Raw genomic sequence first — 70323 nt, forward strand, 5'->3', positions numbered from 1 at the left:
CCCACGAAATCCGTGGGCAGCAGAACAACTTGTCAGACAGAAGATCTCCTCCACACCGTCACTCGGAGCTTTTCAAGTAAAGAAACTCACTCGGCAAAAAAACTAAGAATGGATCAAGGCGACTGAAAAGGAAGTTGCTGTCGTCACTCAGGTTCATTGATCCGAAACAAGATATGCTCATGGCATGAAAAATGAGTCGGAGAAGTTCTCAACTCCTTCCCCACTCAAACCTCGATCCATTCGGGGGCTAATGATGAAGCTATGTACCTAGGGTAGGGTCATGGACCTGTCCTAATTTCCCTACCCAAGGACATCTCTAGAAGAAATCACCTTTCAATCGACTTGGAGGTGTTCCACTCAACAGACTCGAAGACACTCGACCAAGAAGCAATCACTCGACCAAGAAGCAATCACTCGACCAAGATCCAACCACTCAACGGCCAGGAGACCTAAAGTCACTCCGCACGCTAACGGTCGGTCATTAAGTAGCTTTTATGGTCATCATAGCACTTTATTAGGGGCGTTACCAGTAACGCCCGACCTTAATGTACTTAAAACCCTGCATAACTGAGGGCCGGAGGGGTCTGGCGAACTCTATATAAGCTACCCCCTCCTCAGTGTAAAGGGTTCGGATCCCTGTAATTCATACACACATAATCCAGTCGACCGCCCCCGGGCTCTGAGACGTAAGGCTATTACTTCCTCCGAGAAGGGCCTGAACTCGTAAACCTCGTGTGCTTACAACTACTCCATAGCTAAGATCTTGCCTCTCCATACCTACCCCCTACATTACTGTCAGACTTAGAACCACGACATCACCCTCTTATTAAAAAGCACTAGCTGAAGAGCGCAGCTGTCATTTGCATTCATCACTGTTAATTTATATTGGGTATGACTATGATTGGATCTCTTTTACCATGAATTACAATGTCTAGTCAGTCCTTGATCTTTAAAGGTGCTTTGCATTTATGTTTTGCGGTCTCAAAAAGGGCTAGCGAGATACCATCTTGTTATATCATATTATGATTGTTTTGAGAAAGAGTTGTCTTCCGAGATTTATTATTATGACTTGCTACTTGATTATGCTATTGATATGAGTAATGATGAGACCTGAGAATTATTGCAAATGTGGTTAGTTATGATCTATGCTGAAAACTTGAATGCTGGCTTGACATAGTTACGACAACAAGAGTAAACAGAGTTTGTAAAAGTTTTTCTTTCTTTCAGTTTGTCAACTGAATTGCTTGAGGACAAGCAAGGGTTTAAGCTTGGGGGAGTTGATACGTCTCCGTCGTATCTACTTTTCCAAACACTTTTGCCCTTGTTTTGGACTCTAACTTGTATGAATTGAATGGAACTAACCCGGACTGACGTTGTTTTCAGCAAAATTACCATGGTGTTGTTTTATGTGCAGAAAACAAATATTCTCGGAATGACCTGAAACTCCACGGAACATCTTAGAAAAAATAAAAAAAATCCTTGCCAAAGATGAAGACCAGGGGGCCCACACCCTTCTCACGAGGGTGGGGGGCGCCCCCCCCCAGGGCGCGCCCCCTACCTCGTGGGCCCCCTGTTGCGTCTCTGACTCCAACTCTACCTCCATATATTGAGTTTCGATGAGAAAAAAATCAGAGAGAAGAAATCATCGCGTTTTACGATATGGAGCCGCCGCCAAGCCCTAAAACCTCTCGGGAGGGCTGATCTGGAGTCCGTTCGGGGCTCCGGAGAGGGGGATTCGTCGCCGTCGTCATCATCAACCATCCTCCATCACCAATTTCATGATGCTCACCGCTGTGCGTGAGTAATTGCATCATAGGCTTGTTGGACGGTGATGGGTTGGATGAGATTTATCATGTAATCGAGTTAGTTTTGTTAGGGTTTGATCCCTAGTATCCATTATGTTCTGATATTGATGTTGCTATGACTTTGCTATGCTTAATGCTTGTCACTAGGGCCCGAGTGCCATGATTTCATATCTGAACCTATTATGTTTTCATGAATATATGTGAGTTCTTGATCCTATCTTGCAAGTCTCTATAGTCACCTACTATATGTTATGATCCGGCAACCCCGAAGTGACAATAATCGGGACCACTCCCGGTGATGACCATAGTTTGAGGAGTTCATGTATTCACTATGTGCTAATGCTTTGTTCCGGTTCTCTATTAAAAGGAGGCCTTAATATCCCTTATTTTCCAATAGGACCCCGCTGCCACGGGAGGGTAGGACAAAAGATATCATGCAAGTTCTTTTCCATAAGCACGTATCAATATATACGAAATACATGCCTACATTACATTGATGAATTGGAGCTAGTTCTGTGTCACCCTATGTTATGACTGTTGCATGATGAACCGCATCCGGCATAATTATCCATCACCGATCCGGTGCCTACGAGTTTTCCATATACTGGTTTACGCTTATTTACTTTCCCGCTGCTACTGTTACAATCACTACAAAATACCAAAAATATTGCTTTTGCTGTCTTTACTTTTGTTGCCGCTACCACCATTATCATATTACGTTGCTACTAAACACTTTGCTGCAGATACTAAGTTTCCAGGTGTGGTTGAATTGACAACTCAACTGCTAATACTTGAGAATATTCTTTGGCTCCCCTTGTGTCGAATCAATAAATTTGGGTTGAATAATCTACCCTCGAAAGCTGTTGTGATCCCCTATACTTGTGGGTTATCATTGAGCAATTGACAGAATTGAGCATAGTTATGAGAATATCTAGGCATGATCATGTATATAGGCATCACGTCCGTGACAAGTAGACCGAAATGATTCTGCATCTACTACTATTACTCCACTCATCGACCGCTATCCAGCATGCATCTAGAGTATTAAGTTAAAAACAGAGTAACGCTTTAAGCAAGATGACATGATGTAGAGAGATAAATTCATGCAATATGAAATAAACCCCATCTTGTTATCCTCGATGGTAACGATACAATACGTGCCTTGCTGCCCCTTCTATCATTGGGAAAGGACACCGCAAGATCGAACCCAAAGCTAAGCACTTCTCCCATGGCAAGAACTACCAATCTAGTTAGCCAAACCAAACGGATAATTCGAAGAGACTTGCAAAGATAACCAATCATACATAAAAGAATTCAGAGAAGATTCAAATATTATTCATAGATAGACTTGATGATAAACCCACAATTCATCGGTCTCAACAAACACACCGCAAAAAGAAGATTACATCGAATAGATCTCCACGAGAGAGGGGGAGAACTTTGTATTGAGATCCAAAAAGAGAGAAGAAGCCATCTAGCTACTAACTATGGACCCGAAGGTCTGAGGTAAACTACTCACACTTCATCGGAGGGGCTATGATGATGTAGAAGCCCTCCGTGATGACGGCCCTCTCCGGCGGAGCTCCGTAACAGGCCCCAAGATGGGATCTCGTGGATACAGAAAGTTGCGGCAGTGGAATTAGGTTTTTGGCTCCTCTTCTGATCGTTTGGGGGTATGTAGATATATATAGGAGTAAGGAGTACGTCGGTGGAGCACCGAGGGGCCCATGAGGCAGGGGGCGTGCCCCCCACCCTCGTGACCGCCTCTTTGACTCCTTGGAGTAGGTTCCAAGTCTCTTGGATCACGTTCGGTGAGAAAATCACGTTCCCGAAGGTTTTATTCCGTTTGGACTCCGTTTGATATTTTGTTTCTCCGAAACACTGAAATAGGCAAAAAAACAGCAATTCTGGGCTGAGCCTCCGGTTAATAGGTTAGTCCCAAAAATAATATAAAAGTGGAAAATAAAGCCCAATATAGTCCAAAACAGTAGATAATATAGCATGGAGCAATCAAAAATTATAGATACGTTGGAGACGGCCGAGGTGGGCACAACCCACCAAGGCGCGCCTGGGTCCCTCAGGTGGGTTGTGCCCCCCTTAGGGAACCCCTCTGGTACTTCTTTGGCCCATCTTGTATCTTTTGGCCCAAAAAATTCTCCAAAAAGTTTCGCTGCGTTTGGACTCCGTTTGGTATAGATTTTCTGCGAAGTAAAAAAAGCAAAAAACAGCAACTGGCACTAGGCACTATGTCAATAGGTTAGTCCCAAAAAATGATATAAAGTTGCTATAAGATGATTGTAAAACATCCAAGAATGATAATATAACAGCATGGAACAATCAAAAATTACAGATACGTTGGAGACGTATCACACAACATCAAGGTATAAAGCATAAACTTTCTTGAAAACTAACAAACTATGTCGTCAATCAACTTTGCAATTACAATTCATCATATTTTCAGGAAGGGTCTCGTGTCGGAACCTTTTGGCAAGTCCACATACTCAACTATCATTTAGTCTTCTATGATTGCTAACACTCACAACATATATATGGAGCAAAAAGTTTCAACCGGACACCTAGAAAGATAGGGGCTAATAGTTTCACCTCCCAACTTATTCACCTCAAGGGTGATGTCAACAATAATAACTCATGATCACCCATATCCAACTGGATATATGTTCCTAGATCTTTCCCCACCACATGATGCTTGCCAAAGAGAAAATAAAAAGGAATAGAGGAAAATACTTTGACTCTTGCGTAAAAGGTAAATACATAAAAGTAAAAGATAGGCCCTTCGCATAGGGAAGCAGAGGTTGTCATGCGCTTTTAGGTTTTGTATGCACAATCTCTTAATGCAAAAGAACGCCACATTATATTGCCCCTTATGATAGCAACCTTTATTATTTAGTTCATTGCTTTTATTACTTTGCCATCACAAGTTCGTATAACGCTTATTTTCCCTTACACTAAAAGATCAAATATATTTAGAAGCAATTTTTATTGCCTTATGCACCGATGACAACTTACTTGAAGGATCTTACTCAATCCATAGGTAGGTATGGTGGACTCTCAAAACATGAGTTTGGGTTTAAGGGTTTTGGATGCACAAGTAGTATCTCTACCTACCAGTAATGTGCAAGTCAAATTCTTGTAGCAAAATAACCCACCTAATGAGTCTAGGTTTAGCATCTTTCTTTTCCATAAGGTATTTAATAGCAACATGATTGGTGTGAACAATTACTTTAGAATCAACAATGTAGGATCTGAATTTATCACAAGCAAAACACAACTGCTAAAAATTCGTTTTCAGTAGTAGCATAATTTCTTTGGGCACTATCTAGAATTTTACTAGAATAATGGATAACATTTAATTTCTTATCAACTCTTTGTCCTAGAACAGCACCAACAACATAATCACTAGCATCACACATAATTTCAAAAGGCAAGTTCCAATCAGGTGGTTGAACAATAGGTGCAGAAGTTAAGGCTTTCTTAAGTGTTTCAAAGGCTTCTACACAATTATCATCAAAAACAAATGGAACATCCTTTTGCAAGAGATTAGTAAGAGGCTTAGAAATTTTAGAGAAGTCTTTAATAAACCTCTTATAGAAACCAGCATGACCAAGGAAACTATGAATGCCTTTAATGTATTTAGGACATGGCATTTTCTCAATTGCATCAACTTTAGCTTTATCCACCTCAATACCTCGCTCGGAAATTTTATGCCCCAAGACAATGCCTTCATTCACCATAAAGTTCCACTTCTCCCAATTCAAGACAAGATTAGTTTGTTCACATCTTTGCAAAACTCGATCAAGGTTACTTAAGCAATCATCAAAAGAAGTTTCGTAAACGGAAAAATCATCCATGAAAACCTCAACAATCTTTTCACAAAAGTCAGAGAATATAGCAGTCATACATCATTGAAAAGTATCAGGTGCATTACATAAACCAAAAGGCATACGTCTATAAGCATAAGTTCCAAAAGGGCAAGTAAAGGTGGTTTTCTCTTGATCAGGTTGTGATACATGTATTTGAGAGAAACCAGAATATTCGTCAAGAAAGCAAAAGTGTGTGTGCTTTTGACAATCTTTCCAACATTTGATCAATGAAAGGCAAAGGGTAATGATTTTTTCTAGTAGCTTTGTTTCATTTTCTAAAATCAATTACCATTCTATAGCTAGTCACTATTCTTTGTGGAATGAGTTCATTTTTATCATTAGGAACAAAAGTAATACCTTCTTTCTTAGGGACACAATAAACATGACTTACCCATCTACTATCAGTTATGGGATAGATTATACCTGCTTCCAGAAGCTTTAGTATTTCAGTTCTTACCACTTCTTTCATCTTAGGATTCAATCGTTGTTGGTGATCAACACCGGGTTTAGCATCAGGTTCCATATTAATCTTGTGCTGACAGAGAGTGGGACTAATGCCCTTAAGATCATCAAGAGTATATCCAATAGTAGTGCGGTGCTTCCTCAGAATTTTTAATAATCTATTTTCTTCATGTTCTGTAAGGTTAGCACTAATAATAACAGGATATAAGTTTTTTTCTCATCAGGATGAGCATATTTCGAAGTATCAGACAATTGCTTTAATTCAAACACAACATTACCTTTAGGTGGAGGAGGACCTCCTAGAGTTTCAACAGGCAAATTGTGTTTAAGGATAGGTTGTTGTTCAAAGAATATCTTATCTATTTCATTTCTTTCATGCAAGTGCATATCATTTTCATGGTCTAGCAAATATTGTTCTAGTGGATCAGTAGGGGGTACGGCAATAGAAGCAAGACAAATTATTTCATCCTTACTAGGCAATTCTTTATCACGAGGATGTCTACAAAACTTAGAAAAGTTAAACTCGTGAGACACATCACCAAAGTTGACACTGGTCGTTTCTTTATGGCAATGTATCTTAGCATTCATAGTATTCAACAAAGGTCTACCAAATATTATGGGGCAAAAATCATCTTGTGGAGAACCAAGAACTAGAAAATTAGTAGGGTATTTTATTTTTCCACACAAGACTTCAACATCTCTAACAATCCCATGTGGTGTGATGGTGTCCATGTTTGCAAGTTTAATAGTAACATCAATATCTTCTATTTTAGCAGGTGCTATATCATTCATAATTTCTTGATATAAGATAAAAGGAATAGCACTCACACTAGCACCCAAGTCACATAAACCATGATAGCAATGATCTCCTATTTTAACTAAGACAACATGCATGCCAACAACAGATCTATTCTTATCTTTAGTATCGGGTTCCGCAATTCTAATTGATTCATCACAGAAATAAATAACATGCCCATCAATATTATCGACCAAGAGATCTTTAACAATAGCAATACTAGGTTCTATTATAATTTATTTAGAGGGTCTAGGTGCTTTAATGTTACTCTTGTTAACCACGGTTGAAACCTTAGCATGTTCTTTTATCCTAACAGGGAATGGTGGTTTTTCAATATAAGCAGTTGGCACAACTGGATCAACATTGTAAATGATAGTTTCATCTTTAACTATAACTGGTTCCTCAATCTTTTCTTTAATAGGGGGATGATATTTAAACCATTTCTCCTTAGGGAGATCAACATGAGTAGCAAATGATTCACAAAAATAGGCTACTATCTCAGAGTCAAGTCCATATTTAGTGCTGAACTTGTGAAAGGCATCGGTATTAATAAAAGTTTTAACACAATCAAACTCAAGCTTAATACCTGACATTTTACCTCCGTTGAGTTCCCAATATTTAGAGTAGTGTTTAATTCTTTCCAAAATATCCCACATGAATTCAATAGTCTACTTCATAAAAGAACCAGCACAAGAAGTATCGAGCATGGATTGATCATTACGAGAAAGCCGAGCATAAAAATTCTGAATAATATTTTTCTCTCAAGAGCTCATGATTGGGCCATGAATATAACATTGACTTAAGCCTCCCCAAGCTAGATCAATACTTTCTCCTTCACAAGGCCAAAAATTATATACATAATTCCGATCACGATCAACTAGATGCATAGGATAAAACTTTTTGTGAAATTCCAATTTCAATCGATTCCAATCCCAAGCTCCAATATCATCACATAGCCTATACCATGTCAATCCCCCCCCCCCAGAGATAAAGGGAAAACCTTCTTCTTAACTTCATCTCCGGGTAAACCTGCAAGCTTAAACAATCCACAAATTTCATCCACATATATCAAATGCATATCAGGATGTTTCGTTCCATCTCCTGCATAAGGATTAGCTAGCAATTTCTCTATCATACCCAAAGGAATTTCATAACCAATATTTTCAGTAGGTGCAGTAGGTTGACGGGCAACTCTTTGTGCTTCTGGTCGAGGTGAAGAACTGAAGATACCCTGAACAAACCCCTCAAAGGATTGTTTTCCATAGTAGCAAGTAATAGTAAATTTCAGCATGCTATATAAATTTTTCCTTACGAATTTCAACTTACCAAGAGTGCTTCACTCCCCAGCAACTGCGCTAGAAAAGAGTCTTAATGATCCACAAGTATAGGGGATCAATTGTAGTCCTTTCGATAACTAAGACTGTCAAACCCAACGAGGAGCAGAAGGAAATGACAAACGGTTTTCAGCAAGGTAATTTCTGCAAGCACTAAAATTGTCGGTAACAAGTAGTTTGATAGCAAGATAATTTGTAACGAGAAAGTAACAGTAATGGTAACAAAACTATAGCAAGGTAGCCCAATCCTTTTTGTAGCAAAGGACAGGCCAAAACAATCTCTTACAGTAAGCAAAGTGTTCTTGAGGACACACGGGAATTTCATCTAGTCACTTTCATCATGTTGGTTTGATTCGCGTTCGCTACTTTGATAATTTGATATGTGGATGGACCAGAGGCGGAGGACGAAATAAATTTAAGGCGTGGCTAAGTCTTGAGGAAAGAATTCTTTTGATGCAAATCGAAAGAGTCCTGGAAGTCATTCTCGCATTTTTAGGACATAGCTCATCAAATGCAACCTTCACTTCTGGAATTCTTTCTTTGACCCAATCAAGCAACTCTAAAAAATTCCCCTTGTTCAAAGAAGAACTAGATTCATCGTGTCCACGAAATGGTTCACCTTGCAATGCTAGATAAATCACAATGCCCGAAGATGTATCCACACGAGTTTCATACTTGACTAGTGAATGTTAGTTGTATGTTGTAACTTTACTTTTCACACTTGCCCCTTGATTTTTAAAATCATCACATGTTGTTTTTGAAATATTATGGATGCTACATGGTCCACCAACATGTTTACGAAATGCTGCAACCGCATTTTTTCAACAGTCAAAACCCAATTTGGAGAAGACATCATGCTTTAAAAGATAACAATAGAAGCAATAATCCTTATGCTTTGTTACACTATATTTCAACCAATCAAAGTCCTTATACCATTGTGGCCGGAAGCATCTTCCATCTCTATTTGGGGGGAAAGTGCAACTAGTTGGTTGAGTTGCACCCATTCGTATATAAGCAAATCTAAATCATCTCTAATGTTGGGGGCAATCACAACATTAATATATTACTACAATCTTCTTGGATTTAAGGCTTCAAGCTGCTGTTCAAAATTGCTACAAAATTTCAGACAAAAGAGAAATTACCTCTTCCCATTTTCTTTGGATTTGCTAGTCCATTCTTCTTTCTATCCATCTTCTAGTAATCTGAACAGAACATCACCGGTTGGGCATCTTATTTGCTTGTACGTATAATCATCTAAAAACAAAAACTTGTGCGTACAGTACAATACACAGTACACTAGTGGCGGCTGCAATTAGTCCTCTGATTCGGGAATTACCAGGAAAATCCCCAACCGCTGTCACCCGCTGGAGCTTGCTGTCGCAGCCCTCTAAGCCCCCAGCCTGCCGCCGCCGTCATCGGTCGCCTGCCTGGTCCTCGCGACCTGGCTAGCCGCCTCCGTGCTAGCTTAGGGTTGCGTCACGCCTGGGGAGCATGCGTGTGTGCCATTTTTTGCCTTCTGTGCATGGGCGCTCGATCGAATCGATGCTACCTGCATGGTCGATCTCCACCGGGCACCAGCTAGTGGCCCAACAGCCTGGATGTGTCGGCCCATCAGGTCAACCAGAAGTGACGATGGCTGCGGTCGAATGAGTCTAGAGTGCTAGTGCATATGTATAACTTTTTTTGCCCAAAATCAAGGTATGGCGGCTGCCATACCCTTCCCACCGGAGCCCTCTGCCAGTGGGGTGGACCGGTGCTTGGTTGTTGTTGAAGATGTTGATGAAGATTGGCTTCCCAAAGATGACAGGGTTGTTGGTGATGACCATGGCATCGATTTCCTCCTCCCGGGGGGAATTTCCCCGAACAGAATCGCTCCGCCGGAGGGCAAAAGTGCTCATGCCCAAGTTCTGCCTCGAGACGGCGGAGCTCCGTCCCGAAAGTCCTCCCTTTATTTTTTAGGGTAAATGACAATATATAGCAAAAGATGGTCGCCAGAAGTGGGCCAGGGGCCCACTACCCACCAGGGCGCACCTGGGGGGCGCCCTGGTGCCTAGTGGGCACCTAGGTGGCCTCCTCCAATGTCTGTTTTCTCTAGTATTTTTTATATATTCCAAAATAAATCTCCGCAAAATTCCAACTCATTTGGAGATGTGCATAATAGGTATCTCTGACGTAACTTTTTCAGGTCCAGAATTCAAGCTGCCGGTATTCTCCCTCTTTGTGTAAACCTTGCATATTATGAGAGAAAAGGCATTAGAATTACTCCACAAAGTGTTATAATGCATGAAAGCACTATAAATAGCAGTAGGAAAACATGATGCAATATGGACGTATTACAACATACCATGTCTTGTATATAATAGGTTATGATGTGTCTAACATTTAGCGTTTGATCCATCTCAAGCAGCACCAACTTGGAAACAAATTATTTTTAAAATGATAAACATGTTTTTGTTTTATTTAAATATGGTGTGCCAATGTACAAGTGCCTACTTTCTTCTTCTTGAAACGGGTTTCATATAGAAGATTCGCAAAATTACCGCAATGAAGAAAGAAAGTAGGCACGTCAATCTTATTTGAATAGTGTCCCCGTCAACTCAATCAAAAGTTTGCTAAAACAATACATTAAGGAAGTAGAACAAAGAAATTCACAATAATCATGGAACAAATTCCACGATAGATGAAGGAGAACGGGAAACATAGCGAGAGAGTAAACATAGTGTGGCATAAAAAACTAGCAAATGATGAATATGTGATGGCCAGCCTTAACTGATGCACACTCCTTATGTACTGCAGACTCTCCTCACCCCTCCCTCCCTCAATCCCTCTCTCTGGTATGCCCGTTCACGAATCTAGCTCTTTCCCTTACCCAAGTCCCACCTTCTGATTCGCGGCCTAAATTCACCCCTTCCTCTTCCTACACCACATAGACCACCCAAAATCTTCTACCACAAGTCGTTGATTTGCCTTTGCCATCGTTCTAAAGGTCACTGATATAATCTTGGATGGCGACAACCCTTCCTTCTGGCCTCCCTCTCAGAGGGACTAACTGAATATATCGCTAAACTAGACCCTTATAGGTTATTGCGGTTATCAGCATTGCTATTGTCACTAGGGTCATCACCTCCCCCCTCCCCCCTCCCCCCTCGCCTCCTCCAACTTAACGAGAATGGATTAGAAGTATATATATTCTTTACTTTTCTCTATTGTTTGTCTTTGTCATAATAATTAAAAAGTAAGATGATGGTGGATGAAAATGCCACAAAGTAGATGAAGGAGTCGAACTAGAAAGAGAGCGAAGAGTAAATATATAGTGACATAAAAACCCAGTAGGTAACGACTGTGTGATGGCTAGCCTCAACTAGTGCACACTCTTCTTGCCCTCCCCCTTTGCCAACTCTTTCCCTGGTATCTCCCTTTAGCCTTTGTTTGGTAGGAGTGGATTTGGAAGGTTTGGGGAGGAGGGGATTTCAGGAGATTTGGTGAATCCCCCTCTTCCACCCAATCCCTCAGATCCCCTTGAAAACTGAAATCCCCTTCCAGCCACAGTCCCGTCCATATAAAACACTATTTGGTAGGGAGGGATTGCCATATTGAGTTAAAATGGTGTAAAATAGTTAAAAATTCAATCTTTACATACATAGCTAGACACACTTGCTATAAAATTGTAAATGACAGCTAATAAAAATGTGACAACGGTTCTTCACATCACCAAAATAATTTTGCTTGACTTGGAATCAATATCTCATCACAGCAATATCAGTCACATCACAGCAACATAATCTCTCATAGCAGCATGCCTTGGAACCAATAATATCTTCATAGCAATATGATCTTTCATAACACCAAACATGATGCAATATAGGGGACTTGTGCTATAGCTCACAATCAATTGTATTTTTACAAACCAAGCAAGGATGAGAAGATGTTGTCATACATATGAAATGCTCTTACAATGTCATGATCATTGAGTTTTTGAATGGGCAAAAGTTTGTCCAGCTTGCTTCTCTAGTTGCCTGAGAACCTAATAAAACAAAAGGAGATGCGCTTTTTAAATAGGCCAACAAGTCAGACAGATGACTAGTACAAGAAAGCTAAATTGGCCAACCTATGTTCTACTCCCTCTGTTCCCTAATATAAGACCTTTTAGCTATTTCAAAATATTGACTACATACATACTAAAATGAGTGAACATACATACTAAAGTGTGTCTAGAACTCTAGATACATACAAATCAAGAAAAAGCTAAAAGGTCTTATATTAGGGAACAGAGGGAGTAGTACTCTATACTCACAACAAGTCAGACTGATGACTAGTACAACAAAGCTAAACTGCAATTGGTTCATATCTCAAACAGGTACAAAGAATCCATCATAATAAAGATAGCAAGTTTCAGACTATAGAAAAGCAAAAATAACAAAGTACCTCTCTATCAGAGACAACAAGGAATACAAGAACCAAACCAACAACTTGACTAGCCACATATCTTAAGTGACAAGAAATTGGAGGAAAGAAACAACAAGTAATTTGCTTAATATTGTTCAGTCCAAGAAAACATACCTCTGGATACAAAGAAAGAAGTGCACAATTACTACAAGTAAATATTTAAGTCAAGTATTTTCTCCGTTGCAAACCATGAGGCCCTCAAATCTTAAGATTTAGTTTTGACAAGAAAAGTAGAGAATTAAAATCCTGAGCATATAGAGAGGACATCGACAGCAAACAAGTTAATCTAATACACGCTTACAACTAGTTCATTCAGATAAGAACAATGAACCTGCACATGAAGTCATTGTTTAGTCATTGCTTAGTAATGTAATGCCAGGTACCAGAAATCTTCAGTCCAACTAGTTAGCTACATCATAAGTACTTCATGTTAATAGGAACAAAGTAGCTTACCTTAGATACGTTGAGGCAACTCTGCCATTTCGCTCCGAAGAAACACGGCAACACTCTCTTCATCTTCGGTGGCAGAATTGAGGAAAATCTCACGGTTCTCAACACTTTTGAAGACTTCGTAGGAAGCGGCTCTTTCATGGCGTTGTATGCTTTCCATCTTATGCGGAACAAGAATGCACTTGCTGATGGAGAACTCATGTGCATTTTTTGCCCGACCAACAGAGCAGATTCCTCCTCCGCTTGCTTCCTCTTAATATCCACACACTATGCCATCAGTTTCACCATTAGATCATCACGCTTCTTACCCTTCTTTGATTCCTTCACAGCCTTCTTTACTTGAAGCAGCAGCACCACCTCTTTGTGTAGCATCTCTTGGCTCATCACTTTGAACACAACATCCCTTGGACCATCGCTTTCTTTAGCATCTCTTGGCTCATCACTTTGAGTAGCATCTCTTGGATTGTCGTACATGTGTGAATCATCATCGTATTGATTCAGGTCAAAAGAGAAGGCAGTCTCCTCTCTTTCAACTTCAGGATCACCATCACTGACTTGTGTAACCTCAATTGATGTAAAATTGTAGTTACCTTCTGCTATGTGTCCTACACAAACACCCAAGTTATCATTAAAGGCCACATTGCAATGAAAATTCATTATAAATGTCAACAAAAAGAGAGGAAATGAAAATCCATTAAACCCAGTAACTCATCATCATAGAGATCACCTAGCTTAATTATCATAGAGTGGAAAAGGCTTAGTCTGGAACTTACTTATTTCTGGCCACGACTGCATATAAAACAAATGATTTATCAAACTTAGATTACTCGAAAACAAAATTGATTACAAAAGAAGTATGGAATACAAGAAGTTACAAAGACATGCACTAAACTAGAACTTACGGTCATCAAGTTCTGCCAAAGGTGTGGGTCGGCATCTATCATGTGTGTATGATAATTCCAGCTGACACCGCTTTGTTTCCGGGCATCCTTGAGAAGTCTGCATTGACCCTTTAACTCTTTCTGCTTCTCTTGATTTATTGTTTTGTGAAATTTGTATGGCCATATCCATCACTAATATATAATCTGCACCGCACTGCCATCACCATCAGCATCAGACCACCACAAACAAGCACTACTAATACTACTATATATCTCTAGTTAGGCAGGCAGATCGACCGCGAGATCAACATCAGTCACCAGGAGGGGGCGAACTTGGTTTAGAATCTGCCAATTTATCCTCCTAGATGCATCAGACCATCACCAGCACAAATTTATGGCAATCTCGTGGGCTAGTGTTAGGGTATAAGAGGGGCTAGAAGAGGACGACGTCCTTGGCGAGCTAGCCAGGTAGGGTTAGGGTCCATGTGGAGCTGGGGCTAGGATACGTCGTTCTTGGCGTGCTCGCCGGTGAGGACAAGGCGGACAGAGGGCGTGCGGGAGGTGGCCGCCATGTCGAAGACTTGCCTCCCGGGAGAGGAGGGGGAGGGAGGGGCAGCGATGACTTACCACTGGGGAGAAGTCCGGTGTGCCGGAGGAGATCGCTAGCGTCGGGCGGCGCGACGTCTTAGGGAGGAGTCGGCGGCGGCGTCTTGGCGAGGAGTCGGGCGGCCAAATCCTCGAGGCCACCCTCGAGGGTTCTGAAGCGTGTGGGAAGAAGTGGATAGAAGGGGAATGGGTTTGGCCCATGTAACCTCGCGTACCAAACGGATTGTCGAGGCTTTGCGAGGATTCTGGGCCTCGAGAGGTTAATCCTCTAATAAAAACACCTGCGACCCACGCGAAACAAACGAGGCCTTACGAATATGGTTATTTCTCCTAACTCAGGTCACACCTCCTACTTTCCCGCCACAAACCCACCACTTCCCCTCTCGCGCTCTTCGACCACCAACAATCATTGAATTGTTGCCCGACCACTCTGATCTTGGGTCGCCGTCGCCGGTGTCCCTACCTCATGGCCTCGCCTCCGAAAGAAATAACCGAAGGCACCACTAAACCCCTTAGAGGTGACCATCATATCGATGTTGCTAGCTAGCGATGTCACCCGAGTCATCGCCCTTGCTCCCCCTCCAACGACATTTATCTTTCCCCGTTATAGATTTTAGATTGACCACATTTCGTTTTTGCAGCTATTACAAACTTTACCACAAAGCACTATCCTTTTCTATGACACGTATTAATTACTAGTATTAGCTTTTTTACAGCGTTTTAATAATAATAATACCCCTCCAAAGAGTGCAGCTGGTCCATTGCTGACATGGCACACCCATCTCTTCCAAAACACCCTATCGCCCCCCTGCCTCGAGCTGCCATCCGATGAACCAGCAAAACCGTGGACGAGCACCGCCGGTATTCTGCTCCCGAATTCCACAGATTTCCACTCCCCACTCCCAAAGTCCCGATACTTTATAGCCGGCGACAACAAACCCAGCAAAATCCCATCTCTCAACCCAGTGAATCTGCTTCCCCTTTCCCTTGTCTGAGATCTCAGCCCGAGCCTGCACGCCGCAACTTCCACCGGAATCCTCCCCTCCTAGCCGCAGCGTCGCCGGATTGATTCAGAAGGTGGTATATCTGGATTGGATTCTTTCATTTATTTCTTGGTTCTTGTCGTGTTCTTGCTCGGAAAGATAGGATCTTGCCGCCGCTGGGCCGTCCCTGATTCCTCGGTGGTTCCTGTTTTTGCAGGCATTCTTGGTGGCCGGAGAAGCAGTCTTTGGTCCTCTGCTCGAGGTAATGGCAGCGGATAAGATTTGCTTTGGATGCGGGGGGTGTTATTTTAGACTATAAATACAGTATAAAGGCACAGCGCTCTGGCTTTGTGTTATCTTGTCTAGCTTATTTTAACTGAGAAAGTAAAGGGGGTCTAAATCAATGTTACCATGCTCTGCATTAACTACTACTAGTAGCATATTTTGTTTCAGTACAGCAAAGTTTAATGGAGTGCGAACTGCTAAGTGTTCTATTTAGGTCGAAACTCTTTGTTTTGTGGGCTGTTGTCCCCATTACTGTATTCAGTGAATAATGTGATTGTTTAGCAGTTGATGGCCTCCTTTTTTACTTTGTTTTTCTGTTATAATGTGATTTGATTTCTCACCATTTCAACTGATTGATTCCATGCAAGCCATTTAACTTTGCACTGTGAATTTGTAGCTTGCTTCTTCCTTTAAAATTTCTCAATTTACATTGACCCGTTGCAATGAGGAAAAACATACTGGATATCTATTGGGAGGGAGAGGTTGTTGCTTGTTTGTGCAAGTTTGATTTCTGCTGTAAAATGCTTAATTTAAACTGTTATTTCCTTTCATGCATGTTATCTACAAAAAAAATCTCAGTTATATGCAGGAGTGGTTAATTAGATACTCAAGTACATGCCATATGTGTGAATCGTTGGTTATATATGCATACTGCCCTAATTCTTGTTATTTGGATTTGCTGACAGAAGAATATAACTGTTATTCAGATCATCATCAAACATGTCGCTGCTATCGAAGTTACGGTTGGTCACTGTGGATGTGACTGGTACTCTGCTTGCTTACAAAGGACGGCTTGGTGATTACTACTGCATGGCTGCTAAGGCTGCCGGAAAGCCATGCCCTGATTATGATCGAATGCATGAAGGCTTCAAGCTTGCATACACTGAGATGGCAAGGAAATACCCATGCTTTGGATTTGCGGCAAAGATGCCAACGATCGAATGGTGGAGGATTTGCGTTAAGGATTCATTTGTTAAGGTAAAGCCGTTTTGCAGATATGGAATTTTTTTCAGGAATTAGTGTTGACCTTTTCATTTTCCTAGTTATCTGATTGCTCAATTTATACTACAGGCTGGCTATGATTACGATGATGAGACATTTGAGAAAGTGTTCAAGCGTATTTATTCTGCCTTCGGCTCCTCTGCGCCATACTCAGTGTTTCCTGATGCACAGCCCTTCATGAGAGGGCTGAGGGAGAAGGGTATCACAGTTGGCATCGTCAGCAATGCAGAGTACCGTTACAAAGAGGTCATCTTGCCTGCGTTAGGGCTGAATCAGGTTTGATAACATTAGAGACGACAGTCACAACCTTTTCAGCCATTTGTCGTCTTATAAAAGCAGTCACCTGATGCATGTCTTAGCTGTGCATCTAGGGCTCGGAGTGGGACTTCGGGGTGTTCTCAGGCATCGTCGGCGTCGAGAAGCCCGACCCAACGATCTACAAGATCGCGCTAGAGATGGCGGGGAACGTCGCACCAGAAGAGGCGCTCCACATTGGCGACAGCTACCGCAAGGACTATGTCCCCGCACGAAGCATCAGGATGCACGCGCTGCTCCTGGACCGATTCAAGACCGCCGAAGCCGAGAGCTGGAGGAAGTCTGGCGCACCGGTCCTCCCTGACCTCGAGGCCGCGCAGGCATGGCTCACCAAGAACCCGACCGAGGAACCCGCTGAGGAGCCACTAGGGGCCGCGCTGCTGCGCAGGATGGCCGAGAAGCTCTGAATCTCGCCCCTGGGATAGTTCCTGTTGTGCTCTTGCTGGGCAGTGAGGGAGCCAAGGAGAAGGGATGTGTTGTAGTGATGGTTCACTGGCCTGTTTAGCTAGCTGGAGCTACTTGAACTCTGGTAGTAGCTTCGGGTACTGTTGCTGACTGCTGAATGTGGCAAGTGATTCAGTCGTGCGACGAACATCTTGCAACGACGAATAATTCTAATCATGTTTTGCATAATGGAGATATTTAACATGGTTCTGCATCGCGTATGAGGTTGATAGGATTGCAATGTTGGGGGCATTTTGAAACTCCCAAGATGAATGTGATATCTCAGCAGAAGCCTACTGTGTGGGCACAGTGGGTAGAAAGCCCTCTGGTTGCTCTCCCTGGTTCTGTTGTTTGGGTCCCACTGTCAGCCACCAGGGCGCCATCCGGCGATAGTTTGGTGAGTAAAGATTGGCTAAAGGCACCTTCAGTGTTTTTGCCAGTGTCAATCACCTCGCCATCAACTGGAAAGGCGCCTTGGCAAGTGAAGAGATCATCTGGGAGAAAATTTCCATTCTCGCCAGGTGAGACCACCAACAGATGGGGTAATTCTGTCGAGTATTCCCTCAAAAAGGGGCAAAATGTCTGAGTATTTGGTATGTGGATAATAGTAGTTTGTCCAAGTATTCTCCGCCTTTCGTTGCATTTCAGAAAATCTATTGTGGCAAGATTGGCTGGATGGATGTGTAGTGTGCATTCCTTTTTGAAATTTCCAGTGCTGCTAATTGTCCCGGGTTGCTGGGTAGAGAGAATTCCATGAAATGAAAACCACTACGACAAATATCAAAGCAAAAAACTTGCTGCCCCAATGGTAAGAGACAACGGCGCAGCAAGGCGTGCATATCCTTCTAGTTCTACACAACTTCTAAATTTTACATCAGCGCCACAAGGTAATAGGGGTACGCTTCTCTCTTTCTTCAGGAAAACAGAGATTTATTATCATGGTGATCTAGTTCTACTCCAGGAGAGGCTTGGTTACATCTGCGCCGCCCCACTTTCGCACACGGCTTGAAGCCAGCGCAGCCTGCAGTTTTAGGGCATGAGAGATGAGCATTTTCCATATAAACAACATTTACATACTTACAACATATCCGAAATCAAACAAAGGTGAGAAGGAATTTTATACCTCTGCGTTCCAATCCGTTCTCCACACTATGAAGATTAAGATCAGTGTCTGAAGTGCAATCCCGCAAAGCATGCCGGCCCAAATCCCCTGAAATCACAACCAACGCCACAAAATTCATAACCGAAAATATCGAAGAATCATACCACAAATACCCTCCTCCATTTTAATTTTTGCAATTTTGCGGTACTGTTTAAATAGCATAGCCAATTACCCCAACTCCATAGTTGAACTTGTAGCCGAGGAGATATCCCAGGGGCAACCCGAAGATGTAGTAGCAGCCGAGGTTGATGTATGCGACAAGGCCCTGCCACCCTCCTCCAATGGCGACCCCTGAATGAGAGGAATATTGAGGCGACATGAACAAAATGAAACTAGCAATGGTGTGAGAGGGAGGGAGGAAGCATGCCTGAAAGCACGGGCTGCACGCTGTTGAGGACCATGGTGAGGCCAAGCAGCCCCGCGATCCTGGAGACGGCGTGCTGGAGCTCCGAGTCGGTGGTATAGATGATGGAGAAGCTGTCTCTGAAGATGAGCACGAGGGCCATGCAGAGCAGCCCGATTAGCAGCGACTCGCCGACGACGACCATGACCGCGTGCTTCGCCGCCCTTGGCCGGCCGGAGCCCAGCTCGTTGGAGACTCGAACGCTGATGGCCGCGTTGAGGCCGATGAAGATCATGCCCTCCCATCCGTTCACATTCATGCTGCAAAGCCACAAATGTTGTTCTGTCAGTTAGTTCAGAATGTTGTCAGGTTGTAATGAGTTTTGGTAACAAGTAGTAGTAGTACCAGATGCCGAGGGAGTCGACGGCGATCTGGGCGTCCTGGAGGTGGCCGGTGAGGACGGTGATCATGCCGATGTACCAGATCTCGAGGCAGAGCATGACGGCGGACTCGAGCGAGAGCCTGACGAAGGCCCACATGTCGCTGAACGCGGCCACGGACCAGCCCCGCCAGCCGTCCCGGCACCAGCCGACGATGTAGGCGGCCTGGGCGAGCGCGATGGCCCAGAGCGAGACGTCGTAGGCGGCGGCGGCGCCGGGGAGGCCCCAGCCGAGGACGGCGACGAGGAGGTAGGTGAGCGCGGCGTGGAAGCCGAGCCCGGCCACGCCGACCCAGGCCAGCACCAGCACCTTGCTCTGCGCCTGCAGGAACTTGGCGGTGGGGAAGTTTACGGCGAAGGAGAGCGCGCCGGGCAGGATGCGGAGCGCGAACCGGGCCGCCTCGCGCGCCACGGTGGCGTCCTGGCCGATGGCGAGGAGGAGAGGCTCGGCGAGGGCGTAGAAGGGCACCATGAGGAGGGAGGCGGCGATGAGCACGATCCAGGAGCGCTGCAGATAGACGCCCAGCATCGCCACCTGGCCGGCGCCGAACGCCTGCCCGCACAGCGTCTCCAGCGCGCTCCCCATGCCCAGCTGCATGCCATGCACGCGACGTGTTCGTTAGTAATGGCGGGTGTGAGAGAGTGAGTGAGTGCCGGGGAGGGAGGAGAGGAGATGGGTGCGTACGAGGAACCCGAAGGAGAAGGTGGAGAAGACGGAGAGGCCGATGGAGGCGGCGGCGAGGGGCAGGTTGCCGAGGTGGCCGACGAAGACGGTGGTGACTGAGCTGACGGCGAAGAGGCTGAGCGTGGCGATGGCGATGGGCGTGCCGATGCCCCAGAGGCGCCGGGACTCCTCCCAGACCATCCGCGCCGCCTCCCCCGCGGTGCGCACCGCCGCCGCGTCGCCGTGGCCGCCGCCGGTCCCCATCCTCGATCGGCCGGCTTGCTGATGCAGCAGCTGTCACCGGTCTGCCTCCGCCCTCGGCTATCAATCCAGGTATCTATACTCCACGCTCCGGGGAGGGAGCGGAGGGCGGCCGCCGGTAGGTAGGTGGCAGCTACCCGCGCGCGCGCTCGAGAGAGTACCTACCCGTTGCGCGCGCGTGCCTGCACGCCCGTTTATCGAGACGTCGAACAAATTCTTCTGCCGATTCATCACCAGACCGGTTCCTCCTCCCAGGCTCCAGTCGTGGTGCACTCGGTAGTGTCCGCGGTGCGCCGGGGCTCCCGCGGTGGCAGGCTACTGTGGGTGGTCGCCGGATCTGGGCGGTCAGATCTGAGGCTTTGGACGTGGTCTGGCCGATGCACAAGATGTCGCAGGGGTTCTCGTGGGACAAGATCCGGGTGAAAACCTTGTCTTCTGCTGACGGCCGGAGCCGGTGATGGTGACGCCCCATGCGTTGTTTCCTTCTTGAAGGCATCGTCGAAGTGAAGCTCCCACCTCCTTCTGCTACCTTCGGAGAAAACCCTTATCAATCAGTCGGATGATGGCAGCGCTCATGTGTCGTTTCCCATTGGGGGCATCATTCTTGAAGAGGTTCATCGGCTAGAGGGACCAGTGAACTACTACAACGGTGGAGTGGCGTGGCATCTGACGCGTCGACAACGGCGGGTGTCGACGGCATGGGGTAGCGGGGTCTGGGTGATGGTTGCATGTTAATGGACGCACGCAAAATGGTGGCACTGTCTGGCGTCGTGGTGGCGTCAACGGTAGTTGGGCCTGGCAAGGCATGTGCATTGATCTCTCTTGAAGATTGGATGGCATAAGATGGCAGCGGCGGATTCTTCAGCGTGCGCATGCAATGTGTGCTGAGAGTTTGCTACACCGGTTGGTATGCGGTGTGTGCTGAGAGTCTGCTACACCGGTTGATGCTCTCAGCTCCTGGCAGCCTGGGATGGCCACTGGATTAGATGGTGTGCGTGGATACGACACTCCATGAGACTTGTAGGTGTAGCGATTGGGGTCACAAGAAAGGTGGCTTCTGATTAATCCATATATCTAATTTGACGGACTTTGTTGAATTAACTTTACGAGACTTGTAGGTGAAGCAATTGAGGTCGACAGAAAGGTGGCTTTTGGTTGATACTCCATTGAATAATTAATGAAGATGGCTATCGATGCAAAGGGCGGAGGTAATCCTCCTTTTCAAAAATAATATGTTCATCTCTTGAGCGGCGTCTGCAAGTCTGCTGAAAATTGAATCGATGCAGCTCGTGAAGAGCTTCTCTTTGGATATAGACTACTCCTTCATTGTTACCCCGATTAAAGAATACCAGTACTTCATTGTTACCCCGAAAGAAGTTACAGCAAATCTGTTTTCAGACTTCACCAGGTTATCGGAAAACGCAACTTTGGTGTCCCAAGGGATGCACAGCACTGTATGGAAACTCATAGGGTCAATAAACTATTACAGTACATTACAGGATGGTTAATAAATCCATACCACGAAACAAGAAACTTGATACTCCCTCCGATCCAAAATAAGTGTCGCAGTTTCGAACCGGGACTAGTTCAAAACTGCAACACTTATTATGGATCAGAGGTAGCAATACAATCCGTAGTGGTACTCAACAACAAAGATCGGCTGCTGTATGCATGCCCCCTAGCACAACAAACAAAAGAAATAGAAGAACATAGATAGATCCGTTTGTTAAAATGTACACACAGGTGGTCTAGAGCTACTGGGAATGTCAGGTATCATTTAGGGCATGATGATACATTTCACGTAGTCGAGGCGGGCATCAATTGCACGCCATATCAAGTTCGGAAACACCCTTAGCGGCCTGCGGGGTGCCTGTTCCAGGACAGGTAGTTGTGATCTCCCAGTTTCCTGCAAAAAGGCCATAATTTAGATCGTTAAGAAGGCTCTCATTCAGATAGGACAACAGAAGAAATACTGGTTAGTTACATTACAACAATTTACACTGACTGTGGTGGTTTGGTGTCAAGATTGTCCTGTAGTGCTTGTGATAGCTTGATCATGTCCGCACATGTATGACAAAGTATGAGCTGGTATGGATGCAGCACTCATGGTAGACTACCAGGGTAAACCAACTAATTCTATATACCTATACTTATATACTATATAGTGTACCAGTTTTGAATTGGACCTATAGATCAATGCTAACCATTGGTCTGCTAAATCTAACGGATGCGAGCAGTTCGATTTGCGGTGAGCAGTAAAACGTGGATGTCTCCATCCTATTCTAGAACCACTTAATTTCTGCATTTGTATAATGACATTTGTGATTTTTTTTAACCAAAACCACTCTGTAATTTAAGACGTGCAATGCACGTGTATGCATACTAGTAGTAGCATAAAAGGCCAAAGTAAATGGGAGCAGCTGGTTGTCCTTTGCCTGGTCGGCTGGCCCTACTGACATTGGCAAAAATATATATGCTTCTACCCAAAATCTCTTTCAACAAAAAGAACAAATCATGAACTATGCTCATACAAGGATACAACCCAATGCCATCCTAATCTTACCAAGACTAGGAGAGTCAAGATGAAATAGAGTACATCATCCATAGTCAGGAGGATGTCAGTATACATGGACGGATCACTCTGCCCCAACCAACCTTAAGTAACTGCCATACTATCTATGCCATGGCGACCAAAATAGTTGCCACGGGCCACAGCCCACAAGTGTGGCTAATTTAGGCAAAAAGGAGGCTAAGAAAGTGTGGCAAGTCACAGGTGCAAAAAGGAATCAAACACTTCACAGAAAAAGAGAGGTAAAACTGACAATTCTAGGGGTTGTTATGTTACATATCGAACCAAACACTCCCAAAATCCAGCAGATTAGCTGCAGGCATAGCATTACTGCTCCAAATGTAGCATTAGGTGGACAAGCATCTCAACAAAGCTAAATGCATGTCTCACGCATGGCTTACAAACACAAAAGGTACACATCAGCAGTGGCACATTTTCATTTAACTGTAATGGACCTGAGTTCAAAAGCTACTAACCTTGGCTTTATCAAGTATAGCAAGGTGAATGCAAATGCCAAGAAAATACTGAGTCCACCAACTATAAGGTACGCAAATCCAAGAAAATCATTCTTTCCTCCCAGCCAGGTTGCAGTGGAAAGGACCAACTTCTTCTTGCCACCGAAGCTATATGTATTGTAGTTGTTACTCAGCCTCACTATTATGGTATCATTCGCCTTGAGATCAACGTATATCCTCCCATATAACTTTCTGAATGTAGGAAGCGCTGCAGTCCGCATCCAAACAATAAGATCCTCCTGTTCGCTCAGCTGCCACATAGAAAGAGAACAGACATGAATAACTTTTACAGGTATTCAATACCCAGAGAAACTTCTTTTATCCAAGTCAAAGAACTCAAACGAACCATTGTTGCAAATTAAAATGTTGAGGCTATATATAGTAAGTGAACAATTGTAGCCTACATATATATGGAACACAGTACAGATTAAGAATTTGCATACCGGGATACTTGAGTTAAGCTTCTTTCCACCTATGAGCGCACCATTCTGGAAGTTGCTTGGGTAGACATTGTTGGCAAATTTGTGCTCCCTATCACTTTTCCAGGAGATGTCCTTCTTGTCTACTGTCAAGTTGTCTTTACCACGAGTGAAGCTATATGTGTCATTAAACAAACTCCAAGCAATCAGACCACAAGGAACAATTGGTTTTCCATCAGCCGTGAACCTCTCAGGGTCACATGAGGTTGTCGTATTTGACTTCTTGTAATCTCTTAGCTGTGCATCATTTCGGCTCTTCACATACCTGAAATTGGAAATTTTGTAGTACATGTTAAGCCCCCAACACATGCTATTCGTAGCAATATGGTAACCAAATTATCAGTTAATCTGCTATGTAGTATGCCTTTTTTATTTTGATTGTACAAAATCGATTTGCAGTTTGCAGAGAAACATGAAAATGGATAGCTGTGAAGTTGCTCCAGAAGTTATGGACTGAAAACATCAAATAAGACTATACCTCCTATGATTCTGATAGAAGTTATCAAGCTGGTAGTACACATAAATTGGCTGTTTCATCTCCTTTGTAACCTGCACGGTAGCAACCAGATCTCATTTTAGCTAAGAGACTGATAGAAGGTGCTTGCTTTTAGCTGGACACGCAACACAATTCTATTCACTTGAAATATTTATACTGTAAGATAATCGTTCAGTTATGTATTACCGTGAGAGTCCTTGTGCAGTCTTTGGGTATAGTCTCATTCTGGATGTACGCAAGCTTGTTATCAGTCATGTTAGGTGGGACACATGCATGATCATACCGATCAATGATCTCAACAACCTGCAGTCAGTCAGCATAAGTGAAGTCAGAAACTGCCAGTGTGTGTGTATGTGTTAACACAATGTGTAAAAGATACTCAGCGCCATACATCTTGTGCAGCTAGTAGCGAAACGACACCAACTGGGACAAAGACGACGCCGACAAGGAAAAACACCGAGACAACCTGCATAACACAAGACGAAACATCTGTGAGCTGCACCAGCACGCGCACTGTTGTATTCTACACCGTAATCTCTGGAGGCACCATGCTTACCCATTTTGGAGTAAGGATCGGCTTGCAGGCCGGCAGCTCTTGCTGCGTGAACTTGGAATCTGCGCATAATAACCCAGGAGTAAGAATTGGCTTGCATGCCAGAAACACAAGCAGCACCGCAAGGTTAGGAGTTACGCTAAGCAACCACTTCATCCACATATCTATACCAAACGTTCAAGATGTCTGTTGCTCATACACAAGCAAACAATGCGATCAGGTAACTAGACACTAGACTGTCTCTTTTTCCTTGATTAAACGAGCTATAATTGCTAGATTAAGCTCCGTTGCTTAGCATGAGCTAAGCTTATAGTGTAATTTAGTTGCTATCCAAACTTCGTGAACTTGGAACCTGAGCATAGGGATTCAGGAGTAAGAATTGTCCTGCATGCCAGAAACACAAGCCACACCACTAGAACAGGAGCTTCCATAAGTAACCACTCCATCCACACTTCGATCCCAAAGGTTTAGTGATATCCATAGCTCATACACTAGACCGAATGCCCTTTTCTGGATGAAACGAGCTATAATCACTAGGGTAAGCTCCGGTTCTCAGCAAGGAAAGTACAGACCCGAGCTACTAACCCACCGTGGTGCCAACAGTAAGAGAGAACACGACCACCTAGCAAGCAAGCATCCCCGAGCCCCCCGCGCTAACTAACCAAACCAAATCGGCGCCGCCAAGAGCACCAGCAGCACACCGCATCCATTCCGATTCCCGGGCAGCAAGGAGAGTCATATCAAGCAGGGGAAGAAAGGGGCGGCGGCCAGTCCAGGCCAGATCTCACTCACACTTGGGCATCCTGGTGTTGTTCCGCCTGGCGGCGTCCCCATCGGCCCCGGGTCCGCCGTTGCTCGTGCCGGCCGCGACAGCGTCCATCATCATCCCCCCGCCGCCGCCACGCCGCTCCGGAGCCCGATAAACCCCGGCCCGCCCCGGCGGCGCCGCAGGAAGAGGCGGCCTCCGCTGGGGATCCGGGGAGGGAGGGAGCTCGCGCCGATCTCGGGGCCGGGCTCGCCGCTGGCCCTCGGGGAGGGAGGGAGGGAGCTTGCTTGGGTGGGAAGGAAGGGAAAGCGCGGAGTGATTCTGACCCCTCGGGGACGGGGGAGGGGGGATGGAGGAGGGACGACGGCACGGCTGCGGTGGGTGCGGGGTGGGCCGGTGGGGTGTGTCCGTGTCGAGCCGGGGGAGACGACCCTGGGGGTCCCGCTGGTCAATGAGAGCTTGACTTCTCCGTCTCCGCTTTCACTGGCTGGTTTCTTCTAGAAACATCACTTTTGTTTCTGGTTTGTTTTGTTTTGGGGATTTCTTTTAAAAAAATTGAAGGTAGATTATGTTCTACTCCCTGGTGTCAACAACGCTCTTATATTATGGGACGGAGGGAGTACCTTATATAGTTTTGAGGATTTCTGATGAGCTATTTTTATTACTGATCGAGACGGCTTCTACGATGAACTAATGAAATAGGCAGACTGTTTTAATGCATTTTTGTCTTTCGCATTGCGTATGACTCGCAAGATTGCATGAATCGACAACCTCCGAGATAGACACGTTATCCGATCTAAATGGTGCTCGGTGAGGAACCGGGGAAAATTGGTCAGCCCGTGGAGTTCTTTCTTCTTCTTTTACCCAGAAATTAGTTGCTTGAATATGAAAGTATTTTGGCTGGCATATCTGCTCTTTGTTTAGTGCGAGAATTCGACTCTACTCATGTTATAGTCGCGGATGTACTTATTTATACTACCCTAAGGAGGAGGGATTAACTAATGGAGTGCATTTTGATGGCAATTCTAGGCAAGACCTTTAATTACATGGTTTGTTTCTGGCAACCCAGAATTCTTTATCTTGGCGTAGATTGGTGTGTTAGGACGGATGATGCGAAAAAGCTTTTTTTTGTTTGACCCGCGTCGACGGGTGCCAAACCATCTAGGATGAGTCAAACAAGCGGGAAGGGCCTCCTGGTAATATCCGATATACTAATGGTTCGCCATATTAGTATCTACTCCCTCTGTACCGAAATACATGTCGTTGGAGTAGCTGCAGCTACTCCAACGACATGTATTTCGGTACAGAGGGAGTAGATAGCACTTATATGTGATGTCAAATCATTTTTTTGAGGTTTGGCTGTGGTAGCAATCGAAATGGTTGTTTCAACCGGGATGGCCTTTTTCTAAAACTTAAGATGATTTATTCTCACAAAGAGGTACGCATTTCTCACATCGGTCCATTGGTTATGGGCTGGGCCGAGGACCCATCGAAGACTGATGAATGGGCCATGATGGCCCTGGTCCTCGGCGTAATCAAGATGAAGAACTCCTGGAGGCTTGGCGTACACTTCAAGCGTATTTGAAGGATTAGCGTGTTTATCCCTAAACTGTAACCGACCATGTGTAAACCCTAGGTACCCCCGGCGTCTATATAAGTCGTGGGGTTTAGTCTGTAGAGACACGCGTACACCTTCGCAACGTTTAGAGCTTACAACATCCTCATACGATCTTGAGGTAGATCAATCTGTACTTTGCACCCCATCACAATCAATATATAAGGGCATGACACAGGGGTTTACCTCATCAAGAGGGCCCGACCCTGGGTAAAACATCGTGCGGCGAAGGCAAGGCAGGGCGCGCGGGCGAGCTCCGGCCTTGGTGGCCGAAGTGCGGGGCGTAGGCAAACGACATAGATTGAGCGAGGGGAGGGGTAATGGGGAGAGGAGCTCACCGTGGAGCTCATGGCGGGTTCAGTGAAGGCCGGGAAGGCTTGACGGCGACACTATCGACGGTGGTGGCCAGCGGACAAAAACGAGGAAGACCGACGAGGGCGGCGCGATGCGGCGGCTTGGCGAAGTGCCCTTCAGTGGGGATGATTAGCACGACAATGCGGATCTTCTGGCCATCTTATGGCATGTGGAGGCTTCTGGCCACGGGATCGACGTGGACATGGCCACGACTGAGCTCGGGCAAGAGCACAATCGGTGATGGCGAGTGAGGGAGTGTGGGAAAGCAGGGCGGCGGGGGTGCAGGGGGTCGAGGGGGACTTATAGATGTCGGGGAGGCAGCGGATGGCCGGCACGTGGCCACGGCCGTGCGTGCGGCGTCCACCTCCCCTCTGGTGAACAAAGGTAGGGGACGACCGATGGGCTGAGCCGTATACTGTAGCAACAGGCCGAAATGCACAGTGTAGTTTTCCCCTTTTATTCTTTTCCTTATCTCCTAATTAATATAGCTCATGTTTTATAATTACTTGAGGTGAAAAATAGATTTTGTTGATCATGATATTTGACATATAAATACTATTTAATGTAGCAATGACATACACAAGCTTTTGCAATATTTGGAAATGCATAAATATTTGTTTATTCCAAATCTGCCTATTTAAATACTATTGGTCCACATTAATTGTTGCTAGAGTCAAATTACAATTCCCAGTGAGTTTAGTTCCACTTGGAAAATTGCTTAGGGATTTAATCAGATGATATGAACATTTTTAAATGACAATTTGGAAAATATTTTTGTTTTCTTATTTCTAAATTTGAATTTGATAGTTGAATTAATTCTTCATTTAAATTTAATAATGTTAATCATGATGACATGGCTTCATTAGGGTGAGTTCATTGTAACTTAATTATAGGAGCATACATTGTACTAGTGGTTAGTATTGTTCCAGTTCTTTCTACATCATTAAAGCATCACTGCTAATTATTGACGTTTTCTACTACACGTAGACATCATATTTTGAATTTTTCTTATAACTGTAGAATTCAACCTTCGTACCAAAATCTCCAAGGCCAGTCCTTTGACTACAAATATAGTCAAATCATACATAACCCTTGACTCCCGACATTCTTCAAACGACTCATTTGGGAGATTAGCTATAAGTCAACAAGTTCATATGACTATTTAGTAATTCAATATCCGTGTGTTCCCACTGCATCCTTTATCTTACTTTTTAATCAACTTAAATAGTTAAAGCACATTTCTACGACACCTTTCAGAAGGTTTCACTTGCAGGATGACGATATTTACAAAATTCCAAAAAAAGGCAGCGCGGTGCACATAGCTCCCGCTTGCGCAGGGTCCAGGGAAGGGTCCGACCAATTCCAAGGAGCATTCAAAATTATATTCATGATAAAATGAAAATTGAGCATAGTATTGAGGTATGTTTTTCTATATACACAGTATTGGAACACAGTATTTAGCAGTGCTTCATCTTGTAATGTATGTTCCTTTTCTTCTTCTTTTAACAATAGGCCAAACTGAAACCTTCAAGTATTGTCTCAAAATTTCTCCAAGAATGATTGAAGATTCAATCCTAACTATGAGAACATATGTAGATGACATCTTGCAAGTACTTTGCCGCAATCCCAAAAGGATATTAATTTCTTCTCCATTATCCTCCATATTTAAGAATTTCTTCTTAGAAATACCAATACAGGCAATTGTCGATCCGCCAATACTTCAAACTCTCTTTTAAGAACTCATAAGGCATCTGGTGATCAAATTCACCGAAAGTGAGGACGACATTTATTCTTTCAACGAGCAACTGAAACATTGTACCAGCTTCTAGGTCCTAAAAGGATAGAACTACCAGGTGCAAGCATCACTCCAAATCACAATGATCAGGAGTACAAGTATATTGGAGACATTGGTATCACAAAAGGTACAAGTTACTCTGTTTGTCATCATTTTACTAGCTCTCCTTTTTTTACTAGTTCAACTAACTTTGTTCATCAGTTACAAAAAGAATTGTATGACCAGTTGTTCTCAAAAGGACAAAGCACCTTCTCAAAACTACAACAGAAATTCTCGTAGAACAACTTCGACTTCGAAACTCCTATTGTATCTCCTTATTGTATTTGACACCTACTTATGTTAAATTGTGTATGGGTCAATTTTTAAAAAAAGATTGGTGACCTGCTTACATGTATAAAAGTTGGTATCACTACTAGTTATCTTTTATTAATCCAGTTCATTTCTAAGAGCTACTTATTTATGCAACCATTTTTTAGGCACACACCGTGAGTTACAATGGAATTCAAGATCTCAAATTGAGAGAAAATCATCTGACTGTTCCTCCAACTAGTAGCAGAATCTTGAGTAACAGAAGCAGCTCAAGTGAAAAAATCCGTTCTAAATAGGTGATAAGTGGGGGCTATCCTTAAACAAATGTCTATTTGGTTCTAAAACGAACCCTCATGCAGTAGTAACATTTTGTGGAGAAGCTTCGTTTCATATTTTTGAAGAATTAGCTCTAGATCCAGTTGCCAATTCTAGCTACAGTTTTGGTAGTATGGTACATCTATCTCCAGATCCAAGTGCACTACTGTAACACGCCAAATATTTAACCCAAGATTTTACAAAATAATAATAAAATTTTGATAGAAATAAAATTTTCTTGTATAATAGTAATATGCTCAAACTGGTCCGGAATTGGAAAGTGGATGTCGTGATAAAAAGAATTTAATGGCCAAGACGGGTTTTTGCACAAAAATGATCTATAGGCATCACAGGATCTCACATAATTTTTTTGCATTTCTAGATTTTTTTTGACATAGTTTTAGTGCAACAGGAGCAATTTAGGGTTTTCAAAATGCCATTAAAGAATTATTTTCGGGAAATTTTATGATGAAAATATTTCCTACTGAATTTCACAAGTAATGAAGGAATATTATCAATACCAATAATTTTTTCAAAAAGTTTTGTGTATAGAGGAGAGGAATTTGGAAAACGGGAAACAAAAATGACTGGAATTTATTAAAAGACCTACAACCCTATTTTCTTTTGCTCAAACAATTCTGAAAATTTTCCATCTTGCAGTCCTTCCAAAGAAACCCTGAAGTCCTGAAGATCAGCTCCATTTGCATCTTGCAAGTTCACCAAATAATTCCCTGGAGTTTTGGGTCAGAACTGAATTCGATGAAAACTTGTACTAGAAACTTTGTTATTCTGCCTAAACAACCCTGCTGTCATCACTATCATGTAAGGAGACATCATTCTGCCTGGTTTCATGACCAAAAAAATTCCCTAGGCCACTGTTTCATTTCGTCAAGCACCTCATGTGCATGGCAGAAACCTGCGAGCTCATGAACTTGCAATCGACACCTGGTCATTTGGCCAAACAAACATGTCCGTCATCTCTACCAGAGCAAGAGTAGCCATCCTTCCAAAACTCGTAACCAGTAGAGCTTCCTAGATCCCCTAGCATTTCGTCGAACGCCCCGTGTGCGTGCCCAGAGCGCGCGTGTTGCACGCCAGGACCAGGACACCGCCCGCACCCGCACGTCCCCGGCATCGCCTCGCCTGGCTCCCTCGCGTGCCTGGGCCACCACCCGCACCGGCTGCAGCCTTCTCCGCTCCGGAGCCCGTCCCCGTCCCCCGGCGCCGAGCAGCACCGTCCGCCGCCCAAGTGAACTCTGGGACGGCACCGCCCAGGCCACCTGGAGCCCCTCCGAGCCAACCAGCGCGTCACGCAATTAACTGCCAACCGCCTGAGCTCATCCGCAGCCCACCGACAGCAGCCGGTTGCGGCTCCACACATGGGCTTACGTGCCGCCACGCCAATGGACCACTTGGACAACAGAGGCGATTATAAAATACGAGAAGCTCCCTAGGCCACGACTCCGCGCCACCAAGAACACCAACCATAGAAATCCCCAAAGCAATTTCCAAGTACGTAGATTTCATGGCGGGAGCGCTCGAGCCTTTTACCGGAGATGCTCCGCCGCCCCAGAGGCCGGCCTCTCACCCCTTCTTCTTGCCCCCGCCTTTCCCCGCCGGAGCCCGCATGGCGCCGACCCATACTCAGCATGTCCAGGCGCGCCCGCGTCTTCTTCGCCCGCAGGCCGGGCTGGCTCCTCGTGCCCAGCCAATGAAGACCGCAGCAGCCGCGCCTGCGTCGGTGAAGCTGTACCGCGGCGTGCGGCAGCGGCACGGGTGCAAGTGGGTGGCGGAGATCCGGCTGCCGCGCAACCGGACCAGGCTCTGGCTCGGAACCTTCGACACCGCCGAGGAGGCTGCTCATGCTTACGACCAGGCCGCCTGCCGCCTCCACGGGGACGCCGCGCGTCTCAACTTCCCGGACAAGGCCGCCTCGTCGCGGCCCCCCCTCAACGCTGCCGTTGATGCCAAGCTCCAGGTCATCTCCCGCACCATCGCCGCGTCCAAGAATCATACTCCAAGGCCACGCCAATAAACTGCCCCGCCCTTCGGGAACTCTGGTGGCTCGGCTACGTACGTTGACACGTTGTCGGCTTCCGCTTCCGCGTCTCCTATCCACTGGCGGCGATGGAACAGCTCAACTTGGGGGGACGAGTCGGAGAGTTTCATGCTCAACATGTACCCGTCCTAGGAGATCGACCGGGACTCGCTCACTGCTCAAAATGTTACAGAGGGAGTAACATATTGTACTGTCATTTTAACTTTCAAAAGTAAGACGCGTTAGAGCATCTACAACGGGACCCCTCAAACTCGTCTCAAATGTCCGGGGCAGGCCGCCCGATCATAAAATTTAGACCTGGACGGACCCCTTAAACGGCACTCAAACGGCCGGGCTGACCAGCACCCCCCATATCCAACCCAAAGATGCGGCAGATATGGGGCGCCCGGGCACGCACGTTAGACCCGGCCCACGCTGGCCCAACCGACCCCACATAAAATCCTTTCCATCTGTTCGTCGGACCAAACCCTACCCACTTCACTCTCCTCCGCCACCCAAACTCGTCTTCGGCTCCTTTCGGTCCTCTCCGGCATGGCGGGCAGCGGATCTGAGTCTTTCACCTCCAGATCCGTCGACCCCGAACTCATACCGCGTGGCCCCGAGGAGGAGATGGTCGTCCGGCTTGCGCTCCGCCGCGCTCGGGAGGAGGCCCGTGGACGGTTGCGCTCGGACTCCATCCGTCGGGAATCCGTTGCTTCCGCTCAAATGGGGCATGGATCCGGCGCTAGGCCGGCAATAGCTGCCTCGCTGGAGGCCGTGCGGTCCATCTGGCGTCCGAACGGGCTGGCAGACGCGAATCCCTCCGGTGGCGCGCTGAGCATCGGGGCGCACCATGGGCCTCGTCTGACAAGGTCATGGCAGGGCGTGCCCGCCGTGCAAGGCACCGGGAGCAGGAGGCGGTGGCAGCCCTCGTGACGGCGGATGTCAGCGAGGCGGAGTCGCATTCGCCGGCGCCCCGTATGACGCATCAGTCCGAGCGCCGCAACCATATTGTGGTGGACGTCGGCGGCTCGTCCTCGGATGGATCCATCATCGATCTGACGTCCACCGGCACCGTTCGGATTCCGGTCTCCGGCGAGGAAGAGTAGGGCATGAGAGACGGCATGGCCTTGAGTCCCGTGAGCCAGTTCGTGTCCTACGCTCTACCCTACCTTGCCGGCGACCGATCCAACACTCTGCCCGCCGGACATGACCAGGGCGGAGCCAGGCGAGCGGAAACGGACGAGCTCCGGTCAAAGATCACTAATTTGAGGTATTCGGATGTGAAATGCGTTTTCAAGGGGTGACCGGTCACTGTCCGCGGATGCGCCCGGACGCGTCCGTAAACGTTTGAGGGGTCAGATTTGTCAAGTCCAACTGTAGATGCTCTTAGTAAGCATGTGGATAGTCCAAACCCTTCCATGAAGCATGACCCAAAAAGAAAAGAATGCTCACAGCGCAAGAAGAACAAAATCAAACTGACAACGCATAATAATAAATAATACTCCCTCTGTTTTTTACTCCGCGTATAAAGTTTGGTCAAAGTCAAACTACACAATGTTTGACCAAATTTATATCAAAAAATATGAACATCTACAATACTAAAACTATATAGTATGAATATACATTTCATGGTTCATCTGATAATATTGATTTCATATTGTGAGTGTTGATATTTTTTAATATAAATTTAGTCAAATTTTACAAAGCTTGACTTTGACCAAACTTTATATGCATACTAAAAAGAAATGGAGGGAGTATAATCTAGTAAGCTGAGCAGGTTGGGGGCCAAACCTGGCTTGGCTGTCTCTGAAACTCAGTTTGAAAGGATGGAGTGGGCAATGGCAATGGGGAAAGAAAGCACACTCCATGTGAGATGAGATGTGGGTGATATCTCCGCAGCTGTTGTACAAGCCTCAAGAAAGACGCAGAGGAGGGTCCTGCAGAATAACTCTGATTTTCTTAGTACCTCTGACTCTCTGAGTACGAGTAAACTGCCTATCTAGTAACTTAGCAAGTACTGACAAGTGCAAAATAAAATAATGTGCTAGTAATATATATACGTGCTATTAATACACAACTACGGAAAGTTCTCTTATGTTTTGAGCAGAGACAGGGCAATGATTAACTGGTCTACTTGTGAGATTTGACAGAATCAAATCTCACAATTAGGGTAAAACACATGGATTCATTTCATCCTACTCCTACATGATGTGGGGTTGTTATATCTAAGCATAAACACGCCGTAATTAGCACACACTCTGAACTGAAGCTTGCAAAACCAAACTCTTTTCTTTCGTCAAGCCTGACAAAAAAAATGCATTTGCATGATGTGTGTGAGAGTGTGAACGTTGGAGAAGCAAGGATCAGTGCAGGGCAGCAGCCGCAGAAGAAGCAGCTGAACCTCAAGACAGACAGGTCTTACTCAGATGAAATAAACCGAGTTCTAAGTGTATAAAGGGTGATGATTCATTCGAGAGACATAGGAGTAGCATCTAACATAACATATTGTACTGCCAACTGAAGTCTCACGAGTAATACACCTGTAGGCTGAATGCAAAATCTCACAAGTGGAGTAGTTGTGAACTGAATCTTGCAAAGTCCAAACAAACCCTTGCTTGAACTTGAAGCCTGACAGAAAGAATAAACTCACACTGGTAAACACATGAATTTAATCTAGGACAGCGTCCCCATATATATTAACGGTTGGTTAACGCCACACACATGGATAGTGTGCCAAGAAATCAAACCGATTCAGAAGAAATTAACACTTCTATAACTGCTCTAGGTCGAAGAAGGGCTGGGGAGCGGAAAGGGGAAGATTGGACGCGAAGAGAAACTTTATAATATCATGCGGAATAACTCTGTTTTTTAGCACGTCTGAAGAGGAACTTGCCTATCTAGTAACTTAGTATGTACTGACAATGTACAACATCATACGTATAATGTAGCAGTATAGAGGTGCTATTAATGCACAACTAAGGAAAGGTCTCTTGTGTTTTCCTTTTTGATAAGAGACAAGGCCATGATTAATTGAATTGGTGGGATTTGACTGAATAAAACCTCTACATGTGTAAGTACTCCCTCCGTCCCAAAATTCTTGTCAAGAAATTTGGGACAGAGGGAGTAGTAAGTAAAACACAAGAAATTTGGGACAGAGGGAGTAGTAAGTAAAACACACTCAGTCAAGGCCATGTCTCTGTAGTTTTTTTTTTAATTTTTTAGAAAAGGCGGACGACCCCCGGCCTCAGCATCTGGAAAGAAGAAACCAAGTTCTAATAAGTGTATAATAAAGAGGGATCATTCATTCCAGAGACATACTAGTAGCTGTATCAACACAAGGGGCTGTCGTGATACATGTTGTACTGTGAATTGAACTCTCACAAGTAAGACAGCTTATTAGTAAGTTGAATGCCCCCCAAATCTCACGAGTGCTTGTGAAGTGAATCTTGAAGCCTGGCAAAAATCAAGAATTGCTCCCAGGAAATCTTGAAGCTTGACAAAGTCATCACATAGCGTACAGTACAGTACAGGGTGCCAATAAACAAAGTGAATCAGAAGAAATTAACACCTCTATAGCTCTAGGTCGAAGAAGAAGTGCTTGATTACCGATTGGGGTCATAGAGAAGCCTGACAAAGTCATTACATAGAGGGAAGAGGTCCTCTGCCGTCACCGTCAGCCGCCCGGCGGCTTCCTCCAGCGGCGACGGAGGGGAGGATGGGGATGGAGGTGCCCGGTGGCGTGCGGGGTGGATTTCACTTCCAACCTTTGCAACAACTAAGGATGCATACAACCATTAAGCATCAGTATCAGGATTTTTATCTTGGTTAATAATCAAGCCCGGTCCTCGAGTACCAGGAAAGGCTGGTCGTCAAGAATAAATAGGGAACTAGGGGCTGATCTTACTTGTGAGTGATGAGTGTCTAACGGTGAAATTAGGAGTTGATGTTGTTCGGCCACTGTACATTTGTGCCTGAGAGTATATATAATGTGGTTGATTGATCGCAGCGAATATGGAAATATGGCTTAATTGCTAGTGTTCTGGTTCAAACGGTTTATGTACTCCAAAGTGTATGAGGAAAGAAACTACATTAAGCCTACTGCCAAAGATTACGCATGCAAGTGGTCGTGCCGGAGTGGTTATCGGGCATGACTAGAAATCATGTGGGCTTTGCCCGCGCAGGTTCGAATCCTGCCGACCACGCCTTTTTTTTCCCTCTTGTTTCCCTATGCTTGTTTCTTTTTTTTTGAACACTTCCCTATGCTTGTTTCTAACCAGACGAATGGTCTCCACCAATTGTTATCTTGGAGGATGTTGTTTTGTTCTAGAAGCGTACCAAACAGAATCACCATTTCTAGATTCTGTTTTTTTATTTAAGTTATGAAACGGGATCGACAGCCGCCGAACGTTTATATTATTTTCACATTTTAAGTCATGCACTTTTAGTACAAATTGTGAACATTAAAAATAAATGTAAACATTAAAAATAATTGTAAACATTTTCTTACAATCCTTGAACATTTTTAAAAATTCATGAATATTTTTTAAGTTTTAAAAACATCCTTTGAACATTTCTTAATTTTGCAAACTTTATTTCAAATTTGTGAATATTTTTGAAATCCAAGATTTAAAAAAAACATTGAACATATTTTTATACTCATGGTTTTTAGTTTGTAATATTTTAAAAATCAGTGAGCATCTTTTGATTTAACGAACTTTAAAAGAAAAGATAGCCGGCCAATGGTACACACCTATGTTTGGTGGTCCCCTCTTTCACTTCCTTGCTTTTTATAAGATAGCAGTGGAGCTAAGTGAAAAAAATATACTAAGCGAGCGAGTGGACCAGGGAGCCGAGTTGAGCTAGCGGGAATTTCGTGGGGCGGCTCATGTGAATGTTATACAGGAATTTCATGGTTTCAGCGTTGAATAGGAGCTTCCAAGGGGCTTGCGAACCTTCCCCTAGGTCGCGAACCTAGGGTTCTCTAGTCCTCCGGCGGCGCGACCGCCGTGAGTTCCTTCGAGACCCGATCGACACTCCGTCGATTGGCTTCCTTTTTGCTCGAGCACCTACCCGCTCCTCCTCTCTATCGTTTTCGCCCCCCAAGTCAATCTGGTCTACTAGGGAGACCTTGAGCGATCATGGCGGAGGGGCAGGGGAGCGGATCGGGCACCCAGGAACAGGAAGACGATATCAGCAGGCTGCTTGAGAGATTGAACCTAGAGGAAGATGAAGCAGATGACCTAGTCTAGGAAGATGAAATTGATGCGGACGAGATTAAACCGAAGTGGCTTGCCCTAGGGCGGGTTCTGACGATGAAAAGTTTTAGCCAGAGTGCCCTGATCGCGGAGATGAAGGCGGCGTGGAATCCTTCCCAACCGGTGGTTTGGAGAAGGATCAAAGCAAACCTCTTTTCTATTCAATTCAGCTGTCTGGCGGACTGGAATAAGGCCATGCATCAGGGGCCTTGGGATTTTCACGGTATGGCTTTGCTCATGGCCGAGTATGATGGATTTACAAAACCAGAGAGAATAAAGTTAGACAGGTTGGAAACTTGGTGCCAGATTCACAGGTTGCCGGATGGAGTTCTGAAGAGTAAGAGTGCTTTACATAATCTAGCTAGCAGAGTTGGCTTGGTGGAGGAAGTTCAGGTTACATTACCGAATGATTTCATTGGCGAATTCATCAGGGCAAGAGTGAGATTGGATGTAAACAAAAAGTTGACTAGGGCAGTTGGAATCACAAAGGCAGGTTCGAATCCTGCCGACCACGCCCTTTTTTTCCTTTCGTTTTCCTCTTGTTTCCCTATGCTTGTTTCTTTTTTTTGAACACTTCCCTATGCTTGTTTCTAACCAGACGAATGGTCTCCACCAATTGTTATCTTGGAGGATGTTGTTTTGTTCTAGAAGCGTACCAAACAGAATCACCATTTCTAGATTCTGTTTTTTTTATTTAAGTTATGAAACGGGATCGACAGCCGCCGAACGTTTATTTTATTTTCACATTTTAAGTCATGCACTTTTACTACAAATTGTGAACATTAAAAATAAATGTAAACATTAAAAATAATTGTAAACATTTTCTTACAATCCTTGAACATTTTTAAAAATTCATGAATATTTTTTAAGTTTTAAAAACATCCTTTGAACATTTCTTAATTTTGCAAACTTTATTTCAAATTTGTGAATATTTTTGAAATCCAAGATTTAAAAAAAACATTGAACATATTTTTATACTCATGGTTTTTAGTTTGTAATATTTTAAAAATCAGTGAGCATCTTTTGATTTAACGAACTTTAAAAGAAAAGATAGCCGGCCAATGGTACACACCTATGTTTGGTGGTCCCCTCTTTCACTTCCTTGCTTTTTATAAGATAGCAGTGGAGCTAAGTGAAAAAAATATACTAAGCGAGCGAGTGGACCAGGGAGCCGAGTTGAGCTAGCGGGAATTTCGTGGGGCGGCTCATGTGAATGTTATACAGGAATTTCATGGTTTCAGCGTTGAATAGGAGCTTCCAAGGGGCTTGCGAACCTTCCCCTAGGTCGCGAACCTAGGGTTCTCTAGTCCTCCGGCGGCGCGACCGCCGTGAGTTCCTTCGAGACCCGATCGACACTCCGTCGATTGGCTTCTTTTTGCTCGAGCACCTACCCGCTCCTCCTCTCTATCGTTTTCGCCCCCCAAGTCAATCTGGTCTACTAGGGAGACCTTGAGCGATCATGGCGGAGGGGCAGGGGAGCGGATCGGGCACCCAGGAACAGGAAGACGATATCAGCAGGCTGCTTGAGAGAATTGAACCTAGAGGAAGATGAAGCAGATGACCTAGTCTGGGAAGATGACATTCATGCGGAAGAGATTAAACCGAAGTGGCTTGCCCTAGGGCGGGTTCTGACGATGAAAAGTTTTAGCCAGAGTGCCCTGATCGCGGAGATGAAGGCGGCGTGGAATCCTTCCCAACCGGTGGTTTGGAGAAGGATCAAAGCAAACCTCTTTTCTATTCAATTCAGCTGTCTGGCAGACTGGAATAAGGCCATGCATCAGGGGCCTTGGGATTTTCACGGTATGGCTTTGCTCATGGCCGAGTATGATGGATTTACAAAACCAGAGAGAATAAAGTTAGACAGGTTGGAAACTTGGTGCCAGATTCACAGGTTGCCGGATGGAGTTCTGAAGAGTAAGAGTGCTTTACATAATCTAGCTAGCAGAGTTGGCTTGGTGGAGGAAGTTCAGGTTACATTACCGAATGGTTTCATTGGTGAATTCATCAGGGCAAGAGTGAGATTGGATGTAAACAAAAAGTTGACTAGGGCAGTTGGAATCACAAAGGGAGGTGAGACAGAGAAGTACCTAGTGAAGTTTGAGAAACTTTCAACGTTTTGCCACGCTTGTGGTTTTATGGGCCACTGGCATGAAGAATGTGGTTCTGGGGAACATGATCAATCTAAATTTGAATGGGGGAGCTTCCTGTTGGCAGCAAGAAGAGGAAGAGGTGGTGGCCGAGGTGGTCGAGGCCCTGCGAATAGACAGAAAGAGGGAGAAGAAAATCAAGGTGGGCGGGGCCGAGGATCTGGACATGGGTTTGGAAGAGGCCGGGGCACAAACAGCCAATTCAACCCACCTGATCCAAGTAATGGAGGTAACTATGACAGGCCATGGAGATATAATTATAATCACATGGAAGGAGCGGAAGAAGGAGGGAGGATAGGTGATGAGATTGTTCAAGCATCGACTCAGGATGTAAGAGTTAATGTGGAGTCTGATAACGTCCTGGGAACGAGACTAACAGCAGATAGCAATTCTGTAGCCTTATCTGGAGGTAAAACAAATATGGTTTCAGACCTAAAATCTGCTATAATTCCCTTTGCTGGGAGTAGTTCAGAGAAGGCCCCGGAGATGGCCACCATTGCACCAAAAATAAATCTATTTGGGGGAGATGCACAAGACGAAGAGAGGGAGATGGAGCCATCAAACACACCTCAGAAAAACTCGAACATGAAAAAGTTTAAGGACAAGGATGGGCTAGCGGTGGACAGTAATAAACACCAAGAAAATACATCGGCGACGTCCCGCGAGGACGATTGCCGGACGCAATGAAACTACTATCTTGGAACTGCCGGGGGCTTGGGAACGAACCGGCAGTTCGAGCTTTGTTGGACGTCCAGCGAAGCACATGTCCCGACGTGATGTTTCTATCGGAGACTCACATGGATAGTTTTCCAGCTGAATGCTTGAGGAGACGTTTAAAGATGGATCAGAAAATGGTGTGTACTAGCAATGGGAGAAGTGGAGGTCTGATTCTGCTGTGGCGTAATGGAATAACGGTCCAAAGACTTGGACTAGACCCAATGTTCATAGATGTTCAGATCACGTGTGATAATAATACGTGGCGATTTATTGGTATGTATGAAGAATTCCGCTGGGCAAACAAACACTTGACATGGGGTCGAATGCGAGATCTATATCAGAGCAATAATAATCTTCCATGGTTGATGATGGGAGACCTCAATGAGATCCTTTTCTTGCATGAGAAGGAGGGGGGTAACCCATGGCCCCCACAATATATGATAGCTTTTCAACAGGCAATCGATGACTGCAGGTTACATGATATGGGGTATATTGGAGATATTTTTACATGGAGAAGAGGGAGAATTAGAGAAAGACTGGATAGAGGCCTAATCAACAATGAATGGGCTAGCCTGTTCCCTAATGCTGGTGTAGAGCATTGTAACTTCAATCATTCAGACCATCGACCCTTGTTGCTGAACATAGAATTTTATGTTAACCAAGGAGTTGCAAATGGTGGTCCTAAGAGGTTTGAAGCGTGATGGTTGAGAGAAGCGCAGTTCCCGGACTTGGTAACAAAAACATGGGAAAGTTTGAAGAACGACCCAGCGTCACCGGGGGTGTTCGAGAAGCTTACAAAAATGCATTCGGTCTTTCATGATTGGGACCGGCGTGTTCTGAAAAAACCAAAGAAAAGGTTAAGAAAAGCCCAACGTGAGTTAGAGAGGGTCATTTCAGGGCCTATGACTGATGAAAATGAGACGAAGAGGAAGGAGCTTGCAGAATTGGTGGAGTATTTACTGGAGTTGGAGGAAATTCATAGTATGCAAAGATCACGAGTGGATTGGCTTAAGTTTGGTGACAGAAACACAACTTTTTTTCAAGCGTTTGCAGCAGCGAGGCGTAAAAAGAATTTTATTAAAAAATTGAAAGATGCCAGTGGCGATATAATAGAGAATGTGGATGAGTTGAATTCTCATATCCAGAGCTACTTTGAGGGGCTGTTCACCTCAGAGGTATTTGACACGGACCAGGCGTTGTTGCAAAAGGTACAGCCTAAGGTAACAACTCAGATGAATGACATGTTGATGGCCCCGTTTACTTCTGATGATGTTCGTAAAGCGGTGTATAGTATTGGGGATTTGAAGGCACCGGGTCCTGACGGACTACATGCGATATTTTTTAAAAAGTATTGGCACATTATTGGGGAGGATATTACTGCTGCTGTACTACATGCTATCAACTCAAAACATATTCCACAAGAGTGGAACGATACATCTATAGTATTGATCCCTAAGGTGGATTCCCCAGATGTGATCACTCAATACCGTCCAATCAGCCTTTGCAATGGTCTGTACAAGATAATATCTAAGATGCTTTCTAGTCGTTTGAAAAGTATTCTGCCAGATATAATATCTCCAACCCAAAGTGCATTTGTTCCTGGTAGAATGATAACTGACAATATTCTAGTGGCTTATGAGTGCATTCATAAAATTAAGAACACTAGGAATACTCAGGCTGGTCTGTGTGCAGTCAAATTGGACATGCATAAAGCTTATGACAGAGTTGAGTGGGTTTTCCTGAGGAACATGATGAAAAGGCTGGGTTTTGCTGATCGGTGGATAGATCTTATAATGGAATGTGTGAGCTCAGTAAGATACAGGGTTCGTTTTAATTCACAAGAAACATAGATGTTTATTCCGTGGAGGGGAATTCGGCAAGGTGACCCTTTATCACCTTACCTCTTTCTAATTTGTGCTGAGGGTATTTCTAGCATTTTGCAGTATGAAGAAGAAGTTAGTGGCATTGATGGGATAAGAGTGTGCAGGAATGCACCGTCAGTTTCACACCTTTTATTTGCTGACGATTCTCTAATTCTCATGCGGGCAGATATGTTAAATGCAACTTCCTTACGGCAAGTGTTGGAGACTTATTGTGCAAATTCGGGACAGTTGGTAAGTGTTGGGAAATCAAGCATTTTCTTTAGTCCAAATACTCTGTTGCAAACAAAAGATGAAATATGCCAGGAGCTAAATATTACAAACCAGGCTCTCACAGATAAATATCTTGGTCTACCTGCTATGGTAGGTGCAGATCGGATTGATTGTTTTGAACACTTTTGTGAGAAGATTAAGAAACTCTTGAAAGGGTGGATGGAGAAGCAACTCTCTACAGGGGTAAGGAAATTTTATTAAAAGCAGTAGCTCAATCCATCCCTGTGTTTGCCATGTCAGTTTTTTGCCTACCAAAAGGAGTTTGCAAATATATCATGGATGTCATTGCTCAATATTGGTGGGGAGATGATGAGGAAAATAAAAAAATGCATTGGTTCTCTTGGTGGAAACTTTGTATACCAAAGTGTGATGGGGGTTTGGGTTTTTGTGACCTACACTCTTTCAACTTGGCGCTCCTTGCAAAACAGTGTTGGAGATTGATTATAAATTCGGAGTCTTTTTGTGCTCGAATTTTGAAGGCGAAATATTACCCCGATGCAGATTTGCTGCATGCTGGGCCAAAAACTGGGTCTTCATTCACATGGCAGAGCCTGGTAGCAGGTCTAACTACTTTTAAAAGAGGGTATATTTGGCGAATCGGATCGGGTGAGAATGTAAGCATATGGAATGATCCATGGATTCCCTTCAGCCCGGACAGGAGAGTTATAACTCCTCGGGGACAGATCCTAATCTCACGAGTGGTAGAGCTAATTGATCCAGTTACATTGCAGTGGGATGAACAATTGATACGGGATATTTTTTATCCTGTGGACACTACTAGAATTCTGCAAATACCGCTCAATTTCTAAGCTTTTGAGGACTTTATTGCATGGCATCTAACAAAGCATGGGAGATTTACGGTTAAGAGTGCATACCATGAACAATGGTCGCATAAGTATAGAGGTCAATATCTCCCAAGCTCATCGTCTAGTAGTACCATGCAAGCTGCGATCTGGAAGAAGCTATGGGAGCTTCAAGTGCCACGGAAAATTCAAATCTTCTGTTGGCGGGCATTGAGAGGAATTGTTCCAGTTAAATCCATTCTCGCTAATAGACATACCTGTTGATGGTGCATGCCCAGTGTGTCATCAGGGGGCGGAAGATCTGCGTCACATGCTGTTCCAATGCGATTTAGCAAAGAGCCTATGGGCCGGGCTGGGTCTATCAGAGCATATTGACTTCGCTTTACAAGTAGACAGATCGGGGTCGGTGATCCTGGAGTTTCTGCTGTTGGAGTCAGACCAACCTCTGATAATGATGTCAAATGTGAAGAAAACGGAGGTGATAGCGACCGGATGCTGGTACCTCTGGTGGCTGCGTCGACGACACACTCATCATGACTCTATTCCTCCTATCTTCAGGTGGCACATGTCTATTCTCGCAATAGTGAAAAAATGTACAAACTCTGTGATGCAGAAAGCGACTTTAATGGAGCATAAGTGGAAGAGACCAGAGCCAAGGTTCATAAAACTTAATGTTGATGCTTCATTCCATGCGGATGAGGGAGCAGGCTCTGTTGCAGGTGTGCTACGAGATGATAGAGGGAATTTCATTGCAGGGTTTTGTAAATATATATCACTGGCAGCAGATGTTGTGACTATTGAAGCAATGGCATTGCGGGATGGATTAATTCTGGCGAACTCCTTGGGTTTCAACAGAGTAGAAGCGGAGTCGGACTCGTTGAACGTCATCAACTGTTGTCGAGGACAAGATCAATGGTGGGATGCAGCTGCAGCGATCTTCGCCGAGTGCATAGACTTATCAACGTCAATAGAAAAGGTCATCTTCTCTCATTGTTTTCGCGAAGCAAATTCAGTTGCGCATGAGCTAGCAAAGTTTAGTTTTTGTAATAAATGTGATGACAATTGGACTAACGAACCTCCTGAGTTATTAGTTAGCCAATTGGTGAACGATGTAACTACCGTTTAAGTTCAATAAAGCTAGCCATGATGGCCCCCCCCCCCCCCCCTCCCCCCCCAAAAAAAGGGGCTTGCACAATGACCACTGACTAACACTGACTCCAAAATTTGCAAGGACACCACAACCAGGCACCAATCAAACCCACTCCCCTCTTAGAACAAATACAGTCTCTATCAGCTCCCAACATGATATAGGAATGGAAAAAAACACAATCATAACATAATTAATACACAAAGCGCAACGCAGATAAAACCGAAATGAAACAATCGACCGCAATAACCTGTAAGAGAAACAGTGCTTTTGACAGTCAGGTCTCCACTGCGCGGACTGTATGCAATAAGTCTTGATTTTTGATTATATTTATACCCTCTCACCGAAAAGTAACACAGCTGCACCACAGCACCAGTACCGTCTGTTATAAGGTCAAACAGATGTCTCTCTTTTCCCATAAATGCCCGCCATGTTAACTGTGGAAAGAAAAAAAGAAAAACAAATTCTTTCTTCTGTTGGTGTCAGGCTGGGTGGTGTGTCGTCTTCTTCCTCTTCTTCTTTCTACCGAGCAGGAGATTGTGTAATGTCACCCAGCATCTCGAGTGCAGGGCAAGGGTTGTCGATCGGTACCTATCAGAGGAAATGGTCCAGCATTATAGGGATTTTAGCCACCATGGACATTCGACAGGCAGCATATATAGCAGTACACCTGCCTGACCCCATAAGGTGCTTAGGTATTTGATGAAAGCGCAAGCGCAAGTGTTGTGATGGATTACCATGTGCCCGGATCCGAGTATCCAGTAGAATTTCAGGTTCTTGTACGACTTGACGAAGGCCTGGGTGCCGGCCGCCTCACCGCCCTTGCAGTAGACCGGCTTCCTGGGCGCGTCCGTGAACTTCTTCAGGCCTTTCCACCTGACGACAACATGTACACATGCATCAACGGATAAGCTCACTTGTCCTTACAAACACACATACACAGAAGTGTATTCTGCACAGGTGAGTTGCAGCAATTACTTGAGCTTCTGGACCCAGTCCAGTGTTCCCTTGGTTGCGCAGATGAGATCGAGCTGCAAGAACCAACGTTGATTAGTTGGATCTCATTACAAATGCGTGTGAGCTTGAGCTTGGGTCTTTCACCCATACCTGTCCGCTGTAGATGGTCACCTCCACGCCAAGTTTCAGGAGCTCGTCAACCTGCATACATCCATCATCACTCACATCAGGTTAATGAATTGAACCATTAGCTAGGAGAATATAAACAATGAATGAATCAATCAATGAATTACCTCGTGGATTCTAGGATTCATGAAGTTGCCTCTGAGGGCCTCGAACACGTCGCCCGACTGCTCTCCCCAGGTGAAGTTTCGGGGGACGATGCCGAGCTTGGCCTTGACCTCGGTGTTCATGAGGCCGCCGAGGCCGCCTTCCCTCGTCGCCTTGGAGCTCAGGTAGCCCGCGTACCCCACCTTTCTCACGGCCGCCGCGTCCGCCGCCGAGTTGTCCTTGAGGATGTTGTAGAAGTTCTGCCACGCCCACACGATCAAGCCCCACGATGTATCAAAACTTAGAACCCAAAGCTCAGGTAGCTCGTGTACCCCACCTTCCTCGGGGACGGAGGAAGAAGAGAGACAGAGATCAGGAAAGGAATATGAACTGTGCGTACGACGTTGTTGCTGTGCTGGTGGACGGCCGACTCGAGCTTCGCCCACGACGTCTCGGCCGCCGCGTACTGCTTCGCCTTGAGCTGCGCCTTGATCTGCTGCGCCAGGCTGCGTAAGTACGTGTCACTCAGTTAACTGCTTTTTTGGGTACGTGGTAACATACTCTTCGTCGTTAGTTAAGTAGAGATCAAAAGTGAAGGCATTGAAGATAGATAATCGTGAAGAAATGGAAGGGTTTAACCTATCGCATTGCTGCAGTCCGTTCTCGTCGATACGGGACAATTGGTACAGCAACGGCCCCCACGACAACTGCATCCAGTAAACCGATCCACAAGAATCCAGTAAATATATAGGAGTAATTCTGTTAATTAGTTACTCGATCGATTTTTGCAAGCACAGCTATCTCTCATCACTTAGACTTACCACGGAGTCCTCGGGTGAAATCCAGCTATCACCGAGGGCCACACCTGCATGGTTCGTGGTAGTACGTACAACAATTAATATTCACCAAAAATCAGTTAATGGATTACCATTAGATTAGATGCATGATGGGCTAGCTCGTTAATCATCAATTAATGGATTTGCTAAAGATATTGGCTGTACCTCCAAGCTTGGCGTGGAGGCGTCCTTGGCGGATGGCCTTGAGCGCGGCGAGGGCGGTGGTGACGGCGAACTTGCCGCCGTAGGACTCGGCCACGATGTAGAGTGGGCTCCCCTGCAGCCGCGTCTTGTGACGGTAGAGCTCGATGAGCAGCGCCGTCAGGTCGCCCGCCGCCTCGGCGTCCGTGCGCGCCATCAGCCTCTGGTTGCCGCCCTCCACGAAGCTGAACCCCGTGCCCACGGGGTTGTCCTGCACGGCCCACCTCAGCATCAGAATTCAGAGATCAACCGGCCATCGCCATTGCCCGGCCGCACGCGAGGAGGAAGAAGAAGAAGAAGAGAGTACTTACTACGAAGAGGAGGTCGGCCTTGCTGAGCCAGGTCGTGGCGCGGGGCTTGAGGTCTGCGTCCAGTGGCCCGATCTCCATGAAGTTGCCGTAGCCCGTCCCCGACCCGCCCTGCAATGCATGCCATGCCAGATTGAATTACTAGCATGGAAGATACTCCATGGATTGCTTGATTAATTGGTACTCACCGGGCCGCCCTGCAGCCACAGCACGGTCGGCCATGGCGCCGTGCCGTTGTCCACGCGGTGGGGGCTGCGGTACAGCCACCAGAACATGTGCGCCTCTGCAGTTCAGTTGTTAACCACGCGGGCACCATGAGCAACCATGACCAGTGCAGTGCTGATTCAATTGGGAAGGAATTTTCTTACTTGGTCGGACTTCCACGTATCCCCACTCCTCCGACCCATCGGCGGTGCCGCCAGCGGCGGCGCTGGAGGGCAGGACGAGGAGGAGGATGACGAGAGCGGCGTAGGACGGCAGGAGCACCCTCGCCGCCGCCATTGTGGTTGTGACTGTCGCTGTGAGCTGTGTGGTGTGACAAGGACTCGTCTTGGACCGCAGGACGCACGCAGGAGGCCGTGTGATGCTGGATATATACTGTGGGGTGGGACCCAGGTTTGACTTTCAAAAAATCCTATGCGCACTACTCCCTCCGTTCCGAATTACTTGTCGCAGGTATGGATGTATTTAGATGTATTTTAGTTCTAGATACATCCATTTCTTCGACGAATAATTTGGAACGAAAGGAGTACATTTTTGAAATTGAAGGAGTATAGGGCTGTATCTTTATTATTAAACAAGAATATGTACATTGTTAATTTGGAATGAAAGGAGTACATTTTTGAAATTGAAGGAGTATAGGGCTGTATCTTTATTATTAAACAAGAATATGTACATTGTTGTTCGCACACAACCATTAATAATAAGAAAATAATTTAGAAAACAAGCATCAATCTAAAAAATCAAGCCATTAATACAACTAATTACATATGCAATTAATTAGTTCTATTTAAATAGAGATTTTTTAGCAAAATAAATTTAGAAATCAAGTCATTAATGTAATTAATTAATGAAAATAATATCTGATGAATATTTGTTTGGAAAGGTTTCCCAGCGAACATGCGAATTGTCATTCGATTATTTGCCGTGAATCGCGACACAAGACTTGCACCACATCAGCTTTCCAGACTCGTTAACTATAGACATCATCCTATCGAGCGTCCAATCTTTTTTTCTCTTCACATAAAAAGAGAGCAACGTGGGGGTCTCAGGGGGTGTTTGTTTCCAGAGACTTTTTTGTGTAGGGACTAGAAAAAGTACTTTTTAGAGATTTTTTTATCAAACGGGAGGGACTTTTTAGAAACTAAACAAGTCATTTGGGACTAAATGATGAAGAATCTCAAGGAGAGTCTTTTTGGGACTTTTTGAGACTTTTCCAACAATGCCCCTCCATGCATCCATTGGCCCACCATCCCATGGTGTTGTTTGATTGTTATTTTTCTATATACTAGGGGCAACATGGTCATTTAATAACCTCTAGGAAGGGACTAGTGACTTTTTAGTCTCTGAAAACAAACATGAAGGGACTTTTTAGGGACTAGGGACTTTTTAGTTGGACTAGGGACTAGAAAAAGTCCTAGGACTAGAGAACCAAACACAATCTCAAACTCACAACCTCCCACACAGTGGCAGAGCTTGGCTCAGAAAGCTGGGCGGGGTGGCTGTAGAAATTAATTATAGGGATTATATTTCATTGCCCAAAAATATGTATGCACTGTAGAAAACCGTATGGGCTGGATGGGCCACGGCCCATTCGGCCTTGCTGTAGCTCTGCCACTGCTCCCACTGGAGTGGCGACATCCTTGCCACTTGGACTGAAGCGGTTTTGTGAACATACTATACGCTTAAATAGCTTTATGTATTTGATGCTAATTTCCTTTAAATTCGTTATTCATTTAAAAAACAAAAATCCCAATTTTTTTTTTCATTTTTGGAAAAACAAAAATCCCTATTTTTTAGAGGGAAAATTTCCTAAACTTGCTATGTAGTAGCATGTCAATTTCTTTTTGCAAACCATGACATTTTTTGTCTTCCAACACATGGCAATTTTTAGTGCTTTCTGTATTGCCCCCATGGCGAGCTTTCAGAAATTTTATCACATATTCACTTGCAAACTGTGAAATTAAAAAATTTGTTTGTGTTGTTTAAAAATAGTTGGAAATTGAAAAATTCATTAGAACTCCTATTTTTTTGGAATTTTTATTCCAAAATTTTAAAAACTGTTCGTATTTTTAAAATTTTGTTCTTTTAAAAAATAGAATATCTATTTTTTTAGCTTTTCGAAAACATTCAGATACTCAAACATTATTTTCGTTTTAGAAATTGTTAACAATTTCCAAGAAATGTCTGAAAAATTTCAAAAAAAAATCAGATCTGCCGCTGCTATTAGTTCTTGAACTTTGACGTTTGTCATTGGTCACTTATAATCATTAGCTCTACTATAGTTGGTAACACACCTTCATGAATAGTGGGTCTCGGTTTCAGTTCCATCCGACGGCACCCCACCCAGCCTATTGGACGCAAAACACGTGAAATAGATGCTCCCCTCATTCATATATGGGTTTTCCTCTTTTATTTTTCTTTTTTTTCCATTTTTCTCTTCTAGGTATCGATTTTCTTTTGGTTCTCTTTTGTTTTTTACATTTCCTTTCTTTATAGTTTTCTACATTATAAATATTCTTTAAATTGAATATAATTCATGAATTCAAGAAAAAGATTATGAATTTAAAAAATATTCACAAATTTGAAAAATCTTTGCGAATTGAAAAAGTTTGAGGAAATAAATAAAAAGTGCATGAATGAAAAAAAAAGATCGTGCAAGTAAAAAAAAGGTGCATGGATAAAAAAATGTTCGCAAATTTGTAGAATGTTCACAAGCTTAAAAAATGCTTGTGAATTCATGAAAAATTGTGCAAATTTGACACCTTCGTCAGTAGTTGGTCTCGGTCTCAATTCCATGTGAAGGCACCCCACCCAGCCTATTGGATGCAAAACACGTCAAGTCAGTGCTCCCCGCAAACCAACTAGTGATTGGATGGTTAGAGGGATATTGGTATCCCCAGGCCACCAGGGTTCAAGTCTTGATACTCGCATTATTCCTGGATTTATTTCAGGATTTTCGGCGATGCGCTTTCAGTGGGAGGAGACGTTCCCGTCGACGATGAGGCGCTTACTGTGACTTTGTAAATCTCAAAATGATATGCTGGCTCAGTCTCTCGAAGGTGCTCATAGGGGTAGGGTGTGCGTGTGTGTGTTTATAGGGGTGAGTGTATGCGCGTATGTAAGAGCACTTGCGTTTGCACTGTGTTAAAAAAAATAGGTGCTCCCCTCATTCACATATGGGGGTTTCCCTTTTGTTTTTCCTTTTTCCCATCTAGGTATATATTTTATTTTGGTTCTCTTTTGTTTCTTACAGTTTTCTTTCTTTATATATTTTTACACTATAAATATTTTTAAATAAAATAGAATTCATGAATTCAAGAATTCAAGAAAAAGTTTGTGAATTAAAAATATTTGCAAATTTGAAAAACGTTTGTGAATTGAAAAAATTCAAGGAAATAAATAAAAATTTGATGAATAAAAAGAATTCACGAATTCAGAAAAAAGTTTTCATAAATAAAAAGAGATTCATGCATAATTTTTATTTCACAAATTCATAAAATGTTCATGAGTTTAAAAATGTTTGTGAATTTACAAAAATTCGTGCAAGTCAATAAAATACCATGAATTAAAAAATTTATGAATGTTCTTAAATTTGAAAATACTCAAAAAAATTAAAAATGTTAATGATTTGTAATTTGGTTAAAAAACAAAAAAAACCATGAACTAAAAAATGTTTGCGATACAAATTTTTTTGTTCAAGAATATGAAAAGTTGTTCCCCAGTTTTGAAAACTGATCGCAAATTCAAAAATTCTTGACGAATTATTTTGTTTTGTCAAAATACAAAAACAATTCTAGGAAAATAGAAGACAGGTGATTAAAAAACCAGCCAGAAACACTTCAGAAAACAAAAAAGGAAGGAGTGGAAAACAAGTGAAACACAAAGAAAAAACAAAAACAGAAAAAACACAGGAAACTAGTTGAAAACACAATGGAACAGAAAAATAGAAAGAAATACCAGTGAGAATACAACCCCCACCTCCCCCCCCCCCCCCCCCCCCCCGAATAAAACAAAAATAATCAGTAAAACAAATGGAAGCTTTCCGAAACCAGCGTGGAAGGTTCCCAAAACCGTTTCCACACAAAACGGACGCTTCACGGTTTAAAGGAACGCTTCGCGTTTTCTGGTGGGCTGCCCACTTATGGTATGTAGCAGTGAGCACTATGGTTCGCTAAATAGTACTAGCAAAAGGGCCCGTGCATTGCAAAGGAAGAAAAAAAATTCATAATCTTCAATGACCACGATCATAATTTTCTACATCACTGAGATAAACTATCACTGTCATTTTTGTAAAATCGTGACAATTTTTGAAAATCATATTTTTTTTAAACTCGTGAACATATTTGAAATCATGAATAGTTTGCAAATTAGTGAACATTTTTATAGATCTTCGAACATTTTCTTAAATTATGAACCTTTCTGAATTTCTGAACATTGTACACTATCTGCAAACATTTTTTTAATTGTGAATATTTCTCAAACATTTTTCTTGAATAGGCGAACATTACTAGAATTGGCGAACATTATTTTTGGAAATTGGTGGAACAATGTTTGAAATTCATGAACATTTTTTATTTAACAATGTTTTGAAATGCATGATCATTTTTTAATCAACAAACATTTTATGAATCAATAAACTATTTTGTAATTCACGGACATTTTTGAATGTTTTAGAATATTTTTCAATTTATGAACATTTTTGAATTGGCCAAATTTTGTTCAATTTCATTAACAGTTTTTAAAGCAGAAACTTTAAAAAAATCATGAACATTTTTTGATTTCCCAAACCTTTATTTCCAAACTTGCAAATTTTTTGAATATGCATTTTTTTTGAAAAATCGCGAACGTTTTCTAAATCCACAAACATACATGAATTACTAAAAAAATAATTTTAGAAAATAATTTTTATTTTGATTTTTGGAGTTTCTTTGAATTTGTAATAATTATTTAAAGTAGAAAAAACAAAGATGGAAAAGGAAAAGGAAGAAAATAGACCGCCGGGATATGGGCCGGGCCCAAGAGGTGCGCTACGTTTTGTGCGAGTAGAGCGCAGTATAAGGTTCCTGCTGCATGGGCCGGCCCAGGCGGAGATTCCCTATGTGAAACGTTTTTTTATTACTTATAGGTGACATGTAATATTTTGTAACTTTATGGGCAATTTGATGATGTACCGACATAAGCGCTATTTGCTTTATTATTAGGGGTAGATTTGCGGCCAATTGCCCCCTGGCTAGAATATACCATGATTTTGGCCCACCAGACTCAACTTATGGAAGGTATGGGAAATGACTTTTCCTAAGATCGACCACCACCGCATCATATGTACTCTTAAATGTAGAGGCCGAGGGCTTCAACCTCTTTTATTAAAATTAAAACAATACTCTATGCTCAAGTCAATCATTCATGACCTCACACTCTACCTATACAAAAGGGGGAGGGCTTGGAAGAAAAACTTCAACGGTGTGGCATTAGCATTGGCTGGTCTTGCATACACTTTTTTTAGGGCAAAGCAAAGCTTTATAAATTAACGGTGTACGGGCAAATCACCCGTAACACAAACAGCCACAGCGGGCGGTACATTTGAGTCCCACTCGATACAGGTATTGAAGCTACACGAGTGACCGAGTTTTGCTAATTCATGAGCTACAGTATTCGCATTGCGACGACAAGCATTAATGGACTGGTTGGAGAACCACATCTTCAGCTGAAATTTGATATCCTCGATGATGGCCGCATGCGATGATGCGTCCGCCTTCGTGAAGTCTAGCGCTTGTAGTAGTTTGGAGTCCGTCTCAAAGATCGTCCTCAGTGCACCCACATCAACAGCCATCGAGATTGCTTGGGCATGGCAATCACTTCTGCAGCAAACGGATCAGCGGTGTGTTCTGTGCGACCAGCTTGCGCCAGTAACACTTCTCCCGTGTGATCCCGGATCACTACTCCCCACGTCACAAAATTCTCTCCTGGCGTGAAGGCACCGTCGATGTTGATCTTCACTCTATCATGTGGCGGGGGCTGCCATTTGCAATCTGGAACGGGTTTTGTTTTCATTGTAAACAGCTGCATATACTCCAAGGTGTTGCTCATGGCGCGCCTGGTCAAATTGGCCACCTGGACAGGTAGTTCTCCCTCCCTGACTTTATTTCTATTATTCCACCAATGCCACCAGAAAGTGAGGATTTGCACTCGCATTTTTTCATCTAGCCCCCATAGATAGTCCTGCATTGCATGTACGGACGTAAACTGCTCTAGCTCAGCTCTGAATCGTTCCAGTTGCATGGCTCTCCAAGCTTCCTTCACGTATTTGCACTTGACAAATAAATGAGCTCCATCCTCATCCGCTCGACCACAAAATAGGCATTTTGTGGACTCCAGTTTAACTCCTCGCCGGGTCAGATTTGTGCGAAGTGCCAAGGACTCATGTTTGATTCTCCAAGTAAACATTTGGATTTTACGCGGGCATGGCAGCTTCCAGATCCTCTTCCACGACTGTTCCGGGCTTCTCTCAAGGTTGCCAGCCGTCATGTCACTGCTCCCTGGTACCCTGCCCCGCTCTTCCCTCTCGATCTGAACCTGCAACTTGTACGCGCTCCGGACCGAGTGGTTGCCTTTCTTGTCAAAGTGCCGAGCCCTGAAGTCATCCACCCCCTCCCGTAACGGGATTTTGAGGATATGGCTAGCATCATCCGGCCAGAAGGTTGCCTTTACCAGGTCCTTGTCCCAAAACCCTGTGAGAGGGTTGATAAGTTCATTGACCAAGGTTAACAGCCTATGTCCTCTTGGCGTGATGATTTGGCGAGACCATGCCCGGGGAATCCAAGGGTCAGACCAGATGTTCACATCGGTGCCGTCTCCGATCCTCCATATGTAGCCCCTTTTTTACCAATTCCAGGCCTCTTAAGATACATCGCCATGTATATGATATGCCGTCTCTTGGCACTGCTTCTAGGAGCTCGCAGTGAGGGAAGTATCGGGCTTTGAGGATTCTGCCAGCCTTGTCGTGAGAGCATAGCGAGATTGAAGTGTTGGAAATATGCCCTAGAGGCAATAATAAATTGGTTATTATTATATTTCCTTGCTCATGATAATCGTTTATTATCCATGCTAGAATTATATTGATAGGAAACTCAGATACATGTGTGGATACATAGACAACACCATGTCCCTAGTAAGCCTCTAGTTGGCTAGCTCGTTGATCAATAGATGGTTACATTTTCCTGACCATGGACATTGGATGTCGTTGATAACGGGATCACATCATTAGGAGAATGATGTAATGGACAAGACCCAATCCTAAGCCTAGCACAAAGATCGTGTAGTTCGTATGCTAAAGCTTTTCTAATGTCAAGTATCATTTTCTTAGACCATGAGATTGTGCAACTCCCGGATACCGTAGGAGTGCTTTGGGTGTGCCAAACGTCACAACATAACTGGGTGGCTATAAAGGTTCACTACAGGTATCTCCGAAAGTGTCTGTTGGGTTGGCACGAATCGAGACTGGGATTTGTCACTCCGTGTAACGGAGAGGTATATCTGGGCCCACTCGGTAGTACATCATCATAATGTGCAAAATGTGACCAAGGAGTTGATCACGGGATGATGTGTTACGGAACGAGTAAAGAGACTTGCCGGTAACGAGATTGAACAAGGTATCAGGATACCGACGATCGAATCTTGGGCAAGTACAATACCACTGAACAAAGGGAATTGAATACGGGATTGATTGAATCCTCGACATCGTGGTTCATCCGATGAGATCATCGTGGAACATGTGGGAGCCAACATGGGTATCCAGATCCCGCTGTTGGTTATTGACCATAGAGTTGTCTCGGCCATGTCTGCATGACTCCTGAACCCGTAGGGTCTACACACTTAAGGTTCGATGACGCTAGGGTTATAGGGAAAGTATGTACGTGGTTACCGAATGTTGTTCGGAGTCCTGGATGAGATCCCAGACGTCACGAGGAGTTCCGGAATGGTCCGGAGGTAAAGATTGATATATAGGAAGTATGGTTTTGGCCACCGGAAGTGTTCTGGACATCACCGATAGTGTACCGGGACCACCGGAGGGGTCCGGGGGTCCACCGGGAGGGGCCACGGGCCCCGGAGGCATACATGGGCCAATAGTGGGAAGGGACCAGCCCCTAGGTGGGCTGGGGCGCCTCCCACCAAGGCCCAAGGCGCCTCCAAGAGGGGAGGGGGGCAAACCCTACGGCAGATGGGCCCTAAGGCCCACCCCAGGTGCGCCTCCCCCTCTCCCCCTTGTGGCCGCCACCCTAGATGGGATCTAGGGCTGCCGCACCCCTTGGGGTGGTAACCCTAGGTGGGGGCGCAGCCCTCCCTCTCCCCTATATATAGTCGAGGCAAAGGGGCATCCCAACAGACGATTCGATATCCCTATTGGCGCAGCCCTACCCCTCTCCCTCCTCGTCTCTCGTAGTGCTTGGCGAAGCCCTGCTGGAGTCCCGCGCTCCTCCACCACCACCACGCCATTGTGCTGCTGCTGCACGGAGTCTTCCCCAACATCTCCTTCTCCCCTTGCTGGATCAAGGCGTAGGAGACGTCACCGGGCTGCACGTGTGTTGAACGCGAAGGCGCCGTGGTTCGGCGCTTAGATCGGAATCAACCGCGATCTGAATCGCTACGAGTATGACTCCTTCATCCGCATTCTTGCAACGCTTCCGCTTAGCGATCTACAAGGGTATGTAGATGCACTCCCCTTCCCCTCGTTGCTAGATTACTCCATAGATTGATCTTGGTGATGCGTAGAAAATTTTAAATTTCTGCTACAATTCCCAACAGTGGCATCATGAGCTAGGGCTATGCGTAGTTTCTATGCACGAGTAGAACACAAAGCAGTTGTGGGCGTAGATATTGTCAATTTACTTGCCGTTACTAGTCTTATCTTGATTCGGCGGCATCGTGGGATGAAGCGGCCCGGACCGACCTTACACGTACTCTTACGTGAGACTGGTTCCACCGACTGACATGCACTAGTTGCATAAGGTGGCTAGCGGGTGTCTGTCTCTCCCACTTTAGTCGGATCGGATTCGATGAAAAGGGTCCTTATGAAGGGTAAATAGAAATTGGCATATCACGTTGTGGTTTTGGCGTAGGTAAGAAACGTTCTTGCTAGAAACCTATAGCAGCCACGTAAAAACTTGCAACAACAATTAGAGGACGTCTAACTTGTTTTTGCAGCATATGCCTTGTGATGTGATATGGCCAAAAGGTTGTGATGAATGATATATGTGATGTATGAGATTGATCATGTTCTTGTAATAGGAATCATGACTTGCATGTCGATGAGTATGACAACCGGCAGGAGCCATAGGAGTTGTCTTAATTTATTTATGACCTGCGTGTCAACTTAAACGTCATGTAATTACTTTACTTTATTGCTAAAGCGTTAGCCATAGTAGTAGAAGTAATAGATGACGAGACAACTTCAAGAAGACACGATGATGGAGATCATGGTGTCATGCCGGTGACAACGATGATCATGGAGCCCCGAAGATGGAGATCAAAAGGAGCAAAATGATATTGGCCATATCATGTCACTATTTGATTGCATGTGATGTTTATCATGTTTTACATCTTATTTTCTTAGAACGACAGTAGCTTAAATAAGATGATCCCTCACTAAAATTTCAAGAAAAGTGTTCCCCCTAACTGTGCACCGTTGCAAAGGTTCGTTGTTTCGAAGCACCACGTGATGGTCGGATGTGATAGATTCTAACATTCGAATACAATGGGTGTTGACGAGCCTAGCATGTACAGACATGGCCTCAGGACACATGCGAAATACTTAGGTTGACTTGACGAGCCTAGCATGTACAGACATGGCCTCGAAACACGAAAGACCGAAAGGTCGAACATGAGTCGTATAGAAGATACGATCAACATGAGATGTTCACCGTTGATGACTAGTCCGTCTCACGTGATGATCGGACACGGCCTAGTCGATTCGGATCATGTTTCACTTAGATGACTAGAGGGATGTCTATCTGAGTGGGAGTTCATTAAATGATTTGATTAGATGAACTCAATTATCATGAACATAGTATAAATTGTCTTTGCAAATATGTTGTAGATAAATAGTTCACGTTGTAGCTCCCTGTTTCAATACGTTCCTAGAGAAAGATTAAGTTGAAAGATATTGTAAGCAATGATGCGGACTAGGTCCGTAGTCCGAGGAGTGTCCTCACTACTACATAGAAGGCTTACGTCTTTGATGCACCGCTCGATGTGCAAACCCCTACAACGTCGTCTGTGGATGTTGTGAACACCTGACAGACACATCCTGATGACTACTTGATAGTTTAGTGCACCATACTTTACGGCTTAGAATCGGGATTCCAATGACGTTTTGAACGCCATAGAACATATGAGATGTTCCAAGAGCTGAAATTGGGATTTCAGGCTCATGCCCGTGTTGAGAGGTGTGAGACCTCTGGCAAGTTCTTTTGCCAACAAGATGGAGGAGAATAGCTTAGCTAGTGAGCATGTGCTCAAAATGTCTGGGTGCTACAATCACTTAAATCAAGTGGGAGTTAAACTTCCAGATAAGATAATGATTGATAGAGTTCTCTAGACACTATCACTAAGCTACTAGATCTTCGTGATGAACTATGACATGCAAGGGATGGAGTTGATCCCGGAGCTGTTCGCGGTGCTTAAGACCGCAAAAGGTAGAAATCAAGAAGGAGCATCAAGTGTTGATGGTTTAACAAGACCACTGGTTTCAAGAAGGGCAAGGGCTAGAAGGGAAACTTCATGGATGGCAAACCAGTTGCCGCTCCAGTGAAGGAACCCAAGGTTGAACCCAAACCCGAGACTAAGTGCTTCTATTGTAAGGGGAACTGTCACTAGTAGCAGAATTACCCCAAATGCATGGTAGATAAGAAGGCTGGAAACTTCAACAAAGTATATACGTGTTATTAATGTGTACCTCACTAGTACTCCTGGTAGCACCTGTGTATTGGATACCGGTTCAGTTGCTATCATTGGTGACTTGAAGCAAAAGCTACGGACTAAACGGAGACTGGCTGAGGGCGTGGTGACGATGTGTGTTGGAAGTGTTTCCAAAGTTGATGAGATCACCATCGCACGCTCCATCTGCCTTCGGGATTAGTATTGAACCTAGATAAATGTTATCAGGTGTCTACGTTGAGCATGAATATGATTAGATCATGTTCATTGCAATACGGTTATTCATTTAAATTAGAGAATAATGGTTATTCTGTTTACATGAATAATACCTTTCATGGTCATGCACCCTATGTGAATGGTTCATTGAATCTCGGTCGTGGTGATACACATGTTCACGCCAAAAGATGTAGAGTTAATAATGATAGTACCACTTTCTCGTGGCACTGCCGCTTAGGTCATATTGGCATAAGATGCATGAAGAAACTCCATGTCGATGGATGTTTGGAGTCACTTGTTTTTGAATCACTTGACACATGCGAGCCATGCCTCATGGGCAGGATGACTAAGACCCCGTTTTCAGGTACAATGAAACGGGTAAGTGACTTGTTGGAAATCATGCATGCTGATGCGTGTGATCCAATGAGAATTGAAGCGTGCAGTGGATATCGCTATTTTCTCATCTTCACTGACGATTTGAGTAGATATAGGTATATTTACTTAATGAAGCACAAGTCTGAAACGTTTGAAAAGTTCAAAGCGATTTTAGAGTGAAGTTAAGAACCATCATAACAAGAAGATCAAATTCCTACAATCTGATCGATGAGAATTTCTGAGTTATGAGTTTGGCAATCACTTAAGACATTGTGGAATTGTTTCACAGTTGAAGCCACCTGGAACACCACAGGGTAATGGTGTGTCCGGACGTCGTAATCGAACCTTATGAGATATGGTGTGATCTATGATGTCTCTTACCAATCTACCGTTTTCATTTTGAGGTTATGCATTAGATACACCTGCATTCACTTTAGATAGGACACCATTTAAGTCCGTTGAAACGACGTCGTGTGAACATTGGTTTGGCAAGAAACCAAAGTTGTCACTTCTTAATGTTTGGGGCTGCGATGCTTAAGGCTTCAGCCGGAGAAGCTCGAACCCAAAGCGGACAAACACATCTTCATAGGATACCCAAAGGTGACAGTTGGATACACCTTCTATCTCAGATCCGAGGGCAAATTGTTTGTCGCTAAGAACGGGTCCTTTCTCGTGAAGGAGTTTCTCTCGAAAGAATTGAGTGGGAGGAAGATAGAACTTGATGAGGTTGTCGAACCTTTACTTCAACCAGAGAGTGATGCAACACAAAAAGATGTTTTCTGTGGCGCCTACGTCTGTTGAATAGGAAGTTAATGATAGTGATCATGAAGCTTCGGATCAAGTTGCTATCGAACCTCGTAGGTCGACAAGGATATGTACTACTCCTAAGTGGTACGGTAATCCTGTCTTAGATATCATGTTGTTAGACAACAATGAACCTACGAGCTATGGAGAAGCGATGGTGGGCCCGTATTCCGACAAATGGTTAGAAGCCATGAAATCCGAGATAGGATCCATATATCAGAACAAAGTATAGACTTTGGTGGACTTACCTGATGATCGACAAGCCATTGAGATAAATGGATCTTTAAGAAGAAGACGGACGTGGGCGGTAATGTTACCGTCTATGAAGCTCTACTTGTGGGAAAGAGTCTTTTCACAAGTTCAAGGAGTTGACTACGATGAGAATTTCTCACCCGTATCGATGCTTAAGTCCGTCGGAATCATGTTAGCATTAGCCGTATTTTTGGATTATGAAATCTTACAGATGGATGTAAAAACAAATTTTCTTACCAGTTTTCGTAAGAAAAGTTGTATGTGATACAATACAAGGTTTTGTCGATCCTAAGGATGCTAAAAGGTATGCTGGCTCCAGCAATCCTTCTATGGACTGGAGCAAGCATCCCGGAGTCAGAATATGTGCTTTGATGTAGTGATCAAAGCTTTTAGGTTTATACAATGTTTGCTAGAAACTTGTATTTACAAGAAAGTGAGTGGGAGCACTACAACATTTCTGATAAGTATATGTGGATGACATATTGTTGATTAGAAATGATGTAGAATTTCTGGAAAGCAGAAACGGTTGTTTGAAGAGTGTTTTTCAAAGGAAGACCTGGATAAAGCTGCTTACAAATTGGGCATCAGGATCTATAAAGATAGATCAAAAACGCCTGATGATACTTTCAAAGAACGCACACCTTGACATGTTTTTGAAGGAGTTCAAAATAGATCAGTCAAAGAAGGGGTTCTTACCTGAGTTGTAAGGTGTGAAGTTGAGTAAGACTCAAAGCTTGACCACGGCAAAAGAAAGAGGAAGGACGAAGGTCGTCCCCTATGCTTTTGTGATAGGCTCTATACGGTATGCCATGCTGAGTACCGCACCTGATGTGTACCTTGCCACATGTTTGGCAAGAGGGTACAAAGGTGATCTAGGAGTGGATCACCAGATAGTAGTCAAAAAAATTATCCTTAGAGGAATAAGGAAATGTTTCTCGGTTATGGAGGTGATAAAGAGTTCGACATAAAGAGTTATGTCGATGCAAGCTTAACACCTATCCGGATAGCTCTGAGTAGAGATACCGGATACGTATAATGGAGCAATAATTTGGAATAGATCCAAGTGGAACGTGGTAGGAGCATCTACGATATAAAGTTTTGCGAAATACATAGGGATCTGAATATGGAAAGACCCGTTGACTACAACCTCTCTCACAAGCATAACATGATCAAACCCAGAACTCTTTGAGTGTTAATCACATAACGATGTGAACTAAATCATTGAGTCCAGTAGACTCTTGGATGTTGATCACATGGCGACGTGACCTGCGAGTGTTAATCACATGGCGATGTGAACTAGATTATTGACTCTAGTGCAAGTGGGAGACTGTTGGAAATATGCCCTACAGGCAATAATAAATTGGTTATTATTATATTTCCTTGTTCATGATAATCGTTTATTATCCATGCTAGAATTGTATTGATAGGAAACTCAGATACATGTGTGGATACATAGACAACACCATGTCCCTAGTAAGCCTCTAGTTGACTAGCTCGTTGATCAATAGATGGTTACATTTTCCTGACCATGGACATTGGATGTCGTTGATAACGGGATCACATCATTAGGAGAATGATGTAATGGACAAGACCCAATCCTAAGCCTAGCACAAAGATCGTGTAGTTCGTATGCTAAAGCTTTTCTAATGTCAAGTATCATTTCCTTAGACCATGAGATTGTGCAACTCCCGGATACCGTAGGAGTGCTTTGGGTGTGCCAAACGTCACGACGTAACTAGGTGGATATAAAGGTTCACTACAGGTATCTCCGAAAGTGTCTGTTGGGTTGGCACGAATCGAGACTGGGATTTGTCACTCCGTGTAACGGAGAGGTATCTCTGGGCCCACTCGGTAGGACATCATGATAATGTGCACAATGTGACCAAGGAGTTGATCATGGGATGATGTGTTACGGAACGAGTAAAGAGACTTGCCGGTAATGAGATTGAACAAGGTATCAGGATACCGACGATCGAATCTCGGGCAAGTACAATACCGCTGAACAAAGGGAATTGAATACGGGATTGATTGAATCCTCGACATCGTGGTTCATCCGATGAGATCATCGTGGAACATGTGGGAGCCAACATGGGTATCCAGATCCCGCTGTTGGTTATTGACCAGAGAGTTGTCTCGGCCATGTCTGCATGACTCCTGAACCCGTAGGGTCTACACACTTAAGGTTCGATGACGCCAGGGTTATAGGGAAAGTATGTACGCGGTTACCGAATGTTGTTCGGAGTCCCGGATGAGATCCCGGACGTCACGAGGAGTTACGGAATGGTCCGGAGGTAAAGATTGATATATAGAAAGTATGGTTTTGGCCACCGGAAGTGTTCCGGACATCACCGGTAGTGTACCGGGACCACCGGAGGGGTCCGGGGGTCCACCGGGAGGGGCCACGGGCCCCGGAGGCATACATGGGCCAATAGTGGGAAGGGACCAGCCCCTAGGTGGGATGGGGGGCCTCCCACCAAGGCCCAAGGCACCTCCAAGAGGGGAGGGGGGCAAACCCTACGGCAGATGGGCCCTAAGGCCCACCCCAGGTGCGCCTCCCCCTCTCCCCCTTGTGGCCGCCACCCTAGATGGGATCTAGGGCTGCCGCACCCCTTGGGGTGGGAACCCTAGGTGGGGGCGCATCCCTCCCTCTCCCCCTATATATAGTGGAGGCAAAGGGGCAGCCCAATAGACGATTCGATATCCCTATTGGTGCAGCCCTACCCCTCTCCCTCCTCGTCTCTCGCAGTGCTTGGCGAAGCCCTGCTGGAGTCCCGGGCTCCTCCACCACCACCACGCCGTCGTGCTGCTGCTGGACGGAGTCTTCCCCAACCTCTCCTTCTCCCCTTGCTGGATCAAGGCGTAGGAGACGTCACCGGGCTGCACGTGTGTTGAACGCGGAGGCGCCGTGGTTCGGCGCTTAGATCGGAATCAACCGCGATCTGAATCGCTACAAGTATGACTCCTTCGTCCGCGTTCTTGCAACGCTTCCGCTTAGCGAGCTACAAGGGTATGTAGATGCACTCCCCTTCCCCTTGTTGCTAGATTACTCCATAGATTGATCTTGGTGATGCGTAGAAAATTTTAAATTTCTGCTATGATCCCCAACATGAAGTTGTGCATGTCCCGAAACCCCAAACCTCCCTCCGCTTTTGGTTTCGTCAAGGTGTCCCAACTGAGCCAATGCATTGTATTCTCCTTATCCCGATGACTCCACCAAAACCTCCCAATGAGTGTGTTTAGCTCTTGGCAAAAAGTCTTTGTGAGATCAAAGCACGACATGGGGAAGGCCGGAATCGCCTGCGCCACGGATTTCACCAGGGTTTCTTTACCACTCTTCGCTAGTAGCCTTTCTTGCCAACCATGAACTCGCCCACAGAGGCTCCTTTTGATGTATGTAAAAGTGCGTCGACGGGACCGCCCAACGTGGACAGGAAGCCCAAGATAGTGATCCTTCCAGTCCTCACTGGCAATTTGAACCTCAGCCTTGACTTGATCCTTCACGGCCACGTCAGTGTTGGGCGAAAACATGATAGCCGATTTTTCATGATTGATGCATTGACCCAATTTTTTTTCATACAACTGTAGTATCTCATGGAGAGCAGCGGCTTCTTCCTGCTTTGCCTTCAGAAAAATCACCGAGTCATCGGCGAACAAAAGATGTGAGACACTGGGAGCGTTTTGGCAGATCTTGACGCCACTAATTCTCCCCTGCTCCTCAGCTTCATGCAATAACGCGAACAAACCTTCAGCACAAATAACAAAGAGGTAAGGGGAGAGTGGATCCCCCTGCCTTAGCCCTCGTGTTGGCACAAATTGTTCAGTTAACACTCCATTCACTTTGATTTGGTATCGGACGGTTGTGACGCATTTCATGATGAGTTCTACCCACCATCTACGAAAGCCAAGTTTGCATAGCATTGCCTCAAGGAAACTCCACTCCACACAATCGTATGCCTTGCTCATGTCCGCTTTGATCGCAGCCACCCCTTCCTTCCCATTTTTCTTCTGCCTAAGAAAGTGAGAAGCTTCATATGCTATTAACACGTTATCTGTAATCAGCCTTCCGGGTATGAACGCACTCTGGTTCTCTGAAATGATCTCTAGGAGCACCACCTTGAGCCTATTTGCCAACACTTTGGAAACCAGCTTGTACAAAACGTTGCACAAACTTATCGGGCGAAGATCTTTAATTCTGTTCGGGTCTTTAACCTTGGGTATGAGAACCACCACTGTATCATTCCACCCCTCCGGGATTGCCCCACCGTTCAAGACCGCCAGAACCTCCTCCACAATATAATCACCCATAAAATGCCAGTGCCGCTTGAAGACTATCGATGGCATGCCGTCCGGACCCGGTGCTTTCAGATCACCAATGTGGTCTAAAGCCGCTTTCACTTCCTCCCGCGTGAATGCTGCACCGAGTACATTGAGCATAGCAGCAGTAACTCTCGGTTGCACTTTGGCAATAAGTTCATGAACACGGGTGTTGGCTGTAGACGTGAATAATTCCTGAAAATATGCACAAACATAGTTAGTTAAGTCCTTCTCCTCTACCACCGACCCATCCTCCCTTAGCTCCTTTATTGTGTTTGCTTTCTTGCGCACTGAGGCCATGAGATGGAAAAACCGAGTGGTTCTATCTCCCTCCAATAACCACCACACATGCGCTCTTCTCTTCCACATAGTGTTCTTCTTCTCCTCTAATTCATCCACCAAACATCTTAGCCTCGCTTCCTCCTCTATCTTCTCCTGTGACACTACTTCCTTCATACATCTATCCAAGTCTGCTTTCGCCTTTCTTAACCTCCCTTCCACTGCACCAACTACTTCTTTGTCCCACACCTTCATCTTCCCCGCTATCTCCCTCAACGCATGAGCTACGCCTCCTTGTCTCCCCTCCCAGCTTCTCTCCCAAGCCTCTCGGATCACCTCTTCACATCCTTCCTCTTATAGCCATCTCGCCTCAAACCGGAATCCTCTATCTCCCCCTTCCAACTCCTGTCAAGGCCCGTCGTGCTGACAATAACAGGCCCATGATCCGAATGGCGAGGCACCCCATTTACCACTGCATGCTCCGGGAACTTTGAACTCCACGCCTCGTTAGCGGTGGCTCTATCGAGTCTCTCACAAATATACGTGCTCAACTCCTTGCTGTGATTCCGCCAAGTGTATATGTCCCCCTCAAACCCCAAATCCGCCAACTCGCAAACCTCCAGCGCCTCCCTAAACCCTTCCATCATTCCCTGTGATCGCTCGGCACCCCCACCTTCTCAATCCTGGATAGAATTTCATTAAAGTCACCCAAACACAACCATGGCCGTCCATGTTGGTGTTGTTGCTTAAGGAGCTTGAGTGTTCTCCATGTCTCCTTCTTCCTCTCCGTTGCCGACTCCCCATATATCCCCGTCATGCGCCAAACCGAACCATCTTCTTCCGTGATATCAACATCGATGTGCCTCCGCCCATAAGACCGAAGTGACACGTCCATCCCTCTCTTCCAAAACAAAGCCACACCACGACTTCTACCCACCGGATTCCAAGCTGTCATGTTCGTCAACCCGAGCGTCCACCGAAACCTGTCCAATTCCTTCTCCGTGAGTCTTGTCTCCGCCAAAAAGAGCACATCGGGATCCTCCACTCTCCCCATTTCGAGGAGCGAACGAACTGCCGGGTCATTCCCGAGCCCCCGTCAGTTCCAACTGATAATTTTCATTGTGTCTGGCGGGGCTGCTCTGGCAGCCCGGCCGATATCTGGTTTGTTTTGTCATTCTCCTCCTTCCTCCCTTCGACGACCCCTGCCACGTCCACTTCCATCAGTCGCCCCCTTTTAGCTTCCTCCTCCGGCCCCGCCACCCCTCCATCCACCCCATCATGGCCCCTTTTGCTCCCTGAAATTTTCTCCAAGCTCTGTCCCGGTGCTCGTTCCTTATCTTCGCTTCTAGGAATCCGATGGAATTTGGCTGGTTTATAGATGTTAGCTTTGTCGGGATGAACGAACGAGCTCAGGCTGGGCTTGGTCTGTACGCCTCCCTGTCTCATGGCCATCTGCAAGCAGCCCGTCAACAACGTATCGAGCCACAAGTCGGAGAGAAACTAATTAAGGGGTACCCCTTGCGGAGTCTCATATGGGTTATTTTTGGTGGGCTGGGAGTTACCCACTTGGCGCGCTCTTAGCCGCCGCCATAAGTCCCATGCTGGGCACTCCACCAAGATTTTAATTTTTTCATTTTTCTAGACGCGTTTTTGGGTATAAATGATATTTTGGGGTTTTTTTCAGCATTTCGGTTTTCACCCCGTTTTCCAAGATTTTGGAGAAAAATATATTTGATTTTTTTGCTCATAAAAAATAATATTACTTCCATCAGAGAGACAGATTAGCTTCCGTGAGAGGCATACATGTGCTTGTCAGAAAGGGATATTTTTCTTCCACGAGAGACACATATTTGCTTTTTGTGAAGGCACAAGTTTGATTCTGCGAGATGTGCCTCTCAAAAAGGAAAGGAAAACTTTTTTTGCTTCCACGAGAGGCATGGCCATGCCTCTCGAAAAGGGGAAAGCATGTGTTTCTTATTTAGTTTTGGTTTCACGAGAGGCACATGCTTGCTCCTCATGGAGGCACATATTTGCTTTCGCAAGAAGCGCAAATTATGCCTCTCAAAAAGGAAAAAAACGTGTTTCCGGCTATGGTTTTATCTACCTATTTTTCTCATGAAAAAGAGTTCATCAAAACCTATTAATATGAGATCTAGTTTCGAAGATCTGAATGCAAGGAATAGAATGGTGAAGACAGTTCAAGATTTGGATGCACAGTTTGAAAATAGAACACACGGTTCAAGAGATAAAACATTTTGAGAAATGAATCTTCAAAAAAAGGGAAAACTCATAGGTTGCGACAAGTGCGCCACTTGTCAGCCCTCGGAAGATTGGAGTGACCTTTGCAAGGGGTGCCCTTTAACTAGTGATTTCACACATGATGCATTGCTTTTTGTACCGTTTTGGATCCTTCTTCCCGTAAGCCCCAAAACTCTAGGCATGGTTAGTTGAAATGAAAATGGGAAGAAGATTGTTATTACCTTTGTTCATATGAATATATTTTTGATATTTTGTAACGTTTTTGTAAAGAGGCTCAACAAGAAAAGTCATTGCTTTTATTTATTTTCCAGGATCAAGCCTTGAAAATGGTGTATGCATTACTCCATATTTTGCAGTTTTTGCATGCACACACATATGCACCAGCAGTTGTCCCAATTCTCACCTTTTATCTTTGAAATATATGATACTTTAGAAATCGATGAGAGTGATTATTTACAGATCTTGGTTTGCCTGTGGACGCAATCATGTGAAATATCTGTTCAATTTCCCCGTCACTACGGCTATGTGCATCATCATGATGTAGAGGCCGGGGGTTTCAAACTCCTTTTTGAAAAGAATTTCCCCTTGTCACTTGGACTTATAGTAGCTTTTGTTGAATGTGCTAAGTGAGCTTCTTTACCAGCTTTAAGCATACCAAATGTGTCGTGGAATTGTCACGACAGATGTCCTAGCGAAAGGACTTAGTCGTAGGGCCATCGCAACTAGGAAGCTTAAAGGGGTTAATCGGGACAAAGGACACGAGAGGTTTATACTGGTTCGGCCCCTTACGGTGAAGGTAAGGCCTAGTCCAGTTGATGTTGTATTGCTAGGTTTCGATGACCAAGGAGCGAATCCGCTAGCTTGGCTATTAATCTGTTGTTTTTCTTGTCCTAAGCCGCCGCCGGGTCGTCCCCTTATATACACGGGTTGACGCCTGGCGGCCTACAGAGTCCCAGCAGGCTCATAAAACGTGTCTGGCTCGGTGACTTCTTTTATATGCCTTTCTTTACAAGTCTTTCTTTACATATGGCAGTTTAGAATATTGGGCCTTAAGCCGCCTCTGGGCTTAGGCCTTCTACAATTAATAAACTATCACCTTGAATATTACTGGGCTTCTCTTAACAATCCGCCATTAGGGTTGACCCATCCCCTCCTGGGCGGGTCATACCTGAAAGTTATATTCCCAACATTAGGCCCTAGGTTGATTTGAACCTTGTTCTTGTCAACCTTCAACATTTAGACGAAATCCATCTTCCTTTGTCTGTAAAAGCTTTGTAACCTACCATGATGTCATCTTCCAAAAATATGAAAGCCTGGTATGACGTCATCTCCAATAGATCTTTATCCTTAAATGTCTTCTAAGAATCGAGGCGTTCATTTAGCTGGATAATCATTATTTGGGTCTTCCTCGATTTTGGCGCCTGCCTGTTCGCTTATCCCCTTCTAAATAGGCATGACCAGGTCTTTCCTCACTCTTCCCTTTCTTCATCTTCTTCCTCTCGCAACCCTACTGCCGCTCGAGCTCCGCCGCCGTCGCAGAGCACCTCGTCTTCCTCAACCTCGGCCGCTGCATCAACCTGAATCGATCCAGAGAACGGCGGTGACCCTCCACAGAAGATCCGTGGCTGTAAGTGTTCACCTTCCTGCTCCTCAGATCCGCATTAGGGTTTCTAGGTTTCTGTGTGTTCTTCATAGTTCATCACAGTTTCTTCGTAGTTCCTCATCTGCAGCCTCTTCTGATCCAAAAAGGAACACATAACTCGTGCGGTAGTTGTTTTGCGTCCATTTTTGATACTAGTAGATCCATTTTTCCTGTACAGAGGCCTCATTATAACTCACGAACTCATTTGTACTAGATTTTTAGGTCTAGAATATTTTCTTTTCGGAACGGCCATTTGATCCAAAATAATAGTGACAACTTGTTAAACTTGTTTGTGTCAACACTTAACCAATTCTGTTTCTGGCATCCTTCGAATATCTTTAGTCATGGTGGCTTATCACGCCGGCTAACTTTTCCTTTATATGTCATTAGCCCTTATTTTAAGATGCCATTACTTATTTGTACCATCATCATTTAACTTCTAATTTCATCATTGAATTGAACTGACACATCACTTTCTTTTCAGTCTATCCTTTCATCATGCCGTCCAAAGCGCCAACAGTCTGCAACTGGGTCCCTTCCACAGTTACTGAGGATACCTTGAAGGAATTTGTCACCATAGGATTTTTTCCAGAGAAAAACGTTATGTCTTATCGTGCTCCTGACCCGGACGAAGAACGGCCTCAGCCCAAAGACGGTGAAGTTATCATTTTCACCGATCACATGAACCGGGGCTTCTCACCACCCGGCTCAAAGTTCTTCCAAGACGTTCTGCATTTTTTCAAGCTTCGTCCACAAGACATTGGACCCAACTATATATCCAATATCTGTAATTTTCAAGTTCTTTGTGTGGTATATCTTCAAGAAGAACTGACCATGGAACTCTTCAGAGAATAATTTTATCTGAACTGCCAGAACGAATGCACCAACGACCTTAGTTTGGAGCTTGGTGGAATCTCAATTCAACGCCGACAGGGCGCCGTCTTTCCCTTAATAGTCTTACCGAGCCATCCCAAAGATTGGAATCAGACCTGGTTCTACTGCCAAGATACGTCACCAGCCAATGAAAAACCACTGCCGGGTTATCACGCGGAGCATCTAGATTCCAAGTTTGTGCTCCCTGATAAGCTTACTGCTGCTGAACGCAAGAAGCTTATTCCATATATTAAAATGATTCAAGCTTTATTGGGGAATGGCTTAACTGGAGTTGAGCTGATCCGTTGCTGGGTCGCATGGCGGGTCATCCCTCTAAGCCGCCGATCCAAGTTAATGTATGAGTATGGCGGAGGCCTAGATGACTCTCTGCGTTATAGCTCTGTTTAATTGACTAAATAAGACATTGTTGCAATTCAACCATCCTTGTGAACGACAAATACGAGGACTGCAGTAAGGTTGGGTTAAACCCCTTCTGCAAACTTAACCCGGCACCAGAGGTGAAAACCCCTGACCTTTTTTTGTGTTTTCCTCAGTAGTTTAAATACTTGCATGACCTTTTAACCTGTATTTGTTTACATGCCAAATCTGACTTCTGGGGCAGGAAAACGACTGATACGTCTCCGTCGTATCCACTTTTCCAAACACTTTTGCCCTTGTTTTGGACTCTAACTTGTATGATTTGAATGGAACTAACCCGGACTGACGCTATTTTCAGCAGAATTGCCATGATGTTGTTTTATGTGCAGAAAACAAATATTCTCGGAAAGACCTGAAACTCCACGGAACATCTTAGAAAAAATAATAAAAAATTCTTGCCAAATATGAAGACCAGGGGCCCACACCCTGTTCACGAGGGTGGGGGGCGCGCCCCCCTAGGGCGCGCCCCCTACCTCGTGGCCCCCCTGGATGCCCTCCGACGCCAACTCCAACTCTATATATTTGCTTTCGGAGAGAAAAATAAAGAGAAGAAATCA

At 44.6% G+C, this 70323-nt stretch overlaps 5 protein-coding genes, 1 non-coding gene and 1 pseudogene across 8 annotated transcripts; 3 read left to right on the forward strand and 4 right to left on the reverse strand.

The window, feature by feature from the left end:
* Positions 1-13178: 13178 nt before the first annotated feature.
* On the reverse strand, positions 13179-14627 carry LOC125519313 (annotated as a pseudogene).
* An 800-nt stretch (positions 14628-15427) lies between these two features.
* Positions 15428-17900, forward strand: LOC125519204 (haloacid dehalogenase-like hydrolase domain-containing protein 3). Of its 3 annotated transcripts, none has more exons than XM_048684077.1 (5): positions 15428-15738; positions 15862-15906; positions 16616-16907; positions 17001-17207; positions 17303-17900. In XM_048684077.1, exons 3-5 carry the CDS (start codon positions 16650-16652, stop codon positions 17651-17653), a joined length of 816 nt encoding a protein of 271 aa, XP_048540034.1. In that variant the 5' UTR covers positions 15428-15738; positions 15862-15906; positions 16616-16649; the 3' UTR covers positions 17654-17900. The 3 variants fall into 3 exon arrangements, with proteins under 3 accessions (XP_048540034.1, XP_048540035.1, XP_048540033.1); XM_048684078.1 differs by having other exon boundaries at positions 16619-16907; XM_048684076.1 differs by having other exon boundaries at positions 15429-15738; positions 16637-16907.
* Positions 17901-18468: 568 nt separating this feature from the next.
* LOC125519203 (protein DETOXIFICATION 35-like) lies at positions 18469-20626 on the reverse strand. Its single transcript, XM_048684075.1, has 6 exons — positions 20320-20626; positions 19601-20226; positions 19220-19515; positions 19025-19143; positions 18814-18900; positions 18469-18711 (listed from the first exon to the last, which is right to left on the reverse strand). Exons 1-6 carry the CDS (start codon positions 20560-20562, stop codon positions 18643-18645), a joined length of 1440 nt encoding a protein of 479 aa, XP_048540032.1. The 5' UTR covers positions 20563-20626; the 3' UTR covers positions 18469-18642.
* Positions 20627-22012: 1386 nt separating this feature from the next.
* LOC125519802 (ALA-interacting subunit 3-like) lies at positions 22013-26338 on the reverse strand. The gene is made up of 8 exons (XM_048684570.1): positions 25964-26338; positions 25175-25233; positions 25010-25084; positions 24805-24921; positions 24601-24671; positions 24087-24387; positions 23605-23894; positions 22013-22465 (listed from the first exon to the last, which is right to left on the reverse strand). Exons 1-8 carry the CDS (start codon positions 26055-26057, stop codon positions 22411-22413), a joined length of 1062 nt encoding a protein of 353 aa, XP_048540527.1. The 5' UTR covers positions 26058-26338; the 3' UTR covers positions 22013-22410.
* Positions 26339-31773: 5435 nt separating this feature from the next.
* Positions 31774-32627, forward strand: LOC125525060 (ethylene-responsive transcription factor RAP2-13-like). The gene has a single exon (XM_048690070.1). It carries the CDS (start codon positions 31851-31853, stop codon positions 32358-32360), a length of 510 nt encoding a protein of 169 aa, XP_048546027.1. The 5' UTR covers positions 31774-31850; the 3' UTR covers positions 32361-32627.
* Positions 32628-36486: 3859 nt separating this feature from the next.
* TRNAS-AGA lies at positions 36487-36568 on the forward strand. Its single transcript has one exon. It is a non-coding gene; the product is annotated as a tRNA-Ser (tRNA).
* An 8346-nt stretch (positions 36569-44914) lies between these two features.
* On the reverse strand, positions 44915-47710 carry LOC125522952 (serine carboxypeptidase-like 51). The gene is made up of 12 exons (XM_048687992.1): positions 47529-47710; positions 47349-47443; positions 47164-47271; positions 46817-47063; positions 46637-46680; positions 46455-46522; positions 46216-46321; positions 45839-46075; positions 45696-45746; positions 45567-45619; positions 45326-45464; positions 44915-45179 (listed from the first exon to the last, which is right to left on the reverse strand). Exons 1-12 carry the CDS (start codon positions 47659-47661, stop codon positions 45111-45113), a joined length of 1350 nt encoding a protein of 449 aa, XP_048543949.1. The 5' UTR covers positions 47662-47710; the 3' UTR covers positions 44915-45110.
* Between the last annotated feature and the right edge of the window lie 22613 nt (positions 47711-70323).

This window comes from Triticum urartu, chromosome 7, assembly GCF_003073215.2.
Source record: "Triticum urartu cultivar G1812 chromosome 7, Tu2.1, whole genome shotgun sequence".
Classification (NCBI taxonomy): Eukaryota; Viridiplantae; Streptophyta; class Magnoliopsida; order Poales; family Poaceae; genus Triticum; species Triticum urartu.

What these genes read in the sequence shown, in the direction of transcription:
- LOC125519204 (XM_048684077.1), top strand. Translation starts at nt 16,650, where the DNA reads ATGTCGCTGCTATCGAAGTTACGGTTGGTCACTGTGGATGTGACTGGT. An exon ending in TTAAGGATTCATTTGTTAAG is followed by an intron (nt 16,908 to 17,000) that starts GTAAAGCCGTTT and finishes TTTATACTACAG; the next exon opens with GCTGGCTATGATTACGATGA. An exon ending in CTGCGTTAGGGCTGAATCAG is followed by an intron (nt 17,208 to 17,302) that starts GTTTGATAACAT and finishes CTGTGCATCTAG; the next exon opens with GGCTCGGAGTGGGACTTCGG.
- LOC125519203 (XM_048684075.1), bottom strand. Translation starts at nt 20,562, where the DNA reads ATGGGGACCGGCGGCGGCCACGGCGACGCGGCGGCGGTGCGCACCGCG. An exon ending in CGTGCAGCCCGTGCTTTCAG is followed by an intron (nt 19,144 to 19,219) that starts GCATGCTTCCTC and finishes CCTCTCATTCAG; the next exon opens with GGGTCGCCATTGGAGGAGGG. An exon ending in GAACGGATTGGAACGCAGAG is followed by an intron (nt 18,712 to 18,813) that starts GTATAAAATTCC and finishes CTAAAACTGCAG; the next exon opens with GCTGCGCTGGCTTCAAGCCG.
- LOC125519802 (XM_048684570.1), bottom strand. Translation starts at nt 26,057, where the DNA reads ATGATGATGGACGCTGTCGCGGCCGGCACGAGCAACGGCGGACCCGGG. An exon ending in CGATCCTTACTCCAAAATGG is followed by an intron (nt 25,085 to 25,174) that starts GTAAGCATGGTG and finishes TGTGTTATGCAG; the next exon opens with GTTGTCTCGGTGTTTTTCCT. An exon ending in AGCTTAACTCAAGTATCCCG is followed by an intron (nt 23,895 to 24,086) that starts GTATGCAAATTC and finishes TCTATGTGGCAG; the next exon opens with CTGAGCGAACAGGAGGATCT.
- LOC125525060 (XM_048690070.1), top strand. Translation starts at nt 31,851, where the DNA reads ATGGCGGGAGCGCTCGAGCCTTTTACCGGAGATGCTCCGCCGCCCCAG.
- LOC125522952 (XM_048687992.1), bottom strand. Translation starts at nt 47,661, where the DNA reads ATGGCGGCGGCGAGGGTGCTCCTGCCGTCCTACGCCGCTCTCGTCATC. An exon ending in TTTCACCCGAGGACTCCGTG is followed by an intron (nt 46,523 to 46,636) that starts GTAAGTCTAAGT and finishes TACTGGATGCAG; the next exon opens with TTGTCGTGGGGGCCGTTGCT. An exon ending in TGACCATCTACAGCGGACAG is followed by an intron (nt 45,620 to 45,695) that starts GTATGGGTGAAA and finishes TGGTTCTTGCAG; the next exon opens with CTCGATCTCATCTGCGCAAC.